This window comes from Pan troglodytes, chromosome 2 (assembly GCF_028858775.2).
Source record: "Pan troglodytes isolate AG18354 chromosome 2, NHGRI_mPanTro3-v2.0_pri, whole genome shotgun sequence".
Taxonomy (NCBI): domain Eukaryota; kingdom Metazoa; phylum Chordata; class Mammalia; order Primates; family Hominidae; genus Pan; species Pan troglodytes.
Window position 1 is genome coordinate 184,584,639 of NC_086015.1, and position 72,089 is coordinate 184,656,727.

Here is a 72,089-nt window from a genome sequence, read left to right on the forward strand (position 1 = left end):
TTCCATTAGAGACGAAAGCTACCTAGACTAATAGAGACAGAAAAGGCTGACCCTTTTCAGGCTCTTAACTCTCTCTAATGGATGGCCTTAAGTTGAAATCAAGACTCAACTGGATCATTGATTCTTAAGGAAAAAATATTGAGCATAGTGGCGTATAAGCAAAAATTGTAAAAGTGGTCAGACAGATTTATCTTTTAGTTATAGTTTGTAATGAAAAGTATGTTTTTTACCTTTTTCTGCGCTCACAGGAATGGAGGCTAAACAATGTGATATATTATCATAAAGTAAAAATTACTTTTAATAAAAAAAAAAGTCTTACTTTAATAAATACAACATGTTTCCACTCAACAAAAAGAAATCTACAGATTTTTTGGATAGGTGTCATTATGTGTTACCTATTAGATAACACAGAGTGTTTTTTGGCTGGTAATTGACCCATAGGTCAAATCCTGCACTTTCCTCTGAAGGGATCATGGAAGTGCTACTCCTTCACAAGTTTTGGAGCTATATTTTGCAGTGCGTGCTTCAGTAACCCACAGGCAAAGCACACACTCACATACAGACCAGGCATATCCATGCACAGGCACACACACCTGGCTAGGGTAAACAGGATCAAATCCCTGAAATTATCTAAAATTTCCTGTGTTTGTTGAAAACAGTGACTGATGCCTTTGCGTTGGTTGTTCCAAAACACTTCATTGTGGCTGGGTAGAAGTGTTCTGAGTGTCAAATTGGTAATTAAGTGGTTTGTTATAGAGGAAAAATTGCTAATAATAAATAAAAATACTGTCATTGTCTGAGTGTAGGGTCAGCTGAAGTCATGGATCAAGGAGAGAAGCGAAATTGCAGATGGGGCATTTTGGTTGTCATTTACGTTAACATTAGGTTGTTCCTGATGAGCAGAAGTGGCCAGTAATATGAAGGTAAACGCAAAGAACTTATTTTTAGACCTCAAACACAGCACTAGGTTGAATGTTTTAAAAATCTGTATCATTTAAATGGGCATATCAGTACACTAAATATACTTGTTAAAAACTAGATCATTAATAAATAAGATCAGTATTCAAATAGATATTCTAAGAGAACATAGGAAAACCTATAGTACAGTTAATGAATTTCCTTTCTTCAGAATTATATATCATAGGTGTAATTTTGCACTTGAGGGTAGTAAATAATCTTATAATAATGACTCAGCAGATATTGGAAATTTCTATAAAAATTTTCTTATTTATCTCATTGAAAGCTACAAAGTATTTTAATTCATTCTTAAAGGTATTATTTTAATCAGTAGATAAATATCGGTTAAATATATATACATACAACACTTATGTATATGAGCCGGGCGAAGCCAAATATAGTTGGACTTTTACTAATAAAATAAAATACTTTATGAAATATAAAACAATATCTTTTAAATATGGTATGACCTAAATGCTACTCTTAGTTCTTCACCTTCAGAATAATTTTTTTGCCTCACCATGTTTTTGTATTATGTTTGTATGGGTGCAGTTTTAAAACAAACTTTTATATACATTTTTTTCAATTCTTTCTAAAATATTCTATGAATTAAATGAGACAAATATCATTACCTCCATTTTACAGAGGAGAACACTGAGGCTTAGAAGACTCAAGTAAGTGATTTACCCACAGTCACACAACAACCAAGTGGTGGAGTCTGGGATGAAATCTGTCTTCTGATGACTTTAAATAGTGTGGAAGGTGGCTGTGTGTTTAGGTATTGATAGAGCAGATGGTGAGGGTGATTGCTCTTCATACTTGAAGATACTCACGCTGATGGCCTTTGTGAGAGAGTGATTTGATTAGTAACAGAGAGATGGAAGGAGGCAGGAAAGGAGGGAGAGAGGGAAGGAAGAAGAGATAAAATGAAAAAAAAATAAATAAATTGATGGGTCCAGTTCCTACAGTGCATGGGAAAACGATGGCTGGTGAATGTCTTCCTGTTTGCTTATAAGATATTTTCCTGTTGAGACTCATTTGTATGCTTTTCAGACCACATGACAGCTTTGTTCAAAAAAGACACTGTATCACAAACAGTTAAGAATGTCATCCAACCCAGTGTCAGCTAATGGAGACCAAGCTATTTGCAAGGGAACATCATCACAAGCATGGCACTGGAGAACATGACATTAGTTGAAACTAACTAGGATGAAGAATACCAGCACCTGGTAGTTAGCAGATTTAGAATAAAGCTGTTGAAATAATATATATATTGGTATTGGAAAATGAGGTTTATTATTGAATTTTTTTGCTCAGAAATCTCCTACATTTATATATACTATGTTATATATAGAAAATGTATGCATGAACCTTTAAGTATGGAAAATGCAGTTATTTCCTGATTCTATATAATTTTTATAATAGTCACAGAATTAACGTGTTCCAAGAAACTATAGTAATTTATAATTACCTCTCCAGCATGTCTTGAGAGGTAAATAAATCAATGCATGTGAAGCTTCCTCTACAAATTTGAACTTTGCCATGAATGAGTGACCCAACCTAAGTGCCCAGCAGCGTATCTCCATCAACAGAGTTCAGATACAGAGGGATTACTGAAGACTTTATTATATAAATGAGAAAACTATTGAAATGCCTACTTAGTCCCCTATATTATAATGACAATTTGTTTGATAGGGTTTTCCTCCCCCTTTGAATATGTTTATAACTATAATTTGCTTGCAAGGTGAACTCTAATGGACTCAGAGTATTTAAATATTATATAATTCAATTGTTGACAAAATTGATAAGGTACAAGGTTCATAATATCCATCAGGTTAAGGGAAAAAATGAAAGCCTCTTTAATAAAGTGCCTACTGTGTAACAAATATTGCTCTCTAAGCAGGTATTGTTATTTTGGTTTTGCAGACATTACTGATTAATGACTTCGAAGGGAGAGTACTGGAGTATGAATGTTCTAGAAATGCTGAAATGTTTTTACTATATATCAAACTATAAATTCCACTAATTATGCATTTATATTGCACTCTGGGCAAAAAATAAAGATTAATTTTTCTAAATATGTTTTTCAGGTTCCTAGTAGCTATCATATGCCGAATGGATAGCTCAACTGTTCAGAAGTGAGTGAGCCCAAAATGATGAGAATTGCCAGGGCAGCAGGCCTACCCCATAAAAAGCCTTTTTAACTGAAAATGTTTTTAGTTTCCCCAGACATAGAAGGAAAAAAAATAGAAATGGATAATGGTACAGATTCTGATAGTCCAAGTGTCATGTCAATCATTAAGTAACAATATTTATTTAATGGACTAAACCAAGCTTGCCCTATGGATTAACTTTAGGGTCTAATGTTATTATAGCTAGCTAGCTAGATAGATAAAGATAATAAAAAGGAGAGAAAACATTTGATTTTTTTATTTCCAGGGACAAGTGTTAAAAAACGTCAACATATTACTAGGTTCATTTGCCATTAAATATTGCCAAATATATTTAGAATCTATAGAAAATGTCTGATTGAGAAACTATTGAAGAAAATCTGCCTACTCAATCAACTGCTCCTAGGACATGGTTCAAGGGCAAGCAGAGGAAGGAAGGAAAAGTTTCTTTCAAAAGGTTCAAATGAATAGGGCTTGTTAGACCTCTGAATTGGGCTTGTTTCCTTTAAAATGAAAACCTCTGAATTGGGCTTGTTTCCCTTAAAATGAAAAAAAGTCTTTTTTTTCAATTTTACATAAAGAGAAAGAAAAATATAATATTATCTATGATTTAGCAGGTTTGGAGATCTAAAGAAAGAGCTCATACTCAAGTTAATAGCTTTACTGGTAATACCTTTAGCTGAAGAAGTTTTAAATGTGATTTACATGGAACAAATCAGTTTTAGGTTTCAACATACATTTCAATCTGAAGCAGTTTGCAGAATTGAACTAAATAGACTAGCAAAACATTTATTTGAGATCAGCATGTGCATTTGAAAATGATTTTCCTTTTAAAGGAGAAAAATAGCACCAACTTTTACTTAAAATTGTATTTTTCTTGTTATTTTATCTTAGGTCTTTGTTTTAGTTATTGTTTTATTCTCTTTCACCTTGACCAAATAACTAATTTCATTTAGATTCTGTATGTCAGAGATCAATCTCTGCCTCCCTCCAAAACCCTTCCTGTCTGTTAAGGGACTTCTTGGTTGAAGTTGTGTAAACTCAACAGTCAGTTAACTGGATGCACTTTTCACTGCTCAACCTTTGTTTTGCGTTAATTAAAAAGCAACTAACATTCATTCTTTCATTTTGTTTGTCTTTTGAAAGAATCAGTTAAATAATATGTGCTTAACTGGAGATTAGAGGAAAGGGTCTTATAACTATTGTTCAATAAAATCTTTTCTTTTTGTATCACCAAAGATATAGGTTACATAAACATCAACATGAAAGTAATTTGAAGTTTTATTTTTACATATTCATGTATAGAGAGTGGGGCTGTCTTTGTGCTAAGAAAATGAATGAAAGACTTCTCATGGTAGATGAAAATCTTAAGTAAGACCTAGAATTTTTTATTTTTTTCAATTATACATATTAGCATTCAGTACATAAATGTTGGCCAGGCTATTCTAAAAAAAAAAAAAGGAAACTTTCCTCCTTATTTTCCAACAAGGTGTCCAATTAAAGATTATGTACTGCATCTCAGGAAGAGTCAAACACCTGATGTCCATTTGGGCTGGTTCAAAATGAAGCCAAAAAAACAGAAAAAAAAAAAAAAAAAAAAAAGCTCTACACTTGTTTTCAAACTGTTAAGTCTCTAATAATTAACCATTGTTTGAAACATTTAAACATTTTGTCACATATTTAAATTACAGATGGGCCAATGAGTCATTTTCTTTATAGCACATCACCCACTGTTTGTAAATCAGCCATGATCCACATAAGCTTGGAACAAATAGCCATGTGTGTATGGGATTTAGAGGAGGCAAGTTCTCATCTTTTGTTGTAGAGATTATTGCTTCTGTCTTACTTCATTCACTTGATTTCACACTTCAAACTGACTTTTTTTCCTTTTTGTGATTTTTCTGCCTGTCTCATAAATCTGAAAAGCAAATATTAATGTTTTAAATTAAGCTTTAATATCATATCTGGCATAACTTTATATGAAAACTAAAATGATTATATATTAAAACCACTCTTGAAAAAAGAGAGCCAGAAAAGCAGAAACAAATTTTTAAAGTTATAACATTTTTAGGATGAAAATGTTCTGAGTCAGTAGAATAGCAAGAGTAAATTTGCTTACTGACATACAGCATTAAGGAATATTAGGGAATTATAAACTTTAACCTTAAAGATGACTCATTTCAACACCCTCATTTATAGGTAAAAAAGCCCCAAACCCCTGGAGTTAGGTACCTTACCTAAAAATTATAATACAAGCGACTAGAAGGAGTTATCAATTCATTTATTCAACAAATATTGTTGGAAAACCTACTATAGGTTAAATATGGTGGAAGATCCCAAAGTGAAGAAGATCCACACCAGGTTTGCTACTCATAAGAAATTTATAATATATAGTAGAGTAGAAAAACATGCAGAAATAATAAACTATGAAGAGAATATGGCATATCATAAAGTTGATTCAAGTAAAAGGAGTTACAGGATTCAAGAGAAAGAGCAAAGATTAGAACTTGGGTCTGATTTCCCCCAGTTTATCTCTACCCCTCTAGAGTATAAGATCCATGAAAGCAGGGACCTTGCTTATTCACTGTCATCTTCCCATGCCTGAGAAAGTGCTTGGCGCACAAACAATTCCCAGTGAATGAACAAATGACTGTTCTTTCCATACTATAACACTGTCTCTTAAAAGCGGTAAATGTGTATGTTTCTGCCAGCAAACATTTATCCTCCTCACAATTATCTGTTCTCTCATTGACTATCCTGTGTTTAATACATTCTGGTGATATGCAGGAGGCTAATATTCTTATTTTACTATAGCTAAGCATATTCAAGCAGTAGGTAAAATATTCTCATATTTACCTTTCATCTTAAAGTGTATATTTTGAAAATTATGCATTCTAAAGTATAGAGTTAAAAACATGAATGGAACCAATCATATTGTTTCTAACGTACTCCTAAGCACATATAATATGTATATTTTTAATATGTGACTTGGAAGATAGCATGTTTTTTAATAATAACACATGAAAAAGAAATTTGGCCAGTTTCCATTGTGAAATGTTTCACCTCTAGGGTAGAAGTTACAATTTAAATCCTCAAGTACACATGCTCACAATGTAAAAACCTGGGAAGATTTCTAATAAGAAAAGTAGACATCATTATATGACCAACCAAGAAATCTCAGTGTGTTTAATTATGATCTGTCTGGTTTAAAGGAGAAAAAAAAAGAGCAAAATGAAATGTCATCTATAGGTCATGTATTTATTTCAGTGCAAAAAGACTGGAACGAAGTGTGACAACCTGTTTAGGTCTTGCGTAAAACAAAATGAAGAACAGAAAGAATGATCACGTTAATTTCAGGCATAGCTGCTTGTTCTAGCCAGAGTTATTTACACACTAGTTTTCTTTGAGTCCTTCTTCACTATTGTGTAAATAGGATGTACTTTTAAAATTTGTTTAGAAATTGGTATAAAAACCATTCACTTTACATATTACATTCCTATTAGAGAGTATAAAAAGTATTTTTTTTTTTTGCAAAAACAAAAGTCGAACAGGGCAATACTAAAAGTCAGTATTTTTAATAGTTTTATGTAGTATGTTATTTCCATAAAAATGAAAATATGCAGATAGTGGCTTCTCTTTTTTTCTTGGCTAATATTCGATTACATATATTTGATATGTTAAAGTTTGAGAGTCATTAGCTAGAATTCATTGCTGAATTCTAAAAACATGGAATAACATATAGTATATTAGGCCAAATTGGAATTCTGGGCATATCTAATAAGTGGATTATTTATAGGAAATAAAATATTTTCCTGCCTTTACCCAGAAATGGAAGAGATCACTAATTTAAACTTAGGGAAGGGTTAATTTGGATAATTGTAGATATCTTTAGTGTTCATATGTTGTGGCTTACTTGAGTAACATGAATATGTGGGTTTAAGTATCAAAATTTAATATCCAAGTATCCATAGAAAATCTGACTGAAAACACAGATAAAGTATATTTTTAAAATTAAGTAGATAATAGAGATATTATGACATTTTATTTTGAGAGATCCACACTTAAAAATTATTCAGAGATGCCATATTACAAAATGTACTGCAGCTTTTTTTGGCATTTTCACTGTTTAAGTAAACAGATTCAATTTTTAAAATATATAATTACACATGACCATCAGAAAAGTAGTCCTGTGTCCTGAATTAAATAAGAGATTTGAGCCACTGTGTACTTTAAGGTATCCTAATGATAATTACAAGAATTTTTTTGCAGTTAACATCAGATTTAATTAATTATAAATTAATTTTGCAACATGAAAAGAAGTTATAAAGTTGCCCAGTGCTGGTAAAAGTTATTTTTTAATTTAAAAAAGCCCCATTCAATGTAATGCCAAAATAAGTGTCCATAGTAATGGAGTTAAACATTGTAAATTTTGCTGATTTGTTTTATCACGCTGATTTGTGACTCAGTATTCAGCCTATGGAGCCTAGAGACTGTGCAATAAGTAAAAATTATGTAATAAACATAAAAATTCTAACCTAATATTACAGAAATAACTTTTGACATTTTATGATTCTGTAAAGAAAAGGCCACAAAATGCATCTTCTGGTTACAAAACAAAAGTCTAATAAAATGTACCTTTGCATGGCTGACTTTGAAGTCCTTCCTTATAAATGGGCAATGCATTTTGCATTTTTTGGTCATTTTCCCCAAGTGCCTTTCAGTTGTAACAATCTGAGTTTAGTTTCCTAAGAAAGAAGCCCCTCTTTCTCATTCGTCACATCTAAGAGGTTAGAGAGTATGTTTAAACAGATATATTTTCTTTTCGTCTAACCTTGTCTGGAAGATATAGGAAAACTAATTTGCCTTATTTACATATGGCACAATCTATCCAGTATTCAAGGGTTTGTCAGAAACAGGAACCTTGTGCATTTCCATGGTAACCGATGGCATGCTGACAGTATCTGGCTTGTTGCAGCTTCGTCTAGGCAGGCCGGCAATTAATCAGCCATCTACATGCACAAAATTCTTTGTGAGTGAATGGCAGCGCGCCTCTGTAGTGCTGTCTGTGCTTTTACAATTTTGTATTCCTGCCGGGCAAAGTACTTTTTTGTCTCTTCTATTCATTTTCCATAGCTCCCCAAAATGTGTTAGAAAAGAGTATGGGGGGTGGGGAGAAGGGTAACACAGGTACCTGTAATTTCAAAATGACCTTATTTCTTCTTAGCATCAAATATGCCAGGGTATGTTTCTTCCTTTTATTCTATGCCTCATAGTGGGTTTGCCTTTTATTTTTTTCTGGGTTTTCTTGGGTTTGTGCTAGATGGTCCCTTAATCTGTGTCTCAAGGTCCTTTATTGTTGGTGCAAGTAGGGCATACCTACCAAAGCAGGTCTGTGCATAAATTATGGCTGGGCCTGTGTCATGCAGTGTTGTCTTCTTAGAGTCCCTTTACACCACTTATCTGGTTCTATCTTCTCAGCTACGTGGAAGGTATATTATTGCCATTTTGCAGACTGAGATACAGAGAAATTAAATGATTCAGCCAGCTTTAAGTTTGGGATGAAGCACTCCAGTGCTCTTACCACTGTGTCAACACAGAGAGGCTGGCAGTCCCCTTTTATGTATGATGATGTTTTAAGGTATAGAAATCACTGTTATTTCACATCAATATTCTGGCATTTTCTTTCTCAAAAAATAGTGCCATTGAATTTATTCAGTTGGGACCTTGTATTGTCTAGGATCTGGACAAGAGCATGAGTAAGTTAACAATTTGGGCCTTAGGTTGTTAGTAGTAAGCTGTGTCTGGATTTTGCCTACAATTCTGACTATGTCACATCTAGGGAAGCCATCTAGCTTCTTTCTCTGTGAAAAAAAAAAAGGGAATTGATTCGATTATCTTCAACAGTTCACCAAGCACAGAAATTCTGTGGTTCTCCTTGTTTTCTAGGACATTACTTTGGGTAGTTAAAAGTAATTTGGATAGGTCAAAATTAAGATCCATAATTCGTTCAGTCTTTTGTCCTTGAAAGATGACAGAATAATTTGCATCGAATTGAATTGAATAAATTTCTTTTTCAAAAAGGAAAAAGAAAGATTTGACATCTGGGTGGCTGACAACTCTCAGAAGGTCAAAGCTCATTGAAATCAGATTTGGACATTTGCATTTCCACAGATACCACATAGCAAAAATCCAGTTGCTTTCAAACTTCAGTTTAAGCAAAATATCTTTTAAAAAACTAGGTATATTGGAACCTAGATATATTAAGTTTCTGAAAAGTTTTGTGCATTGGAAGAAAAGTTTTTTGTCGGGGGAGTTTTAATGTAAAAAGAAAAGTGGCAAGAAAGGTGTTTATTTATAGATGAAAATGCATGTAATTTTTGTTATTCTTTAGAAATCTAAAGTTATTGTATTTATTTATTTTTTAAAAGTCATCTTACTAGTGTAGGGATGTAAATATAAATATATATTTTATATACAACCATCCTTTTCATAAGTTCACTTTTTATTACATTTATTTATTCAAGGAAGATTATTATGTAATTTTTCTTTAAATTTAGAAAGTAAAAGGAGACCTTAATTTCAAAGTAAATCCCATTTGGATAATATAAAAATAAGGATGCTCTTTCATACAAATATTTGCCACTCATTACTTCAACTCTGTTTCATTCATATTATGAATGATCAAGTCTCTAGTACAACTGTTTTCTCCAACTTTGTCTTTTTGTTAAAAAAAAAAAAAAAGTTGAAGTGTGAGCACAAAGCTTGTGTTTTTCTCTAACCAGCGATTGTCCATCCTTTTGTAAGTGCTGACAAGAGCTTCACTTATTCTTCCATACTCAGTTTCTCTTACTTGTTTATGTGCTAACTATAATCCACTACTTAATGTTCTATTTAACATTTTAACCTATTTTAAAATATCCTATTTCCTCCAGGATTCAATTAAATTTGTCAGTAGTATTCCAGAATAGAATGTTGTTTTTCTTACAATTAAGTCCTTTTTTCTTCCAATTTCTTTGGATATCTTGTGTTTATACAAGAAGTGTATCTATTTTTTTAATACAATGTGGCTCATAGTATGTGGTCTCTGTAATTTAGTGCTGCTGATAGAAGAACCAGGCAAAAACTTTCTCTACCTGGAGAGTGTTACCATGAGCTTTTGCATATTCTCCTTCAATTTCTTCTTCTATTTCTCCTTCATATTGTCTTGGGCCTCTTTTATTTAAGAAGGTATTCTATCACACCATTCACTTAGTCATTCAACCAGTATTTATTGAACTCCATTATTTGGACGTTTGGGAATCCACCAACACCACTACTACTAAACAATAATCCAATATATGAAAAATCTTTTCTATAGAAGAAATTATTCTCATTCATATCTAACTTGAATATAACAGATATGAAAATACGTAGCAATTAATTACTTTCAGATGTAACTTTGTATCTACTAAAACTTTTTCATTTTCTAGACTATAAAGTAAGAATAATAGCACTTAGTTTGTAGTTTTGTTAGGATTAAAGTGTGTAATGCACCTTGCAGATTTACATACTCAAAAATGATAGGCTACTGGCACTTAAGTAGTCAATTCATAGCAACAGGAAACAGAATGGTGGTTACTAGCATCTGGGAGGAGGGGGGAATGAGGAGTGACTGCTTAATGGTACAAGGTCTCCTTTGGGGGTGATTAAAAACTGTTAAAATGTACACTTTAAATGGATAGATTTATGGTATTTGAATTATATCTCGATAAAGCTATTTTAAAGCTAACATTAAAGCTTGGAAAATTTTACACAAAATTCCAGATTGACTTCTCTTGAAAAAGCCTATAATCTGACACCACCAGCCACATGGTCTCTCATGGGGTTCTTCATGTTTAAGGAGTACAGAGTTTCAAATTTGCAAGATCAAATGTTCTAGAGATCTGTTTCACAGTAATGTAAATATACTTAGCACTACTGAACTGTACACTTAAAATGATTAAGATGATAAATTTTTTGTTAGGGATTTTTTACTACAGTGAAAATATACATAGAAGTAGTTGTTCAAAAAATGGTAGAAGTGTTTGTTGATAATGTTATGAATACTTTTCTAATTATTATCTGTGTCATTATTCTTACTAGCTTGGAAGTCCTTAGTTTATTGTGATGGTTAAGTAAAGGCAGAAAACTCTGTATTAGTAGAACCTGATAATGATATATATTAGATCAAACCATATACAAGCATGATATTCCATTACTTTTGACCTACAAAAATGGTAATTTTATATTACTTAACCTAGCACTTGTGAAAATATCTTAATGTAACTAGAGTATGGCTTATTGATTTGCTTTTGGATACCTTAAAATTTAATGTAAAGTACACTTTCTTTTAGCTGCTTTATCCCCACTTCAGGGCCAATATATAACATTTGATTTCTGGCTGTTCCATTTACTGGTTGTGTGATCTTCAGCCTCAGTTGTCTTATCTGTAAAAAGAAGAAGATAAATAGAATTGTGGTCAAGCTTTACTTGATTGATGGATTTACTGTTGTGAACAGTTTGCACAATCCTTTTTCCTATACATTGTTGATGTGGGGAGGGGAAAGGGGTAGAAAGAGGAGAACAGTAACCAAAAATATATCCATCTTTCCTCAGAATATTTCTCCCATTTTTATTCCATTCCCTCTACCTATCTCCCTGGCCCCAGAGTCACACTCATCCTACATGTGCGGCAGAATTCACCTTCCTCCCACCTGACTCTTTGTCATACTCCCAGGGTCCAAGCAGGAGGGTGATTAGAAGGGGCAGTGCAGGGGGTTCCCATGACCTCGGTATAGATTCCAGCCTCAACAGTCACTAATTTGTAATCTTGGCCAGCCATTGCCCTTGTGAAGAGTATGGAGAAGATCAGGGGTTTCTCAAACCTCCAGGTTTTAACCAGTCTAAGATGAAATGGGGAAAATAAAGACAATATTTATGTAGCTTTAACATTTTAATCTGTTTTATATTTGTAGCTATATCTATATTGCTATAAAGTTATACCAGTCCTTCCTTAAGAAAGGCTGTTCTTTATACTAAGATTATGTTTTTCTACCTTTTTTTGTTTTTGCTTTTCAAATGTCTTCTCATTTATGAAATCACGGGCAAATGGATGATGGGTTTTATGTAACAACATCACATGGCAAAATTAAAACCTGGCAACCCTCCATCTTCCCCCATAAAAGTTGTACTGCCTTGTAAAAGCTGAAAGTCGGAACCTTATGGATTCATAAATTCTAAGGATTTTCCTCAATTTAACATTCTATTATTTGAGAATTCATTTAAACTGTAGATCCTTAAGTGATTTCTCAGCCTGAGGATCAGAGAGGTTTCATGGTCTCAATGAAATCAGCATTTTTTACAGGTTTTTTTCCCCAAACATCTTTGCTTCACCAATATAGAGAAGCATAGTAAACTTTTAAGAAAGATAAATTTTCCTTTTGCAAGTTGGGTTCTTTGCATATCATAGTTAAGTATGAGAAATATGTCGGGTTAGAGAGGGGAATACATTACCTAGAGTAATATAAACAGAAAAAAATGCATAATCACTTATTGCATTTTTATTTTTCTCCACACAATGCATAATAGCTGGGGTTTTTTCTTTCATGACGGTTATCACTGGAATTATGCCTTTACTAGTTGTATGGTTATGGGGTTAGTGTCTCTCCTCCTTGCAAGATTTTAAGCTTCATGAGGACAATGATGATATTTCACTCACCATAGTGTGTCTGGCATCTAGTTCATGTTCTGCAAATATGAATACAGTGACATGTGCCATAAGAGAAGGGAGGACCTAAAGATCTACAGCAAAATCAAGGAAAACCTTTCAGAAGAAATGGCAGGTGAGGTATCCTTAAATGGTGGCCAGCATTTCAGCAAACAGATATGAAAGATTACATGGTATAAACTACACTTATAGAACAGAGTACATTTAATAGTGTTCTAATCCTTTAAAAGTTGGTAATCCCTGTATATAAGATAACTTCTAAATAATCTTTTTAAAATTATGATTAATTAGATCTGTGTACCCTAAAGCCAGTCTAAAAAGAAGGGGGTTCTCTTCATATGAAACGTAGCACATAGGAAGGACTGGGAAGTATTTTCAACTAAAGGATGTAAAGAGTTAAACATTATTCCAAGAGTGTTAGCTTGAGAGACCAACAGCCACAACCTCATTGTGATCAGAAAAAAAAAAAAAAAAACAAAAAACCCAGGAAGAGAAGGGCTTGAGTGAGAGATAAGAAGCTCTGTTTCCATCTACCTGCAAGGTAATTGATGAGGTAGGAAACTTAGAGACAAATCGTAGGCATGAGGCAGTGTGCTGTGTGAAATAAGCTTTGATTTTAAGTGAATTTGTGTTTTACCCTCAGCTCTACCACTTACTAGCTGGTGACTTAGGGCAAATTAGTTAAACTTACTAAACCTCAGTTTTTTCTTTAGTAAAATGAAGAAAATAAAACTCCATAGAATTTTTGTGGTAGATAAAATTATGTAAAAGGGACTAGCACAAAATCTAAACCAGTAGATATTAATGAAACACTCATTTCCCTCCACCTTTTTATTGTCTACTTGGTCTACTTTAGGTCTTGAGCTTTGCTCCTTTGCAGGAAGATACTTATTCCTTGGCATCACATAGGCTCTTTGTATATCCCCAAATCTGGAAGCAAATATTTAAATACAAAAGCATCTGGTCATGGTGGCTCATGCCTGTAATCCCAGCACTTTGGAGGCCGAGGTGGGCGAATCACTTGAGGTCAGGAGTTTGAAACCAGCCTGGCCAACACGGTGAAACCCTCTCTCTACTAAAAATACAGAAGTTAGCTGGGTGTGGTGGTGCACACCTGTAATCCAAGCTACTCAGGAGGCTGAGGCAGGAGAATCACTTGAACCCAGGAGGCAGAGGTTGCAGTGAGCCAAAATGGCACCACTGAACTCCAGCATGGGTGATGGAGTGACACTCCATTTCAAAACCAAGGAAAGAGAAGGAAGGAAGGAAGGAAAGAAAGAAAGAAAGAAAGAGAAAGGAAAGAAGGGAGGGAGGGAAGAAAGGAAGGAAGGAAAGGAAAGGAAGGAAGGAAGGAAGGGAAAGAGGAAGGAAGGCAGGCAAGCAACCCAGTGAGTCTAATATTAGCCCTAAGTTAGTTTAATCTGCAGAATTGAACCTAGAAAATCAAAGCTTGGAATCTTCACTTTTGTAAAATGCCCAAAGCAATTTACCCATCTACTCTGCCTTCTCTGTTCTTTCTTCAACTTGAAAGAGAATTAAACGTCAGATTTACAGCTCAGATTCAGGTTACTTTATGTCAAATTCTCTATCTACGTAGACAAATTCAGCCAGGTCCTGCTATGCTGGAGCAGCTTTCACTGTGGGAGAAGGTGGTGGAAGTATTATGGAAGTTACTACTTATCACTGGGTGCTGAGAAGCAGCATGCTCCGCCATTCTCATTACCAAACTTGTAGTCAGAAGAACTCTGCCTGAGCCCCTGGTCTGCTGCTTCCTTGCTTAGTGATCCAGAACAAGACCTATTAACTTTCTCAGTCTCCAAAAGAAAAATCTTGCCCCTTGAATAGTGCTGACCTAAAGTTAATACTCAATAAGCATTCATGAAATGAATAAATGTTACAGAAAGTGACATCAGTAATTATGTTTTATGTATTTGTGCTGTCGTCCCTTAAAACTGTGGATATAAGTCCACAGTCTATATCAAGTCAAACTTAGTTAAGTTAGCCCGCACCATTTAGCCAGGAATGTATGTGTTCCTGTTACAAAATGAAAGTAACTGGCCTAGAAGCCTGACACATCAGTTGTCATCTTTAATGTCCCTTCATCATACAATTCCTCGATGGCTTCATATATCACCTGTCAGGTAATCTTCCAGAGAAGCTTGACTTTAACAATTTGTTCTGTGGTTCAAGTGATGAATGAGATGGGTTAGATCATTTAATTCACTATATGGCACCCAAATGTTAAAGCTGGAGGAAAAGAATGTCTGACAAATTGTTTGTTGTCATTAAGGTTTATTTCTCATATGCCTTTGATGGTTCCCCTCACCTCATTATTGTGCAACACACAAAGCTAACTATTATAAGGAAGACAATACTTAATGGATGCTAGACAAATGATAGTTGGAGCTGTCTGGTGCACTACCTGATAAGTGAGAGCTAAATTATAATGTCATTAGATGGAATGCCTCAAGTTATTATAAAGTTGTGCTTCCCACAATGTCCTTGCTTTATCCTCAGCATGGTTCTTCCTGGCATCCGTTTTCACTCAGCAGCTGCCTTGTTTCCAGAACAGCTGAGACCGAGTGTTGAATCCTCTGTTATGCCAATTTTAAAATGTCCAACCAATACTGAGAATGTGTGTTTTGAGTATTAATGTCATCCAAACGTAAACTTTAAGAAAATAAAAACGACATATTTTACAAATGCAGCCTTTAAAAATTTGTAACAATACAGTTAAAAACTTTGTATAATTCACAGGAAGACTGGGTATATAGAACCATAAATCCCCATTTACACTATCTTTTTCTCCAGGCACAAATTCCCTTCTTAGATTGTTCGTATGACAATTTCCTACCCAGTCCTTACAACATATTGACACTCAGTTAATAATTCAAGATGAATGAATGAATTTATGAATGAGAGGAAGTACATTCAAATATACAGATACTAAAAGCATGTTAGTGTAAAATATTTTGCGGACAAGTTGATTGTAAAGAAAATTAATTTCACTTCATCCACAAGGAAGTTAGGATTTCTTGGCATTTTGTGTTTGCAACAAACAAATAATCCTGATTATTATTTAAAATAGCTCCATGAGTTCACTTAGTGTTTGTCAGATTTTAACAATACCTGACAAACAGAGCTCTGTATTTATTCGTGCATATGAAGAGCAAGCTTCATTATTTTTTGGTATTAGGTAGATCAACCAGCAGACTCACTCATTCAGTGACCATAAATGTTGTATAATGCATTAATGACTCCTTAAGTAGAGCTCACAAAAGTACCACCCCAGTTTCTTGTACTAAGTAGCATATTTCAAATATAATTTTTCTGTTTCACTGGTTGTGAATACTACTAAATCAGATATATCTGGGTTTAAATCCTGGCTCTACCAATTACAAACTTCTTCAACTCTATGCCTCATTTCTTCATCTTTAAAATGAGAATAAAAATCATACCATCAAAGAGTTGTTATGAAAATTGTTTGCCTGTAAAGAATTTAGAGCAGTGTCTGGCACTTAGTAGGTATTCAGTAAATGTTAGCTAATGTTGTAGAGTTGTAAATAATTTTAGTCTTGTTAATTTTCCAAAGTGATAAAGCAGGAAGGGTTGAAGGCCCCTAGTTCACCTTAGGTCCTGCCTGGCCCTTAAGCCAATGTAATCCAAAAGAAATGTGAGAGCCACATGTGTAACTTAAAATATTTCAGTAGTGGCATTAAAAAAGGTAAAAAGAAACAGATACAATTAATTTTGATAATATACTTTCTTTAACCCTGTATATCCAAGAATAGTATCATTTTAACATGTACCCAACATAAACAATTTAATAAGGTATTATACTTTTTTTTTCTTACTAAGGCTTCAAAATATGGCATATATTCTATACTTTTAGCACATCTCAATTTGGGAGCTGAGTTTTGATTAGGAAGAGTTGGTTTCGATTACATAAAATTTACAGTTGAACAAATGAACACACATCCAAGTTATTTCAAAGATATTTAGAAGTTTTTACATTAAATCTAGTTCTTAAATTTAAATTTAAATTAATAAACTCAGTTTCTCTGTCCCACTAGTCGTATTTCAAGTTCACCATAGTTCCATATGGCTAGCACCACCCAAATTAGACAGCACAATCCTCAGCAATCTCAAGTTGAACGTACCCAAGACCCTGCCACTCCACCTATCATAAAGCTGACCTGTATTTTAAGCTCCAGTGTTAGGATACAGGGGGTTTGAGCAGGATGGTACGAAGAGAAGAGGCTGAGTCTACATGACATCGTAAATCTGCTATAAAAGTGAAGACACAATGGTGAAATTGGTGGTAAGGGATTAAGGAAGCCAAAACATATTCATAGAAATAGAAGCTTCAGCCATGCATGGCCCTACAGAATGCTTGGTCCCCTCTGTGCCTTTTTCTGCACTACTCACTCCTGATGGTTTCTTTTTTTCCTTTTTTTTTTTTTTTTTTTTGAGACGGAGTCTCGCTGTGACACCCAGGCTGGAGTGCAGTGGCGCGATCTCGGCTCACTGCAAGCTCCACCTCCCAGGTTCATGCCATTCTCCTGCCTCAGCCTCCCGAGTAGCTGGGACTACAGGTGCCCACCACCTCACCCAACTAATTTTTTGTATTTTGAGTAAAGACAGGGTTTCACCGTGTTAGCCAGGATGGTCTCAACACTCCTGATGGTTTCTAATGGGCCTATTGACCTGTAATTAGAATTCTCAGGAAGATATCACAAACCACATTAGCACTGTTTTTAATTTATGATCAATAAATACAAATCTTCAGGCTTGAGAGTGAGTGTTCCTTAGAACCAAAGTTGACTGAATCAGAGGGTTTGTTTGTTGGTCTACTTTTACTGAGTACATTCCACTAAAAAATTTAACTTTACAATATAAATCTTTAAAAAATAGGTTTAACCACCAAGCTTATTTATTCCTTCAACAACTATTTGGTAAGTACCTACTTTGTTGCAGGCTCTCCATTAACTAATCAAGACACAATGGTGAACTGTAATAGGCAAATCTTTTTCCTCATATAGCAGTGTCTGGTGGGGCTGTAGACTAGTAAATACACAACTGCATTTCAAGGTGACATGTCTTGGCAATATGGGGACTATTCAGGCACAGAGAAAAGATGCCTACGCCTGAGATGAGGCACTGAGGGAGGAAGTCAGAAAGACTTCCAGGAGAAAGTACTGTCTAAATGGATAGAGAAAGAGAAGCAAAGACTTATTCAGGGAATAAACTTTCTTTTTACAAAAAAGGACTAGAATGTCAATGTCTGGGAGAATGGCAAAGAGAAGAATGTGCAAGAAAAATTCAATGTGGCTGAATGGCTGAACTATTAGGATCAGGGTTAGTCAGAGAGATTAGGCTGGGGAAGTGAGCAGAAGTGCAATTATCCAGAGCCTCATGAGCACATTGGAGAACCAGTGAACAGCTGAAAAAAGCATGATCAGATTTACACCTAAGAACCATCATAGTGGCCGTCATGTGGATGATGGAGTAAATAGGACAAGAGGCAGAGAAGCTTGGTAAAAGACAGTGACGCTGTAATCTAGGTAAGAGATGAGAGTGGTCTGAACCAAAACTTTAGCAGTAGGGATGGAAGGAAGCATATGACTGGAGGGAGATTTAGAACATAGCGTTTATAAGATTTGGCAATAGACTGAGGGGTAGGGGGGTGGGCAGCAGAGCCCAAGTTTCTGGCTTGGTAGTGTTCCCATTCATTTGATCAGGGAAGAGAGGAGATTGAATAGTTTGGGGAGAACAGTTCAGATTTAGGCATGTTGTATTGAGAGATGTTTCGGATAAACTAGTATCAATTTCCACTTGGCAGGTGTGTTAGACCGTTGTGCATTGCTATAAAGGAATACCTGATACTGGGTAATTTATGAAGGAAAGAGTTTTCATTGGTTCCTGGTTCTGCAGGCTATGTAAGCATGGCTCCAGCATCTGCTTCTGGTGAGGGTCTCAGGAAGTGTACAATCATGGTGAAAGGCAAAAGGAGAGCAGGAAATGTCACATGGCAAGAGAGTGAGGGGGGAAGTGCCACACTCTTTGAACAACCAGATTTTGCATGAACTCAGAGTGACAACTCATTCATTACCAAGGGGATGACACAAAGCCATTCATTAGGATGTGTTCCTATGATTCAATACCTCCACTGGGCCCCACCTCCAATATTAGAGGTCACATTTCAACATGAGATTTGGAGGGGGCAGACACATTCAAACCATGCAGCAGGTATATATCTACAAGTCTGAAGCTCAGGTAAAAAAAAAAAAATCAGACTCAGATGGAATTCTTGGAATTGTCAGCCTGTAGAAAGTAACTGAAACAGTGATAATGTGTGAGGACACCAGGGGGAGAGTATAAAGAGAAAGAGATCAAAGGCCAGGAGAAACCCCTAGGGAATGCCAACCTATATGGGACAGACAAAGGAAGAAAAGTCTGCAAAGGAGATGGGTAGCCAAGGAGATAAGTGGACAATCAGAAACAGAGTGTCAAGAAAGTCAAAGGACAAAAGTATTCCAAGCAGGAAGGAGTGATTAATAGCTTCAGAAACAAGATTGTTAGTGACCTTGGTAAGGCTGATTTCAGTGATTGGGTCAAAAACCAGAATGTAGTGGGTTGATGAGAAAGTAGGAGATGAAAAAAATTGAATTTCTTGTCTTCTTGTCTAAATTTCTCATGTAAACTTTCAATCAAAAATCAGTGTAGGAAGGGAGAATATTGTTTTTTATGCAGATGTTGACAGCAACTCTTAGTATCACACTTCTGACCTCAGCCAAGTGTTCTTGGCCCTCCATGTCCATTGGTTCTGCATTCATTAATTCAACCAGCCAGACTGAAAATATCTTAAATTATATATATAATAGAACAATAAAAAATACAAAATTTAAAAAATACAGTAGAACAACCATTTATGTAGCATATACATTGTATTAGGTATTATAAATAATTTAGAGATTATTTAAAGTATACAGCAGGATATGCATAGACTCTATGCAAATACTATGCCATTGTATACAACAGACATGATTACCCATGGATTTTGGTATCTGATGGGGGTCCTGGAACAAACCCCCCATAAATACCAAGGGACAACTGCATTCCAGTTTAGAGCAGTCATTAAAGTCTAATGTAGGATACCAAGGCTTTGTTTAGTCATTCTGTTATCAGTGCTGGAAGTGAAGAGATGAGAAGACTGGTAGTAAATCTAGATTCTTGGAAACCCCAAAATAGGAATGGAGAGTAAAATTCTTCAGTATTCCTGTATTTCCCTACTGGAGTAGAACAAAAAACCAAACGCCGCATGTTCTCACTCATAGATGGGATTTGAACAAAGAGAACACTTGGACACAGGAAGGGGAACATCACACACTGGTGCCTGTCATGGGGTGGGGGGAGGGGGGAAGGATAGCATTAAGAGATATACCTAATGTAAATGATGAGTTAATGGGTGCAGCACACCAACATGGCACATGTATACATATGTAACAAACCTGCACTTTGTACACATGTACCCTAGAACTTATTTTTTATATATGTATATATAAAAAGAAATTCTCTCATAGGGAAATCCCTAGTACTTTCCCCCTTTCTTTCTTTCTTTTTTCTTTTTTTTTTTTTAGGTGAAGTTCCTGTTCTTGTTGCCCAGGCTGGAGTACAATGGCGTGATCTCGGCTCACCGCAACCTCCAACTCCCGGGTTCAAGTGATTCTCCTGCCTCAACCTCCCGAGTAGCTGGGATTACATGCATGTGCCACCATGCCTGGCTAATTTTGTATTTTTAGTAGAGATGGGGTTTCTCCATGTTGGTCAGGCTGGTCTCGAACTCCCGACCTCAGGTGATCCCCCTGTCTCGGCCACCCAAAATGCTGGTCCCCCTTTCTTAGGATTCCGCCTTTTTGCCGTAGGCATTCTCCTTTTATTTTTCCTTTGTAAAATTCTTTGTTAAAATGTAAGGTCTTTGGAAGTTCTTAGCATCTCAATTAAAAGTTAAGTTTCATTAGAGCAAATAAGAGATGGAATAGAGACCAGAGGAGGAAAGGGCAAGGGCAGAGGCAAATGGCTACAAAATACGACTTTCTTTTACTGAACAATTTTAGTGTCAGTTGCCTACCAGCCTCACTGATATACCAGTTATACCTATTGAAAGTCACATGAGAGCCACTTTTGTCACATACTCAGTTACCCCAATTGCCATCCTCTGGTAAGCATAAGGAAAAAGGATCAATCTGATGAATGGACACATTGCAAGGGGGCATTTCTAAGAAGTACTGTTTTAAGAAGGGCAGTTGTAGAAAAAACTTGGGGGTTCACTTCTAATTTTTTTGAAACTAGAATTCAGCTAGAAGATTGCATAATGCATGGATATATGAATAGGTGGATGGATGGATGGATGTTGAATAGGTGGGTGAGAAGAAGAAATAATGGAAAGAAGGAAGAAAAAAAGGAAGGAAAGGAAGAAGGGAGGAAGGAAGGAAGGAAGGTAGGTGAGCAGGGCTCAGAAGAGGCCCTGTGGCCGTTATTATTGTCGTTGATGATGTTTTAACATTTGAACTTATTACATGTCATTCACATTTATGGTGGGAAAAGCACAGGTCTAGGAATCAGATGACTATTACCTCCTGTCTTGTGTTCTTAGAAAATTCACTTCCATTTTCTGAGCCTCATTATTTCATCTGTCAAGTGGCATTATGCTACGCACATTACAGGGATATTATAAGCATAATACATCTTTTATGTAAGGATCATATATGTAAATTATGATGCACTATACATACATTAGTTATTGTTCTGCATCTGAGGACAATTTATCTTCCTAGAAGGAGGATTGCTCAGATATAACCTATTGTGAACAAGTGTGAGAACTTTTAATACACTAATAGCCTTAGACCTCAAATCCTGGACAGCTTATTAGTGCTTATTAGTGCCCATGTAGTAAGTCCTCACTAACTCCTTTGAGCATTTTGTATGCTATAATACTCTTTTTTGGTACTGTTTTTAGTTATTTCTTCACTTTCCTCAAAAATGCCCACTTTTTCTCTTGCAAGTGCTTTCTCCATGCTTAGCTCTTCCATTTTATAAAGTAAATAATCTTATCCACTCCCACCCACTGACATACTTTTAAATCACTGCTAGTACTTGAGCATAGTTTTGTGCTTCTACTTACTCTCGGGAACACTATGACAAACCTACTCTAGTGCTAATTAGGACCAACTTGAGCATACGTAAGCAGCCCTTTAACTGTTTTCTTTGAAACGGTTCCAGTTAGTCCTTTTAAATGAACTTCAGAAAAGAACTCAAATTAATTTGCTTCTCAATATCCTATGGTTCAGACATTGGATTTTTTTCTCCCTAGCGACTTCTAGTTAGCAATCAAAGAGCTGCTTTTCTACATTAAGATTTTAACTCAACTTCCTGGGAGTGGAAAGACTCAATCATTTCTTCGAAATCTATAACGGTTTTTTGTCTTTTACATTTTTAGCTTTCCCGAAATGCTTTCCCTGCTCATTGAAGCTACCTCCTGTTCCGTTTAAGTTCTCCCTTGATGACGACATTTCTTATGAGAAGCCTTACCAAAAAGTCTAAGACAGGTGGACTTCTGTGGGGATTAATTTGTTCATAACAATTATGATTGGCTACATAATTTGTGGGTTACTGGGCAAAACGCAAATGCAGGTATCTTTGTTTATTAAAAAATTACTAAGAGTTTCAAGATGGCAACAACAAAACAGCAAATATGGGACCTATGCAGCTGCACAGATTACACACCCATGAAGTTAGCCCTACGTATCATTGTGTGTTGATACAAACTTTGCCATCATGGACTTCACATTTTTAAATACACATATGCCTTTGATAATTTCTGCAATAGGCTGCTACTAGATATGCAAACTCAATCTACTTGGCAACTTTTCATCACTCAGTTATTTCACTGTTATGCGAATTTTCTGACACCTTTATTTTTGTCGATGCTTACCTTAGCTTCGGGTTATGAGATTAATTGGAATGTTTAAGAGAAGTTGAATTCTTATACAGTCATATTTTAGTAATTGCATTAAACCATAAAATGTATTTATTATAGTTTCATTGGTTAACACAAGTACATCTATAATGTTGAGAATTTTTACAGTCCAAAAACACTAGAGCAGCGTAAGCATGAGAGAGTATGCAGTCTGGTAAAACCCCAGAAGCATTTCTTGCATGTTTGAGGGCAACCTACAGTATCTCAGTTGATTGTAAAGTATATTTAATGCTAAATTTGATGGTATCATTACAGTGCCTTAGATTCTTACATGCATATTTTCAGACCTTCTCCTCCTCCACCTGGGCTTGCCACCACTTAGCCCAGCAGGATGCTGAGTTTCTAGGCTTATGTGCTAAGCTAGGGGACAGCAAGGGGTGTTGATTTTGCTGTATGTGGCCAATTATCTTGACCTTTATGATGGATGAAGCCAAGTCTCCCTCCCGTTTATATCTCTTTCTCGGGATTGTAGCCCATTGCGGTCATGTCAGTTTGTGGTCTTGTCTTTCACTCCCCAGCAATGCACATCTTGAGATACTGTGATTAGCATCCCTAATTCCTAAAAATTGACTTACCTTGTTATAACTAGAGAGCTGTCGCCTAAAATACTTCCACCTACTGTTCGAAAGGGTATTATTTTAGTGCCCTGGGGATAGGAAAAGTTTTCAACCCACCAGTGCAGGGATTAGATTTATTTTAAAGTATTTGAAGTGTGTTAGATAAGTTAGCTAAGAATGATCCAAGTTCAGTTGCTTCCCAAGAGCCTTTAAAGATGTGCTCCAAGTCCTTATCTGATAACAATCTGTAAAAATGCTTACATTTTGTATGTGTTTGAGCATCAAGATCTACCTCTTTCATATGTAAGGGAAAATTAAGACACTTTCTGCGTCAACCAAATACAGGGGATGATTTCATTTGGATAAATAGCTTTCTCTTCAAATAGGATTTCTGACTAAATTATCTGGATTTAATCATATGTCTATTGAATGGCATGTGCACCTTTCCTTGTTTTTCATATCCCTGTACACTAAGCAAATAAAGGCATTTCTCTTTTTATTAATTGAACGTTCACAATTGCCTGTAAAACTTTTAGAGAAATACCTAATTTTGAGTTTCACTTAAAGGTAGGTTAAAGTTTTATCTCTAAAAGACTAAAAGGGTATCATCTCCTCCAATGACTTCTATTCATCAACTTCTTGGCGGGTTTAACCAGCCAGACTGGTTTATATGTTTAGACACAGTCCGAGTCACACAGTTAGTATAAATAGGGTTTTTTCACATTAAATTACTGTTTTACTTCTGATTAAAGTAACTGGACTTTTCAGTATTAATTTGGAAATGGTGTATTTTCTGTTTTATGAAAATGTGCAATGATGTCACATGTTCAGGATATGTGACAAAACATGTGTTCTCATTTTCCTTCATGCTTCTTCACCTGGACAGGAAAGGGTAACGTGATGTCCCCTTGATAGCAACAACATTGGTTAGAACTGGTATCAGACAGCTTCCATCTTCTTTTATGACTGTGACTGCCCTTGCTAAGTCCCATTTTTCAAAGGGGGAAACTTAGACATAGAAAAAACAAAACTATATTGTTAAGTCAAACAGCCTAGTCAAATAGCTGTTCCACTTCTATGAGTTTCTAAAATGTTCTCCTATTCATTCTATTGGTGGTTGCTCACAATTGTACCTACATCTCTTCACCATTTCATGTGAAATAGAGCTCTTAGGTGATACAGTTGAGAAGTCAGGTGTCATGAGTTTAGCATGTCAAGGAGTAGTTACTAGTCTTCCTTTACAGACAAGTGATTGGTACATGTTGGTTAGAGAAAAGTGATTTTTCTAGAGTTTATCACTCCAGAAAAAGCCAGGCACTTAGAGAAGCAGTTATTGTGATTGCATTACTCAAGGTTTGCTTGAGGAAGAGAGCTCTTAATTAGACTCTGAACAGTTAACAGAGAATGCAACAGTGAAGCCAAAGGCATTGGTAGGTCAGCCTCAGAACTACTGATTTTTTAGACCAGATAAGTCTTTGTTGTGAGGGGCTGGTCTGTGTATCGTGGAATGTTCAACACCATCTCTGGCTTTACCCAATAGATTCCAGTACTCTACCTGATCCTGGTTGTAACAACTAAAAATCTCCAGACATTACCAGGTATGAAAAATCACCCTCACTTGAGAACCACTGGTATAGGTCTTTTTAGTATTAAAAGCACTTTGACGTTTTCAACAAATGTGTTAGGGATTTTTTAAATCTCTGTTTTACAAAACAGAAGCTTAAGCTCAGAAAAGTAAAATGACCTGCCTAAAGTCTCACAAGTAGTGATTGGAACCAGAATTCAAACTTATGCAGGTCTTCTAAAGCCATATCAGGTGCTCTTTTCATTACACCACTAAAGAAACAGATACTGTATCACTGACCCAAACTACTTCTTCTTCTCTCCCTGTTTCTTCTGCTGTTGTTTGGGTTTCCTGGGCTTTATATACATACTACTGAGCCAAAATAATTCTCATCATCCCAAAGGTCACTTAATCTTCAGCATTTTAGTAAGACATCAATTTCTCATTTGATCTTTCATCCCAAAAGCTCCACCATTTGATACGTTGACAGAACAAATCCAGTACATTGACAGCTTCAGAATTAAAAAAAAAAACCTTAGATTTTGTTAAGGTGAAGAAATCACTGTAGTAAGGTTATAGATCTAAACTTCTTTTTAACTTAAACTTTCTTAACACATCAAATCCACATTAACAATTGACACACAAAAGTTGATTGAGTAAAAAATGGGTTCACCTTTTTTATGTCAAAGTTTTGGGGCAGTCAAGAAAAGAAACTTTTGAAAAGTATCCTCAAATGCAAATAAATAAATAAATGCCTTTAAGAACTAAATTCAAACAGATCTGTGTTGGCTCATTTACGTATATACCATGATCACTAAATACCAAGGCCTGTGTTATAGTACCAAAAGTAAAATGAAGCGTCCCTGTTTAGTTTGCCATGAGATAAAATATGGTTTGGTCTAAATAAGTAAGTTGGCAGTGGTTTCTAAGGATTATTTAGGCTCCAAAGATCATTTGATTCCAACGATAGAACCTATATTTAGGCCCGCAGTAGCAGCAAACCAATCTCATTGTGACTTAGAGTTATAATCTACTCAGCAAATATTTCAGTAAAGACACTGAGGAGACTTTTCTAATTTCCATTTGAGATCTTTCTGTTTTAAAAAGAACAGTATGATCCTGCAAATCATACTAAAGACACAGAAAAGTCTCTGCTTTTAGATGCTAGTGGCATTTTACAAGGCTTAAAGAGTAATACAAGTTTGGCAGTTCCTTAAAAAGCTAAACATAGAATTACCATATAACCCAGCAATTCCACTCCTAGGTACTTACCCGAAATAACTGAAAACAGGGACTTATACAGGTACTTGTATGCAGAAGTTGATAGCAGCAATATTCACAATAGTCAAAAGGTGTACAATCCAAGTATCCATCAAGAGATGAATGAATAAATAAAATGTGGTATATACATGTAATGGAATATTATTCAGCCATAAACAGGAATAACGTTTTGATACATGCTAGAACATGAATGAATCTTTAAAATGTTATGCTAAATTAAACACAAAAGGACAAATATTATATGAGTACAGGGATGTGAAATATTGAAAATAGGCAAATTCATCGAGGTGGAAGGTAAATTAGAAGTTACCAGGGACTAGGGAGAGGAGAAAATGAAAACTCATTGTTTAATGGGTACAGAGTTACTGTTCTGAGTGATGAAAAAGTTTTGGAAATAGATAATGGTGATGGTTACACAATACATCATGAATGTAATTAATGCCACTGAGCTGTACACTTAAAAATGGTGACTATAATAAGTTAGGTGATAAATATATTAATTAGCTTGATTGAATATTTCTACAAAGTATATATAAATCAAAACATCACACTGTACCCATAAATATACACAATTATTATTTGTAAATTAAAAATAAATTAAAAATGGTGAATATGGCAAATTTTATATTATGTATATTTACCAGAAAAAAATAACTAGGGGAAATATTTTAATTTTATGATGGGTAAATGGCTAAAATTCCTAATATATAAACCAATTTCAAAGTCATAAGGAAAAGCTCAATATCCCAATAAATTTCAGACAAAGAAAATAAATAGGCAATTTACAGACAAAGTATAGTTAAAAAAATACATGAAAATATGATAATATATATGATTATCCTTGCCCATAATAAAGTAAATATAAATAAAAACAATATATTACCTCTTTTTCCCTAAGCAAAAATGTGGGTAACAGGTACTGTGGGGAAGCCCAGGAGTTGTCCATCTTTTTATAAAATAGTGTGCAAATGTTGATAATATCTATCCAATTTCTTATTAATATTTTTATCCTTTCACCCTGTAATCCAACTGTTAGGAATAAACCAGTGGTCATCAGATACATGTGTAAAAAGGCTATGTTCCAGGATGTTCATCATAAAACATAGATGTCACACAATAGGAAAGAAGTTATGTTAGCCATGGGGCATCTATAATGTAGAATGAGTACGGTGTCACCATTACAAATTATATTAAGGAGAATGTTAAATGGCAAAATATTTCGTGGTCTTTACCTATATTTTTTACCTTGACACATTTAGAAAATATTTATGCCATTAAATATTCTTTCAACATCATTTTTAATGGAACATGGTTTTCATCATTTGGGTGTATTATATTATACTAAACTAGTCAACTTATTATCAGACATTGTGGTTGTTTTCAGCTCCTGCTATTATGAAAAGGTTGTCATAAATATCCCCATACCTCTGTACATTCTTAGGATAAGGACTTTCCTTAAGATAAATTCCTAAGAGTAAAATTACTATGTTAAAAGTATGAAATGTTAAGGCTTCTAATTCATATTGCAAAATTGCTCTCAAGAAAGATACTATCAACTTATGTTCTCACCAGAAGTACAGAGGAATACTCATTTCCCAGTTCCCTCATCATCACTACTATCATTTTTAAATCGATATTGATGGATGAAAATCGTATCTTGTTATTGTTTGAATATGTATTCTGCTGATTACTACTGAAGACAAACTCCTTTCATGTAATTATTGATCACTTATAATTATTCTTTAGAAATTTCCTATTCTTGCCCTTGGTTCATTTTTCCTTTTGCCATGTTAATTTTTTTCTTATTGATTTATAAGAGCTCTTCTTATATTAAAAATATTACATGAATGCTCATTTGTTATACTTTGTATCTTCTACAAAATCTAGTAAAGAGATAGGCAAGTGGTGATATTTCTTTACAGGAGAGCTTTATACATTACCTGTGATTAAATCAATAATATGTATTTCTTCATTTAAAATATTGTGCAAATTACATTATTTCTCTTTACTGAATTTTGCTTGAAGCACTGAATGTGACAATTTTAGTATTTCAGAGGATAAAAACAGCCCATGTCTGACTGAAGAAATTTAAAGAAATTAGTGCCCCTTAACAACAAAAAAGGTGGGGTTATAGAGAGTGACAATAAACTTTAAAAATTCTAAAAGGCAGAATCACTAAGAGAACTTTGATTTAACAGAAAAAAGTGTGATTTAGAAAAGAGCACTTTGGAAGGTATGAATGGTCTAAGCACTGAGTTGTGTTCCTCTAGGTAATTATAGAGGATTATAATTTTTTTTTAACAAGAGCAACTCAAGGGGAGCAGAGATTGGGTCTTTTAATTTTGTGCCACCGGTGCTAAATACAACTAAGCTCAGTGGGAAAGGAAGAAGACAGTGGGCCTCTGGCCCAGGCATCATACTCACCCAGGGCCTCCAATGGGCCAACACATTGAATCACAGAGATATTCCGAGAGGTCAGAGAGAAGACATAGTGTTCCAGTACCATGCCATGCTACCTGGACGGCCCTGCAAATTGAAAATTGTGTAACTATATTTTTATATAGATAGTCATATAGCATTGTATTGTGGGTATATGTTTATAGCACTAGTGTGTTAGGTGTAATCATTTTAAATATAAAACAATTTTGATAACTGTTTTAAAGCTTTTTTAACAAATGAGGAGCCTCAAAATATGAAAGCGACTGGGCTTTGTCTGACCTTTGAGAGGCATTTATCATGGATTAACAAATTGGAAATGCTGAAAATCCCCTTATAGGGTTTGTTGATTTGCAGATTATTTACTGGGAAATGTAATTGAGCAATGCTGCGACTGGCCTGCTACTTGTGATTATGGGGGCCTCCCAGGGGATCATATTAATACCAAAATTACTTAGCTTTTTATTAATCAATTATGGGCTTCTTTATTTAGGGGATGCAGAGAGTTTGCAGCAGTAGAAAATCCACTAGGGTTTTAAAATTTCTTATTAAATCTTCTAAGGGATTTTTCCAAAATGTGGTTAATAACAGAGTTCTATGACATGATAAGCTAAGGAAAAGCAAAGTATACCATTTGTAATTCTAAAAGAAAATTATGGGTAACTTAACTCCAAAAGCAATGATAATTAGTAGCAAGAGGTGTGAGATAGAGTGAATTAAATACTTTGGGCATTTTGTGATTATTTTGGAGAAATCGTTACCTTCTTTAATCATTTAGATTGTGTGTGCTGGGAATGCACTGGTGATTAGGGGTTTGATGGAGGTCTAATTCGACTCTGGATGTCAACAGGATCACAACACTAGATAGTAAATATTGCCTGTTAACTGATGATACCTGTGTAACTTAAAATGTCTTACAAGTTGCGTCTTGGACCTCATCAATATATTTATGCTAATAAACTCATTTGTGGGAGGGAACATCATGAATTTCTCTTTGGTAGTTTATTTAATTTTCTCTGTTTGATTTTTTTTTTCAGTTCTCTAATTCTTTCCAGTCCAGATGGACTAAGATATAAACATTGAAACTGGCGTTTCTGTTTACCTGTTTGCATGCTTTAGAAAGGCTAGCCTTTTTGGTTGATTAATATTAATGTAACAGGAAAATAGTTGCTTGGTCCAGTGGTTAATACAACTTTCCTGAGTTAACAGTATCACTGCACACTGATTAGATCATCCAAGATACATAGAGGGAAGAACCTGGTACTGGGGAAAAGGGAGGGAGTCATTTCGTGTCATCAATATGCTTTGAGCCTAGTATGTGCCTGATGTATTAGGGCACCAGATGCCCTGGGTGTGTCATCTTACCTGTTACATGGCCAGTCCAAACAGTTGCTAAACTCAGCTCTCAGTGTTCACTGGGAAGCTGCAAGTTCAAAGTTGGGTTTGAAATTATTTAAATTAAGGGAAAATCATGTGAATGACCAAAAAAAATTCTCATATGAATTTCCAAAACCTAAAATTAAATTAAAATATGTTAAGTCTTATGAATGATGTAACTACCTTAAAGTAAGTTAGCATTTTAAAAGCTGTTTGCTATTTATAGCACAGATACTATCATTTGCAGTAGAAAAGTGGCTTGTTCTTTAGTGCCTAGAAAATCGACCAAAGCATTAGAGAAATGCAAATCAAAACCGTAATGAGACACCATCTCCTGCCAGTTAGAATGGCGATTATTAAAAAGTCAAGAAACAACTGATGCTGGAGAGGATGTAGAGAAATACGAATGCCTTTACACTGTTGGTGGGAGTGTAAATTAGTTCAACCGTTGTGGAAGACAGTGTGGCTATTCTTCAGGGATCTAGAACTAGAAATACCATTTGACCTGGCAATCCCATTACTGTGTATATACCCAAAGGATTATAAATCATTTTACTATAAACATACATGCACACGTAAGCTTATTGCAGCACTATTTGCAATAGCAAAGACTTGGGACCAACCCAACTGCCCGTCAATGACAGACTGGATAAAGAAAATGTGGCACATATACACCATGGAATACTATGCAGCCATAAAAAAGAATAAGTTCATGTCCTTTGCAGGGACATGGATGAAGCTGGGAGCCATCATTCTCAGCAAACTAACACAGGAACAGAAAACCAAATACCACATGTTCTCACTCATAAGTGGGAGTTGAACAATGAGAACACATGGACACAGGGAGGGGAACATCACACACCAGGGCCTGTCGGGGGATGGGGGTCAAGGGGAGGGAGAGCATTAGGACAAATACCTAATGCACGTGGGGCTTAAAACCTAGATGACAGGTTGATAGGTGCAGCAAACCACCGTGGCACACGTATACCTATGTTAGAAACCTGCACGTTCTGCACATGTATCCCAGAACGTAAAGTAAAAAAAGAAAAAAAGAAAAGAAAGAAAGAGAGAGAGAGACAAAGAAAAAGAAAGAAGAAAGAAAGAAAAAAGGAAGAAAGAAGGAGAAAGAGAAAGAAAGAAAGAAAAGAAAGAAAGAAAGAAAGAGATAGGAAGGAAGGAAGGTAGGAAGTCAATCGACCAAAGTGGAAAGATGTGATTACACATGTAGTGGGGAAAATATAAACCATGGGTTTCTTAGAAATTTTAGGAAATAGAGACTAGAAGTGGAGTGACTGCACATATTTATCTATTCTAGTGGTCAAAAACTAAATGCACTTAAGGCAACAATATCAATGTATACATATACGTAAAACAGACAGGAATTGACCCATCACTTGGAAGACTCAGCCTCACCCACCTCACCCTAATCCAGGTCCTGAATAACAGGTTCCCAGTCCCATAACCTCTGACAACCATTTCTGTCCCCCATCTCTGACAAATGAGGCTTGGGTTGGGTTGGAGGGTAGTCCCAGAATCCTGAGCTGGACTGGGGACTTACTGCCTACAGCCGTACTATGTTGCCCACCAGGGGAAATACTAGAAACGGGGTCCTCAGAAAATGATAGGCGAGAACCAGAGTAAACAGCCCAGATGGGGTCATTTTCCAAATGGAGCTAAAGGTAGAAAGGCAGCCAAGGTATAAAGTTAAAGAGACAAAGGCTGCTGCTGAATGAGGAGGAGGGGAGATGAGCCTGCAATATTCCTGAGTCATCTGTGGACATCTGCAGTCTTTTCTTATCCATTTTCCACAGCTGCTGTGAGAGCTCCATCAGCTTTGAAGTTATGGCCAGAGACAAACCATTTATGTGTTTTTGGCACTTCTAATCATCTGACAAGACACACAGCCAAACCCATGTACTTTTCCCCATTGTAGTCAGCCTTATGCTACCTTTAATTCAGTCTTGAGGCAAGTGAGCTCAAGATACTTCCATAAGTGGATGACCCAGAGTGTGAGATCCCCAGTGAGGAGGACACTTGCTACTGGGTTGAAAATCACCTCTTAGAAGAGCCTCCATGTCCGCCCCCCAAAAAGGCTGAGTGACCTACCCAGAGAAACTGGTAGAGCTGTGAGTCAAGGCCATGATGGCTATTAAGGGACAGTTTGAAAGCTAGACAAACAGCTTTCGAATAGCAAACAGCTTTCAAAATGCTGACTTAAGAAAATTACATCCTTCGTAAGACTTAAGGTTCAACAAGATTAGCAGTCCCCTGAACAACAAAAAAACAATTTCTTCTATGCATTTTCAAAACCCACCTGATTCCAAAGCTGAGGCTTTTTCTATTGAGCATGAAGATCAGGTAAAAACAGGATCAGGGAAGTCCCATTCAGAAGAGTTTCTGCACACATGTCGTTAGCTCCACCACCACAATCACCACCAACTTCGCAGGGGCACATTTCCCTAGGATACTTTGTCCAATGAGCAAATCAATCTGAAAACAAAAGCCCCTTGTGGAAATGTTCATTACTAAGAAGTTTTCTGCTCTTTACGATGAAAACTGAGAAAGTTGACGCTCCAGTTTCCAAATCAGCCTTGATCAATTGCTGCATAATAGTCTGGGTAGAAGGTACAAATGAAGGGTGGGAGGGCAGGGAAAGCAATATTTTTTATACTTGCATTTGTTTAATTTCTCAGGATACTATTATTAATAGACTGTACTTTTAGGAGAAGCAAATTCACTTTATACAGTGTTTAAGGAATATTGTATATGTAGGATCAAATGAGGGGAAAGGATAGTTTTGCCAAAGGCAACTGTTATCAAGGTTCTGAAATTAATTGGATGCTTTAATTGAGGTAGATTACTAGCTAATGCTTGCTTGAATACAGTAATTCTCCTATTAAATTATCTTTGAATAATTACCTGAAATTTCTCAGCTGCAGGGACTGATGGCTATTTAATTGCACAGTGATGTTGCTATATAATTACTTAACAAGGTGTCCTGTAATAGTTTAATTCCCCTTTTACTGAAAAAAAGTGTATGATAAAGTAACTACAAATACTCCTTTCATAAAAAATAAATTGCCATAGTTTTTTCTTCAAAGATTATTTATTATTTTAAAGTAAATTAAATTATTTCTAAATTTTTTATTTATAATTCAAGTATTGATGCTCTTTTAATAGAATAGAGGCTCTCTAACATATAATACATTAGATAACATTTCAAAGGATTGGAACTGTCATTTAAAATGTTTACTTATCAATAACATTTTATGTCTTATTGTTAAATAAGACACCACCCCTTTCTCTTCATTTTTATTATTTTAATTTCAAGGTTCTCAAATTAAGTATGTATACATTAAATAAATAATGAAATACTTTTAAAATGTGGCCATATGTCACATGACAATGATATTACAGACATTTAAATACATTTCTTAGGATTTTTAAATAAACAATCTACAAAGTAGGTACTTTCCACCAAGACATCAATTTATTAGCATTTAGGATATTGCCACAGATGTTATTGGCATATCAATGACAAATATCAATAAATATCATCTGACTCTTAATCAGGTTAATCTAATTGACCCCTATAGTAAGCATAATCTGATACAAAAGTCAAAAGCAAAGGACACACATTTTGACAATTTTTCTTTCTTATGTAACTTGGTGATATAAAACTAGTAAAATAATCAGGAGGGCATGGCTGATTGGGATGACTAAAAGAGAAAATTATTGTCAGTGCACTACCAGTTTTAGCATATTAAATATATTTCTAGAATTTGTCCTAGAATAGTTTTATATTGTATACATTACTTTAATGCAGAATAAAATGCTTGTTGAGCTGGATAATACCAAAAATTGATTGGAAAAAATTAAAATTGAAAATTATTTTGATAAATTAAGAGAATGGATTACATTTACAAGATGAGGCTTGACAGATTCAAAGCAATTTTATTCACATAGGGAGGATAGATGAGAATGTTCTATTTCCAGCACAGCAAAAACAGTACTGAGTCATTGTGAAAAACTAGCCAACTGTGAGAGCTCATATAAGGTCTTTTTTTTCTAAATAAATCTAATACTGAAATGCATAGATGGGAATGTAAAATATAGAATTCTCACCATCCTAAGCATTGGTTGGGACTGAACTGGTGAAGACAAAGCCAGTTTCCGATTTTGTTTTTAAATCACAGCTCACAGATGTAATATATGCATCACATGGGTTAAAAAAAAAAACAAAACTTTTCAGTATCTGCAGGTTATTTGTCCTGGCTCCAGTATAAACAGTTTCATCCTACTGAGAATGTAATTTTTGGATTAGGTGAAAATGTAGAACAGAATACACTTTTTGATTATTGTGCAAGGAATGTAAGAAATGGAGAAGCTCCATACTTTGATGAAATTATCCTCATCTATTATAGCTACAGATGGACAAGTTGCCTGAGAAGTATACCAGACAGGGAAATGTACCGTGTGATGTTAGAAGATTTTCCAGTGTGCCAGAAGTCCATAATCCAACAGCCTTTTCCTATGGAAGTGGGTGGAATGAATTTTGCAGCTGAGTGAAAACTGGGTATCAGCCACGAAATCTTTGAAATCTTTAAGATGGAGTTTTGAAATTCTGAGGAAGCAGAGGCAAGATGTTTGATTATTCCAGCCTTTTGGCCACTTAAACAACATTTCAAAGCCAAGGCCAACAGAAACCAGTTCCTACAGAGTGTCAGTAAGAGAGAATGCGGTGATGTGGCTGAGGATGGGATCATGGTGTGATGGAGATGGTGGAGATTGAAGTAGGGAGATGCAGAAATGAAGGGATGTTCTTGATGATCCCTAAAATGTTGTGTACCCCAAGATCCGACCCTTTGGATGATCATGAATATTACGGTCACTCTTCAGGTTTTCATTTTTTTTTTTTTTTGCCAGTATCTTTTTGCCTTTACCTGAATGGTCACTCTTTTGTGATCCATGTCACTTTTGTATACTTCTGGTTTTGAGGACAGACTGCCAAAAGGCAATATGAGTCTGCCACTAACCAATGAGTAAAAGGGAAGTGGATAAAGTACTATTTCTGGGATGCATTCTCTCCACATTGCAGACACCTGGCCAAGCCTATGCTGCGTTTGTGTGTATAACACACCCTCTCAAGCAGCTGTCCCACTAAGATGCAAGGGCAGTATTAGTCAAGACACAACATAACCATCCTGAGACAGTGGGCCCATTTGCACTGTGTACACTTGAATAATTCATTTTTCTCTTAAGTAATAGTACTACAGCAATAATAAAAACATAGCAACAGCCAGGCATAGTGGCTCATGCCTATAATCCCAGCACTTTGGGAGGCTGAGCTGGGAGGATCACTTGAGCCCAGGAGTATGAGACCAGCCTGGACAACATAGTGAGATCCTGTCTATGCAAAAAAATTTTTTAAATTAGTCAGGCCTGGTGGCACATACCTGTAGCCCCAACTACTCAGGAGGCAGAGGTGGGAGGCTCACTTGAGCCCAGGAGGTTGAGGCTACAGTGAGCTATGATTGTGCCACTCCACTCCAGCCTGAGTCACAGAACAAAATCCCATCTCAAAAACAAACAAACAAACCCCTAGCTACAGCAATTTCCTGTAGACACTACAATTTCTTATTTTTCCAAACAACAATTGTGGATAAATTTTTCTTTTTTCATTCAGGAAGTATATCATGCGCTTTACCAGGAAATATAGTATCATTATCTTTTTTGGAGGTCTTTATTTTGTTTATTTAAAGTTGGAGCTCTGTTCCAATAACATGATTTAATCAGTGGGTGTGGTAGTCTAACACCACTATTGTGTTTGACTTCAGAATCAACTATTAAAAATAGATGTAGTCCTTGAATAAAATGAATAGTCTGATTAATTAAAAATGTACTTCTTTTTTTTGTATGGCTTTTCCTCAGATGGAAACATGTATCTCAGAAGTAATTATACAGGAAATCTTCCCTCTACTCACATATCCGCTCACTCCTAAAATAAAATAAAATAAGATTTCTTCATGTGGTTCCAGAAGGAAAGTGGTGTCATCTCTGTTCCTTGTCTCAATAATGCATCTTCTGCCAAAAGACAAATGTCAAATTAAATGAGCAAGACGAAATAGAAATGTCTCTATTAGGAGCAAACTGCTTTGTCCTGCAGGGTATAGATGTGTGTTTACAGTAGTGTCACTCACTGTTCAGTGACTGAGATCAATTCTTCATTGGGATTCACATTTTGACCATAAATGAGAGACCACAATTAGGTCGAACTTTGATCAATTTTCCTGCCAACAGATCTGGAATCACATTTTAAGCCTGATCTGAGCTCATGTTCTTCCTTTATTTCAGCACAAAAGCTTGGGACCACAGCATCATTGAAGCATCCTTGAAATCATTTGTGTTTCACTAGTGATGTGAGATATGGCAATTCTTTCATTTCACAAACTAGATGGGCTTTTTTTTTTTTCTCACTTTCATCTAAGTAGAATTACCTAACCTTTCATGGCCTTGTTCTCTCGTCTGCAGACCTAGAGTTTTAGACTGTGAATTCCCAACTTCATTGTGTTTAATAATCACCTGGGAGCTTTAAAACTGCATTTTCCTAGGTTTCACCACCTGTGATTTTGGATCAGTTGAATGGGGGTGGGGCTCAGGCATCTGCATTTATAACAAGCTCCCCAGGTGATTCTGATACGGCAGATTATACTTCGGTGAACGTGGCTATAGATGATCTCTGAGGTCTTTTCCAGATTTTTACCTCCACAGTCAATTCATGAAATCCTAGAGTGGGAAGTTCTCCTAAAGAGTAAATGGAATTATGTATAAATTGATTGAGCAACAGAGATGAGATAGTATGTCAGTATATTAAACAACTAACATTTGTTGGGCATTTTTAGAGTTTCAGCAAGCCTTATTTTTTAATTTTTTATTTTATTTTATGATTACTTTTTTTTTTTTTTTTTGAGACAGTGTCTTACTCTGTCACCAGGCTGGAGTGCAGTGGCGCAATCTTGGCTCACTGCCACCTCCGCCTCCCGGGTTCAAGCGATTCTCCTGCTTCAGCCTCCCAAGTAGCTGGGACTACAGGAGCACACCACCATGCCCGGCTAATTTTTGTATTTTTAGTAGAGGTGGGGTTTCACCGTGGAGCAAGCCTTATTTTAAGCCCTTCATAAATATTAACTTATAGAACCTCAAACAATATTTGAAGGCAAGTGGCATCCTTACATCCATCTGATGAGTGTGAAAACTGAGGCACAAAAAAATGAAGTCATTCTTTCAAAAGTAGATGGGACTTGTGGAAGAGGTAGATACTCAATAGCCTGAAAAGGGTGCTCTAGGTGGAGAGAGTAGAAGGAACAGAGGCTCAGTTCTGTTAAAACTCAATAATAATTCAAGATATCAAGTGGTTGGCTTATTTCAGTTAGCATATCTTCCAGGTTCGTCCTTCCTGTTGCAGATGATAGATTTTACCCCATTTAAGGCTGAATAGTATTCTTTTGTGTGTGTGTGTACCCTATTTTTTAAATCTACTCATCTGATGATGGACATTTAGGTTGGTTCCATAACTTAACTATTGTGAATAGTGCTCATTAAACATGGGAGTGCAGATAGCTCTTCAAAATACTGATTTCAATTCATTAAAGCCAAGCACAGAAGATCAATACCACAGGATCTCACCTATATGTGGAATCTAAAAACGTTGAGCTCATAGAAGTAGAGAGTAGGATGATAGTTATCAGAGGCTAAGGGAGGGGAGTGGATGGGGAAAAGGGAAATATTGATCAAAGGATCCAAAATTTCAGTTAGACAGGAGAAATAAGCTTTAGTGATCTATTGCACAGAATGGTGACTGTAATAAATAATAATGCTTTGTATATTTCAAAATTGCTAAGAAGAGTAGATTTTAAATGTTTCCATCACAAAAAATGATAGGTATGTGAGGTTATGGATTTGTTAATTAGCCAAATTTAATCATTCCACATTGAAAACATATATCAAACATCATGTTCCCAAATGATCATTGAATAAATATTACATTTATTATATATGTAGTACAATAAATATTATAATTATAATAAATAAATATTACACTTATATAAGTATAATATAAATATTAAAATTACATTATAATAATTGTATATACAATTATTGTTTGGCAATTAGAAATAACATCCTTTAAAAAGAATAGCAAGTGCTCCCATGCCTGGGGCCCTAGTCCCACTTTGGGAAAAGTGTGAGGAAAGAGGCAGGAGGAAAGGAGAAAGGATGGTGAGAAAGTTTAGACATAAAGCTGAAAAGGTAGCTCATGGTCTAGTTTATTAAAGTACTTGGATGTTGGAGAATTGGGGGATTTTTTTACTTTTTACTTTTTTCTTTTCATTATACAGTCAAACTCAAACTATAGCCCCAAATAAGGCCAGCTGTATTTATAATGCATGTATCTTTTATTAACCAATAATTCCACTCCTGAAATGTTAAGTTCACAAGCAGAAACAGGCATTAGAAGATATGTACAAGGCAATTTCTCACAGTTATTTGTGATGCTAAGGAAAGTTTTGCAATAAATTTTTGTGCATGCACATAATGGAACATCATTTAACCATTAAAATATTTTAGAAAAATACTTAATGATGCGAAAATGCTCATGATACAATGTCAACACTTTAAAAACAGGTTATCAAGCAATATACACACTAGAATTCTAATTTTGTGAAATATGCATATATAGGTATATGGTTATATATGTGTATTGAAAAGGCTGAAGCATTAGCAGGGTTTTAACAGAAAGTTGGATGCTTATGCATGATTTTTATTTTTGCGTTAGTCCGTTTGGACTGCTATAACAAAATATTATAGACTAGGTGGCTTTTAAATATTTAGCATCATTTCTCACAGTTCTGGAGACTGGAAGGCCCAAAATCAAAGCACCAGCAAATTTGGTATCTCATGAGGGCCCAGCCCTCATAGATGGCACATTGTATCTGTGTCCTCATATGTTGGAAGGGGCCACTTAGCTCTCTGGGACTTCTTTCTAAGGGCAGAGCCCTTATGACCTAATCAACTTCCAAAAGGCCCCACCTGTTACTACTGTCGCCTTGGGTTTCAACTTATGAATTTGGGAGAGACACCAATATTCAGACCCTTGAAATTTTCTTTATATTTTTCCATGTTTTACAAATTATTCTCTTTGAATTAGTGTTATATTTTATTTTATGAAATAAGTGCAATAAAGTATATTGTTTAGAAATGTTTCAGTGTGAGGCCAGGCGCAGTGGCTCACGCCTGTAATCCCAGCACTTTGAGAGGCCGAGGCGGGCGGATCACGAGGTCAGGAGATCAAGAACATCTTGGCTAACGCGGTGAAACCCCGTCTCTACAGAAAATACAAAAAATAAGCTGGGCGTGTTGGTGGGCACCTGTAGTCCCAGCTACTCAGGAGGCTGAGGCAGGAGAATGGCGTGAACTCAGAAGGTAGAGCTTGCAGTTAGCCGAGATCATGCCACTGCACTCCAGCCTGGGCGACAGAGCGAGACTCCACCTCAAAAAAAAAAAAAAAAAGTTTCAGTGTGAGTTAAAGCAAATAAGATTTTCTAATAACTAAGGAAATTAATTAGTAAACCCCATTTTTGTGCACCCAGTTAGATGCAATGATTTCAGTTTTCCTGTGTAAATGCTTCAACATCATTCCAAAGTGCCTTTATTTTGGGCGGCACTCACCTGTATGGAAATTTAGGAAGATAGTGTTGTGTGCATAGTTGATGGGAAGATTGATAGTGTTTCCTCACCCTGATGAGAATTCAATGATGTGGTGCCATGCCATGGCACAGTAGTGTATATGTCATGGGCTTAGGAATTACCTTTTATCAGGGCAGAGATGGTGAAGCAATTAGATTCTTTCTTCATTCTCTTTTGGTTGGGCAATGTAGAAAGCAACTGTGGCAGTGGTAACAGGCCATTTATACAACTTCATAGGCCACCTGTGGTCAAGCCAAATCAGTATTCACTGAAAAAAGGAATTAATTATTCTTTACAAAATCATCCTCCCTTAAATTTTAAGGAACTTTGCTCAAGAGTTACTAGCACTTGTAGTCTAGGTATATTTTTGAAGCATATGACAATTGTGTGGATGAAAGAGTGATAGTGTGCTTGTAGACAATAGAATCTTTGGAGTTGGAAAGTGTGGTGCCATTCATTCTGGTGACAGGATTTTGGGTGTGTTCTCTGAAGCTGCTCCATAGTGTTAGTCATGTGTAGGTAAATAATAAAAATGGCAAACCCATTCAGTGCTTACTATGTGCCCTAAGTGTTAACTTGTCATATATTCACAGCGACCACCATGATGTAGGTAACATTATTATCCCCATTATACCTGTGAAGAAACTAAAGACATGGCGAGGTTTAGAAACTTGTCCAAGGTCACATAATCAGCATTACTTAGTGTCTTACATGTGACAGGCACTAGTACCTCAGATCAGCATGCTGAAGCATTGTACTATAAGCACCTTGCAGATTTTAACTTCAAGCCTTACCACAATCCTGAGATGTATCAATATGTCCATTAATCAGATGAGGAAACTGAGGCTCATTTTAAGAGACCATACAATACCTAAGAGAGAAGTGCCAGGTGGGAAGAAGCAATGTGCAAGTGGCACCTGTTCTTTCTACCCTGAGTTACCTTTTCCTCTGCTCCTTGCTCTTCACAGCCCTCCATAATATGATTGTTCTACCCTTTAAAAGTCTGGTCGAAAGATAGATTTAGACACCATCAAGAAACACTTTTCTACAGCTCAGGCAAGAAGAGGAGTTCACGTCTCTAGAGTCAGACAGAAATTGTTGAATCCCAACTCTGCCACTTATTGGTGGTTTGACTTTAGGAAGGTTTCTTAATTTCTCAAGGCCTCATTTTCCCCAACTGTAAAGTGAAGATTACAGTGATATGTCATAGAGTTACAGTGAGGATTAAATAAAATCATTTTAATAAAGCACTTAGCAAAGTGCTTGGTATATTTCAAGTACTCATTAAATAGCAACAGTAATAACAATAACAGAAAGGATGTTGTTTTTAAGGGAATTCATCACCAGATCAGTATCAAACTGTGCTCCATGAATCAGTAGTTTCTTGAAATAATAATGGAACTGTCTAAAAAGGAGAAAGAGGGTCATAAAGCAAAATAAAAGTAGAAAACTCTGGTTTAAACAAAATTAAACAAGATTTTTATTGTAGAACTCTTATAAGCCTTTAATAGCCAATATATTGGTAGAGCTATAAGAGGGCAATAGAGAAGGCAAGATTTCCCAATCCATTTGAATAGTTCTATTTTTCTGGGGGGTCCATTAAGTCCTGGGGACTCTTTGGGAATCCCTCTACTGGACAAAATCCTGAGTATCCATTACATTTTTCCGAGAAGTAGGGAATTCTATTATGCTTCCCCATCAGAGATTTTGAAATAGAGATGAAAATAGTATATTCTATCATTTTCAAATTTATGTAACATCCCATGTGCTTAAAAAATAATCCTAGGGCTTTAGGAAAAGTGGGGTTGATTCCGGTAATAATTAATATTAACTAAAATAGACCCACAAACTATCAAAAACCACAAGTTTAATAACATGAAACATGTATGTAGCAGCACTGAACCACTACCCAACCCTCTCCTCAACCTGGAACGTTCTTCTCTACTCTGACCGTTCCAACCCTGCTTACCTGGTTAACTCCTAGGCATTCTCCAGGCTCACTGCAGATGCCATCTCTGCCAGCAAGTCTGTTCTGTATAAGATGCCCCGTAGCCCATGTATTTGCCCCGTCACAGCACCACACCAAAATGGCAACACGTTGATGGCAGAAACAATGTCCTCTTCACTATTGAGTCCCAGGGACTCACATAGCACATGGCACAGGATCAGTGCCAAATAGACTTTAGTGAGCTGAATCTCAGCACAAAGGGCAAAGCTAGAGTTGGAGATGGGAAGAGAGAATCCTACATAGGGGGAAAAAAAAGGGAGAGGCTCTGGGGAGCAGAGGCCTGATGGATAACGCATGCAGGATGGGCTTCAGGTTGCAAAGTAAGTTGGTAATAGCAGCAAATATCCTCGTAACCCTGGGGAATCAATAAGGAAGGGGCCCTTGAGGGTGCCAAACAGAGGGTCTCAACTTTGCTTTGCACCACCTTTTTTAACCTCAGCTGTTTCTATGTAATCAGTTAGTATGTGCAGGAATTTTTGTCCTACACAAGTGCATTTATTTGCATATCGCTAGAAACAACACTAGTGAAAGTCAACAATGCTTTGCATAATTTATGTTTCTTTAGAAAATATGAGCTGGGTGTGATGGCTTATGCCTGTAATCCTAGCACTTTGGGAGGCCAAGGCAGGAAGATCACTTGAGGCCGAGAGTTCAACACTCAGCAACATAGTGAGACCTTGTCTCAAGAAATAAATGAATAAATAAATAAAAATAAAATAAATATAAAAGAACAATGTGGTTGACTGTGTCTTAAGGGCAGCTCCCAGATGATCCCTTAGTAGAAGTATGACTGGACATTCTTTACAGTAGACTGGGTATAGAGAGGTTACTGGAGCCTGGAAAGATTTCTCAGGGTGCCCTAAGGTAAGCTCACAGCCTGAACCCTGAGGAACGTTTAATAGTGGAGCTCACTGCCTTTCTCCTTATCAGCCTTCTCAAGTCTTTATCTTGGTTAACCTCAACACCATCCACTTAGATTTCTAAGCTGGAGATCTCAGAACCATCCTTGCTTCCCTCCTCTTCCAAACCAAGCATTCAAAGAGTCACCAAGTACAACTGATTCTATTTAAGTTCAATGTGGCATTTTGTTTTGTTACTAAATTCTTAAATACATGCATCCTCATAGAAAAAATTGATAGATGAAAAGATAAAGCAGCAGGAGAAAAGTCACTCTCAATTCCATTGTTAATATTTTCTAGTATTCATGAAATTTTCTATCAAGTTCTGTATATAACTTTGACTATAGATTTTTTAAATTTGTTTTTTGAATCTATTCTTGACTCTCCTGCTCTCCTTCATTTATTGAAACTGATTTTAAGACCTTTCCTCATCTGAAACAAAGTATTTCCTGTCCCTAAAGACAGAAGAGTAATGAAAACAAGCGTGAACCCTGCTTTCATGGGGCCCACAAGGAATGTATGTAAATCTTTCCTTCCCTTCTTTAACACAAGGAGTCTCATACAGCTCATACTCTTTTTATTCCTCATAACATTATATTTGGAAATCATTTTATATCAATTCCTCATTCCTATTTCCTTGTATCCTAGCATCATAATATAACCAGCCCTACTGATGGATATTGATGGGTATTTAAGGTGCTTCCAATCTTTTGCTATTGCAAACAGTACTACAGTAAACAACCTTATACATAAGCCATTTCATGCATGCAGGACCAGAGCCATAGGATAAACCCCTGAGAGTAGGGCTTGGGGAGAAATTGCCAAATTGCCCTCCACAGAGTTTTACCAAATAACATTCCATCAGCAATGTATAAGAGTGCCAGCTTCCCCACCACCTTGGAACACTTTTATTCTCTTCTTAGAACTACTTGGTGGCCTGGAGAAATCTCGTAGCTGATCAAACTGAAGGAGCAGGAATGTGAAGTGGAAGGATTCTCCCCTCTCCCAGGCCACCGAGAAACTTGTCTTAATGGAGGTCTGGGTTTATTTTTTAAGAGCCTTTATTCCTTATAGAAGAAAGAAGAAGGAGAAAAAAACAGAAAAACCTACAATGCTACTATGTGAGTGCCACAAAGAGGAACAGATTTCTGTCCCATGTTTCCAACGAAACCAACCACTTAAAAAGATACAGGGCGCCATTCAGGGTTGTTGGAGCACTAGAAGAACACGTAGCTGATCTGCAATCAAATGGCCACTCGGGAGAGCAACCCGTGTGCTTTTACCCACAGAGCAGCCAGTTTCAACTGGAACATATGCAGGGCCCGTTTGCAGACTTCTTTGTGCGGTGGTTCATTCCCCATCTTAGAGGCTGGGGCAGGTTAGGAGAGAGCGCCCATGTTGTACAACAGTATATCTGAGCTGCCCTTTATGCCTACCTATTTCTTTCCCTGCTTTCACCCCTTTGTGTGTTTTTAATGGGGATAAGTGTGAGCTATACTGGAGCGCAATCACATTGTGGTCTTAAAAGGATCTCTGATGATAGAAAATATGTCAATTTATTATTTCCCTCAGGACAGAGAAAAAAGTACAAAGGTTCAATGGATGATGAAGATAATACTTGTGCACTGTATAGCATTTTCCAACAAAGGATTTTAAGGTGATTTTCTTTTAAAAAATATTTTATATTTTAGTCCCATTTTGTAGGTGGGGAGACAAGAAGATTTCGTAGTGACTAAAATGTCCTAGTGGTGGGACCCTGCATAGAGTCAGCATCTCTATGATCCTTCCGGGCTCTTTTCACTCCCTCTAGTGGAATTTGGTTCTTCACATCAGAGTTTTGACAGCAATAGCAAGCACTGTGCTATTGTGTGCGATCTTTTGGGTACCAGAGCCAGTTTCATCAAATCTTCAACCTGATGGCTCTATCTGTGATCAGAGCTATCTCATGTACCTACAGTTGCAGTTTCTTTAAATAACAATTAGCGCAGGAGATCCTGGGCTGCTCTTGAATGCAGGGAGTATGCTGGTGAAACTCAGCAAGGAGGTGGTCACTTGTTTTTTTGTCACGCAGGGTCTTTCATAATGAATCAACAAAGCATTGACAATAGTTTTCTTGTAAACTGAACAAACCTTATAAATGGTGTGTGGTCTCCCCTCCCCCATGAATTAGTTCCTTTGTCCTGAAATGTGTGGTTAGCCCAGATATTCATTCCGCTCTGCTGGGAGAGTGGCAGAGTCTAGGGAGGCACCCAGAATGTGCAAGACAAGTCGACATTTTACATTTTGGTCTTCTTTATCAGAGCTGGAAATATTTCATTTGTACCTTGACAAATCAGGGAAAAAAAAAAAAGCATGGGTGGACAGCATAGAAAACTTTCCCAAGTATCTGAGTGATCAATTTTAGGACATGAATGTGATAGCTGCTTCCTCTTTTTTATGTGTACAATGATGAAAGGAAATTAAGACTGTAGAAACAGTTTTTAAAGTGCTTTGTATGGCTGCTTGAAATTCATTGTATGATTGCCTGTTTTTTAAAAACCTAAATAAGGAGGGCTAAAGTACTTAGGAGAAAACTAATTGCTTTAAGCTTTTCCTCCTCAGTGTATGCTATTCTCTGCTGTTATATAATCTTGGATATTGAGCAACTGAATGAAAGAAACAGTGTCTTACTTAAAGTAAATGGACAAACATCATTTACTGCTGGCGTTTTTGGCTCTTGGGGTGGGGGTGGGGAAGATATCTCATAGTGAAGTTCACCATAGCTTAGAGTTCATAAAATCAACCTTATTGTCAAAACACTGAAATAAAAATTCACAGAATTGAAAGGAGCAAATCTATGTGGAGGCAGGTTTTTAAAATCTTGAAATGTTCAAGTTTTGCTTCTTGTCTTTACAAAAAGGCAAATTATGATGGCATAATTTTTGACATGTTGTTACCAGAGAGATTGCGTGTTGGAATGTATATTAGATTAAATTGATAGATGGTTGTGTGAAAAGAACTGCAATATTCAAACTTGACTGTACGCATAAAATTATTTACAGAACTATACCACATTAATACCATCTTATTTCATTTCAGATATAATTTTACTTAATGGTAATTTGTATAAAGGATATGAATGTGTTTTTCTTTTTTAAAAAAGAATTGCCAAAATCATTGCCAACACATGAAAACAAGTCAATGATTAAGATCACATAAACCCATGTCATATGTATATTCAATCCAGAATTATTTTAGAGTCATTGTAGCCATAGAGTTTTCAAATAAATTATTTGAATATAAAAGTAGATTATGTATTTCCCTTGTGGCTGGCCAAATGTCTTTTCAACAAAGGGTAAAATAAGAAGGCTATTTTTTGTGTAAAAGAGTGATCTTTTTAGTCATGCTTGGCTGCCTTTTCAGGACTGTCTCCATTTATAATGAGATATTCTTGAACTCATTTGAACCAGAAAGTTTAGTAAATTTGTGGTACATTTTTACATAAAATATCATAATTTGTTTTAAAGGATCAGGTCTAGAGCAAAGAGAAAGTATCTGAATGATTGTTTTGATTTTTAGACTATAATTTTGAGCTGACATCTACATTGGACAATGTCTGGAATATTGAAAAAATATATTTATTTGGTTACTATTTCATACTTCTTGGCAGTTCTAATTTCATCTTATTGTCTACTTAAAAGTGTGCTTGCTATTCAAATCTCAGTTGAAGCTGTCATAAAGACTATCATCACAATAGTTTCTATAGTTTTCAGAGTTCTTGGCATTGAAAGGTGATGATGGCCCTTCCAGAATAATAAGTAAAAGTATTTTATATAAATTTTATGGCTCTGCTTTGAAGTAAATTTGACTTACATGCAAATTTGCTAATATTAACTTTTTTCTTTTCCTATTAACATAGTTAGTAAAAAAAATAATCCTAAGGCTGGAAATGCACGGGCATATACTTACACACATGTAGTGGTGAAAGAAATCTTTTTGAAAACTGAAAGTAAATTTTGACATGATCATTAACATATAAAAACATGTTTGTGTTATTCTCTAGTGTTTTAACATTCTCTACACTTAACTATTTTTCTAATATACCTGAAGATCTTTTTTTAAAACTTTTAATTATATTTTTTGCAGTTACAAGCAGAAAAATCAGTTAATAGATTTTTAATATGATATCAAAAATCAACTCCATATAGTACTTATTTCCAATCTTATTTCTCTAATTGTACTTTGAAATGGATACATTATTTGTTTTACATTTGTACTTCCCTTGAACCTCCTATTTTCTTTTAACTACTCTACAACAAATGCCAATTTTTTTTCTATTCTTTTCCCTTTATCTGATTTTTACAGCAAATGATGTGTCATGTCTCTCCTGAAATTGACCATTCTTTTCAGAAAAGATTTTTTCTTTTTTGGCCTATGGTGCTACACTGAAAAAGTCACCCAGCTAAAATGAGTTACTTCATTTCCAAATAAAAACAATAGTGTTTTCATGCCTGCACTTATTATTATTCTGAGAATGTACTAATTTGTTACATCCAAGATGACGGTTCGTTGGGTCCGTGAAAAGGGCAGTGTGCCAACTACAGCAGGGAAGTAAAAGGACTTCTTTCATGGGAAGTAGTGGGACAGAAAGTAGCCCGCAGTTCTTGTGGGCATCAGGAGGCACGCTGCCAATGGAGTCATCCCAGTATCAAGATTTCCTGTGTTGGGTTCTGAATCAAGCTAAAACTATGATTTCACTAATGTCGGCCTGGGCGGTCAAATTTTCAAACTCGCTATTACGCTAAGGAACAACTGATAGATGTTTTATCCCCATAGGCACTGGCTGATGCGAAACAAGGATTTTGAATGTGTACAGTGCATTATTACTTTTGGTATTAAGCTTAAATAATTGTCTACTTACCCTGAGCTGGTAATAGCAAAATACAAGCAAAGGAGGACATTTTTACAAAGTAAAACTGCAAAACAGATTTATCTATATTACTATGGATTTTTTTTTATTGTTGTTCTTCTCCCCTATTAAATTTGAATGATAATGAAGTTTGATTCTATACTTTTATTCGGCTCTAAACCAGGGTGGTCTCATAATTTTGTTTTACATGCATGACATTGCTTAAGGTCATTAGTTGTAAATCGTAGTACAAAAAGGCTGAAAATATATTCAGCACTTTGTAGTTTCCGAATACACATTTAAGAGCTGCTATGAAAAGTCGAGACCTACATGGCAGATTTTCTGGCACTGAATGGTCAATTTAGTGATGTAGATTAGTGAATCCAAACAGTAAGTGGAGAGAGACTATAATAATGCTTTGATATGTCCCTCTGTTGAAGCATATCCTGGTTGATCCATTTTCTGTTATTGTAATATTTTTCTTTGCTCTATGGCAAAATGCTCTCTACTTTCTTATTTTTTAAGAATATAACCCAGAAAAAGTTATCCATTTTTAAAAATAACTTTCATCTGCTTTTGGTACCACTTAATAAATGAAAAAAAAAGCAGATTTGGATTATGAATTGAGTTTTATTTTGTTGGAATAAAAAACTTTCCTTTGATAACATTTGCTTTTTGTTCAATATGTATTTGCTGAGTTTTTCTTTTATCATAAAGTTTTAATTCATGGTCCCTTTTATTTTGAAGGGGAGTGTACTTTAAGCAACATTTATACAGCAACCATTTTAATAATGATGATAATGTTATTTTATCGAAATCTTGAAATAGGTTTTACTCAAAGTTTGACTGACCTTGACTTGATATTTTGAGTCCTTTTTCATTTTTGTGACTAGGAAGTAAAAACAAGTTCTGCCTTTTATATTCTTCATGAGTTATGAATTTAATTTTCTTGACATCTTACTTCAAAATCAAGGGCAATATGTATTTTTCTTTTTAATTCCAAATGGAAACTGGCTGAATTCACAATAAAGACAACTGAAAATTGGAATTGTTTAAAAATTAAAAAAAAAAATACACCGTTGTAGCAGATTTTAAATGAAGTAGGTTATCAAGTGGACTGCTAATTTTTGCCTTTCCAAAATGTTGGATATTTAACCCTCAGAATAATTAAATATTTGTAATAAAGCAGTTAATTCAAGCAGTTTATTGCTGTAATTTGCAAAAGTACATTGAGCTGCTTTCTTTTCAGCTCATTGATGGAGGAACAAACATTTCTTTAATAAGACTACAGCACATTCTAATTTTGTTGCAAAAGCTTAGATAAGGATCAGGCCCCCTCTGAATCACTGCATTGACCTATGACATTGAAAGTGCTGAAGCTCTTTGGCAAAAGAAGAGTTAGACATTCATTATTATGCACAGGACTTTCCAGTTCTAAAGGGGCTCTGTGCTTTCTCTCAGATAGACTTTGTTTGTTGGAAATGAGAACTGTATTTTGGCAGCAAAGGACCAGAACTGAAGCTACTCTGCAGGCAGAATCATTATGACATAATCCTTCATTAATCCTCATTCTCTATTAATAGATCATGCAGAAGTTTTCCTTTAGTTGATCATCTTCATCAAGGAGCTATGGAAAAGCATTACCAGTGAAATGCCCACCTCTGGTTTTAAGACTGTTTGTTTATATCCATCTTTATTAGTTGCAAAGATTAATGGTGAAAATAATCTCTTAGACTTTGCTTGGTATACAAACCACATATGAGGACCTAAAAAATCTGATGTAACTGAATTTTCATGTTTTGGGGGTAAAACTCACCTGGAAATAAAGCATAGCACTTAACAATAAAAAAGAAAAAATTATCAGGCTAAAATTTGTTTCTGGTGAGATAAAGGGGTTCTAGTCACAGAAGCACGGGAATAGTAGCTAAGCAGCCCAACTTCCCATATTGCTTAAGAAAACAAGTTATCATACAAAATATGTATTTTTCTAACTGTTACTTAACAGATTGAATTACTCTTGAGATGCTCAACTTTTCATGGTGGGTGGTGAGGGTGCATCTCCTTTAGAAGGATACATATGTGCTTGTTTTTGTCCAAATTATCTGCCCAGATCAGACGCTGGAGCTGCGACCTTCCAATGTAAGATTTTTATCATATCCTTTTACAGAATTTGGGGACTCATGTAAAATGTATTTAGAGAAAATAAATAAATATCACTTGTTGTTTTCATATACACCCTTGGGGTCTTGATAAGCCAAAGTTCTCACAGAAGGTCTGGTTCATCAGTTCAGCCTCACCATGAGCCCCATGGCCTGCTGCTGTCCCTGACACTGACACTAGGCACCACGTCTTTGACTCATCTTTGTTGATAGACCCAAAACTTCATTTGAAGGCATAGTTTAGGAATATTAGGAGGAGATTTTTATGATATTTATTTTACATTTAGTTGACAGAATTTAAATATTTTAAAATAAAAACTATCCGTAGGGAGATGATTCGATTAAGCAGTATGTACCGTTCCTAGAGGAGTATGCTGGAAAAGCTTTCTCTAGGTTTTGCAGGTGATTGTTCCGGTAGGGGTGTGCTCATAGTGTTTAGTCATTAATGGAGACTGTGACTCCGTTGGAACTGGCTAATAGGTCCAGATTGATCCCTCATAGTAATGTCACTAATACTTGTAATACTAGAAAATATGCATGCTACCAAAAAATTGTAGGAACATATTTTTATGTTGTCTGGCACATATTTCTGAATTAAAAACTCACAGAAGTTAAGAAGTTGTCCACAGACACACAAATTGTAATTGTTTAATTTGGCTTTTAATCTAAGCCTTCCCATCTTTTAATGATTTTATGTATAATCTGCAGTAAAGAGAACTAGGATTTATTGAACAACTGTTATAAATGGACCACCTCCCTAGGTCTAAGTAAATTTCAAGGCTAATAGTCTAAGCTAATTGAAAGAGAGTCACCATAGAACTGTAAGTTAAAAGCTGTACTTTCTAGGCCTTTGATGTTCAGGTTGAATTGGAATCTGGGTTTGAAAATTTCTACAAGCTAAACCAGAGATGGTCAGGGGACACTCCAGGCAAGGCCTAAAAAAATCAAAATGTGACCAGTGTTTTAATGCAGTGGCTCGCCTTTTGTTTATCAGAATTGCTGGTGGTGGCTGGTAAGGCAACATAGACAATGCATAATATTCAGCCCTCAAAAGGACATTTTCATAATACTAAATGTTTATACTCAAGAATCTACCAGAAAAGTACTTGAAAGTTACTGTAGTCAAGCCAAGACCTGCAAACCTGGAAAGCCAGTCAATATCACCATAGTGGGCAGCTTTTCCGAAATGTTTGCCCAGATCTTAATTTATTTGCTTTAACCTGAGATTTTTGTTGACAGTAATAATATTTGACAATTAGTTTGTATTTAAGAAGATTTTACACAACAAAAAGTATGGTTGCATATGAAGAAAATAGGATTAAGAAATGTATTTCAAATTTAATAAAAATGTGGATCATGGCAATTTGATATTGGCTTTTCTTGATGAGTTTTCCGGTGTGTGGATTTTGAAGTGGGCACAATGCTCCCTATCAGATCATTTCAAATTGCTCCTGGACAGAATTCCTCCTCCTCCTCTGTATTATTTTTTTCACTGCTGCTGTAGTAAGTCGCCACAAACTTACTGGCTTAAAACAACACAAATTCATTATTTTACAGTTCTAGAAGTCAGATGTCTAAAATGAGATGGTAAGGCCGTGTTCCCTCTTGGGGGCTTTAAGGAAGATCTATTTTCTTGAGCTTTCCATCTTCCAGAGGCCACATAAATCCTTTTGCTTGTGACCCGTTCCCCCATCTCCAAAGCTAGCAGGCAGCATAGCATCTTCGAATGTCTTTCTCTATCTCTCAGCTTCTATTGTCACTCAGCCTCTGTCTCACTCTGACTTCTCCTGCATTGCTCTCATAAGGACCCCGGTCATTACCTCAGGCCAACCAGGCAATCCAGGATAAACTCCCCATCTCAAGACCTTTAACCTGATTACTTCTGCAGAACCCCAAGGTAATATTCACAAGTTTTGCGTATTAGGGTGTGGACATCTTTGATGGTCATTACTATCACATCCCCTGACCCTCTGGGGAAGAATAGGGGACTGTTTTTCATTTCCTTGGGCATCAAACAGTGCTGAGATCTGTGGTTCCACACCTCTGCTGGGATGCTTTTTAAAATCCTTATGCCCAGGGTATACCTCAGACCTATTATATCAAATTTCTCGGGGTGCGTCACAAGGCATCAAGTATTTTTAAAGCTCCCCAGATGATTTTAATGTGCAATCAAGGTGGATAACAACTTATTTAGAAGCCTCTTTTTCTCTCTAAAGACTCTCCTGGGATTTGGCTAGGATATATGAAAGCATTTAAATTTTATCAAACTGAATTCAGATTTTGTTGAGAGACAGGCACAAATTTCTAGGAGAATTTATATTTTAATGGCTCAATATTTGTTAGTTTAGACCAGCTTTAAAGTTTTATACTCAAAAGGACAGGATAAAGAAAACTTATTCTGTAAGTATCTAGTTCAAGTACTATTGGTTTAAATTAATCTATAGATGAATCTTGTATTCTTTAAATGTGTAAATTAAAAAGCACTTTTTAGAATTTTTCCTGTAATAGTGTGAATTCAACTCAACATCTCACATGCTGTTTCAGCTGTAAATCAATGATACTGAATGTAAGCTAATATTCTGGGCTTGAAATTGGCTTAATAGTGAGTTACGTGGACTGGAATATAGAATAATTCCTACCTAATGTGTCATCACTTAAAGTTTACTTCTCCACATAGCCAGAAGAATCTAATGATTTAGGAGGGCTTATTTTGGTTGAAATTTGAGTGTTCAATTTATATGAAGTCACTGATTGGTCAAGACCTTTAGCCACAGCATGCAGAATCTTGACTCTTCTAATATATACATTACGAAATAATGTATATATTCTTAATTACTCCAGATAATTACTCTTAAAAAAGGAGAGAGACAAAGAAAGTTGAGATTATTTTTACTCCATGGACTGAATGTTTGCATTGTTCATACGTTTTTACTGGTTATTTTTAAGATTGGAGAAGAAGATCATTTGTATACTGGTCTCTATTGAGGATAAGAGTTTGGGAGACAGTTACAATGTAAAATGAACATGAGCCATAAAATAGTCACTTGGTGTTTATGTTTTGATGATACAAAGACAACAAGGAATATAGTGGCTGCATTTTTCAGATGAGGACAAAAAGTCTAAGGAACAATATTTGCCCTACTTCTACACTGATGAGAAATGTAGAAAATATTGCATACATATTACATTACTGGATTGCATAGAACATTTTCACAGCTTATGAGGGCAACAAATAAAGCCTATGAAATCAAAACTGCCTTCTAGAATACTCCAAAAGTAAGCTTGAGTCTAAGTCATTTGTTAGATTCTTGTTCTTACTTTTCATAATGGAAAATATTTATTGATAATAAATACCAGTATAAGAAATAAATAAAATTATGTGATACCAAATTTCTCAACTCTGTTGTGTATCAGGACCAAGGAACATGTTCATTAGAATTTTTGACAAACACTAAAATCACTTTAAAAAATCCCACACGTGGAAGCTGTTAAAGTAATACATATGTAATAACTAATAGCTACAAGTAGGCACTTCAAGTTACTTCATTTAATTACACCTCACAACAGCTATTCAATATAAATAAAAATCATACTCCACTTTACAGATGAAAAACCTGAGAACTAGAGAGATTTAGTAACTCTATCAAAATCATACAACTAATAAGTGGCAGAACCAGGAGACACATCCAAATGTGATTCTTAACTACTCCAGGGCACTTCAGTTCAAGCTAGTGCAGGTTTTAACTAACTTGTGCTTTGGATTCACATGATCCCAGATCAGAGTAGAGAACAAGCATAGGCCAAATCTTTGTGGCCAGTTTGTTTTGCAGGACATAGGAGAATAGAATGAGAGACACTCCTCCAAAAAAAAAAAAAAAAAAAAAAAAGGTGTTCAAGAAGTTTAATTTTTCATTTGAATTTATATCAAGTACTCATTTAAACCATTCTCAAGATTATATTGATTCCTCTTTGTGTGTGTCCCACTTTGAAAATTCTCATCATTTGGAGGTAAATTTGTTCCATTTTATTATTATCCTATAGAGGAAATATCTAAATTTTATTATTATAGATCACTGTTTCTCAGCCTGTTCTTCTAATTGCAAAGATAAGAATTCCTTCCTTGTAAAAAACATTTTTCCTGGATCTCACTTTAGAATGCCTGAATCAAACTCTTTGGGGTCACAGCCTGGGGAATCTGGCTTTTCTTTTGCAAACTCACCAGGTTATTTGTGGTAGAAATGAATTTCATTTGCTCAAAATCTAGATTTTGAAATCAATGCTCGTTACGATGATTTAGACAGACAATGCAAAGCATCAGAGAGGTAGAAAAATGGTGAGGATATACTCCATATTCTATTCTCCTCTATCCCCATTTCTTGCTAACTCCCTCCTGCCCCTTTCTCCATTCATCAAACATGAGATGAAGTTTCCACAGTGTGCAGTCACTGGGCTGGCCTGAGATATTGCCAAATAGTTCAGGAGAGTGCATACTTCATCCCTGCTTTTGAATACTAAAGAAGGCCTGCTGTAAAAAAAAAAAAAAGTGTTTGTTATTGTTATATTCAGTGTTTTCCAAAATATTTACCCACAGAACCCTTTCTTTAAAGAATACGTGCTACTCCGGAAAGCACTGTTAGAAAAAGTGGACATGACAATGACATTATTTACATATCAAAATGCAATCAATAGCTGGTGGAATTCACTGGTGATGCATTCATTGCCTTTTTAAAACCACTGTTGCTTAAGCTAGCTCTTGGAAGACCTCACGCGTATTAGAGGCAATCCAGGTATTTGTGATACCAGACCTTATGTAGCCAAAAAGGATTCTTACTTCAAAGTTTCTACTTCTCTTTAGAAAGGCGTAAATTCAACTGATTCAATTATTCTGTTATAAATTTAGGCAAATAACTCAGTATCTTCATCTTGGTCTCTGTCTCATTGCTATTTTTCACCTTGCCTTTATTTGTTGCTTAATTATTAAAGCATAATGGGTACTTAAAACGCACACAGCTCAAACAAAACCATACAAAGTATACAGTGGAAACCAAAATTACACCTCATTCCTACAATATCAGTTCTATTCTTCAGAAGTATTTTTGCATTTTTCCCATATTTTCCCCTATATTTTGTGTGCAGTTTTTTTATTTGTAAATTTTAAAATATTTTAAACGTCTGGGGAAATAAATATGTATAATGTGTAATATATGTCGTACATGATATGACTGTATATTTTTACAAAGATGCCATCATATACTAGTCTAAAATTCACTTTTGTCTATTCAATATATTGCCTTAGGCTTCCGAAGTTCCCTGGAAATAAGGATTTTATGTTCCTAATGCACCTCACAATTTTTAAAGTGCATTGCCATGAACTGTGTAATAACAGTTACCTGGACCTAGTCTTAAAACAAGTTCTTTCCCAAATATCTGGGTACCACTTGGTTAGTTAATAATGTCTTAGCACATTATTATATGAGAATGTTTTCTCATGTAATAGTTATAAGTGTGTCACACGATTTTTATAAACAGCTTCTATAGAAACACATTTTTTGCAAATCACTCAGTAAATATACTACAAGATATTATTATTTAAAGGAAAACTGGTATGAATTTTATTTTACACTAAGAAGCCTATTGAAAAAATAAATAATTGCTCTCTAATTCATGAGTTTAAGTTATCCAAATTTTTATAAATCAATATGTGGACTTTGTGGAGAATTTACGACCACCCAAATATGATAACAGAATTTTACTCTTCAAGGTTTACATTCTTTTCATTTGCAAAGTCATGATCAACAAGATAAGTAAAGCTAAATAATTAAATAAAAAATAATGTTCCTTGCATAGTACTATCTCTTTCCCTTTTTTTTCCCACTTGGTAAGATAGCAAATGGAGAATATTTTTAGTTTATTTATACTGAACTGTTATTTGGCAAAATTAACATTTAAAATAAAATATTCATTTCAAAGGATTAGCTATCATTACATTTAAAAACTGGATTTGCAGAAAGCAGACTGGTGGTTGCCAGGGGCTGAGGAAGTAAGAGAAGTAAAGAGATGTTGGTCAAAGGGTACGAACTTTCTCTCAGTGGATAAACAGGTTCTGGGGATCTAATAATGTACAGCATGACTAGCAATAAATGTTGACTAAATTGGTTGTGGTAATCTTTACATAATGTACACATATACCAAATTATCACAGTGTACAACCTGAATATATTCCATTTTGTTTGTCTATTAAACATTTTAAATTTTTAAAAATATAAAAAATAAAATGTATTACAGTATTCTGTAAAATAAAGTGAATCATGCATTTGATAAAAATACTCAGGTAGTAAAGAAAGGCTAAAAGTAAAATCTCTTTCTTCCAATCCCTCCTCCCAACAAAGAGTGCCACTCCCCAGAGATAACTATGGTTAGTAGTATCTTGTATTTATCCTTTCCAATAAAAATGTCTATCAAATAGCAGATATATATATATATACATATATATATATATATACACACACACACATATGCATATACTTTTTATTTTTTATTGATTCCAGGGTACCTGTGCAGGTTTGTTATATAGGTAAATTGCATCTCACGGAGGTTTGGTGTACAGATTATTTCATCAACCAGATAATAAACATAGTACCTGATGGGTAGTTTTTGCTCCTCTCCTTCCTCCCAACATCCACCCTCAATTAGGTCTCGGTGTCTGCTGCTCCTTCCTTTGTTCCTTATATATTCAATGTTTAGCTCCCACTTATAGGTGAGAACATGTGGTATTTGGTTTTCTGTTCCTGCATTAGTTCACTTACGATGTGGCCTCTAGCTCCATCCATGTTGCTGCAAAGGACACGATCTCGTACTTATAGCCTTTTTATTAGTTCCTAAACAGGATCATACCACATGCACTGTCCTGAACCTTGCCTTTTTTTACTTAATACCTTGTTCGAACTTTTATCTTATTAGCATTTACAGATTTACTTCATTTAAAAAAAAAAAAAAACAACACTTGACATCCCTCTTTGACTTCACTGTAATTTATTTAACCTAGCCCCTCTTCTGGGACACTTGGGCTGTTTCTCTCTTCTGGCTATTAAAAACAATGCTGCAATAAACATCCTTATGCATTTATTTTAGCATGTTGTTTGAAGAATACCAATGGTACAAATTTCTAGCAGTGATAGTATTACTTGCATAGATTAAGATGATCAATAGTACTCAAGAATCAAAAGCATGTCAAGAAGCAAGAACTCTCTAACACGGGTAGTGTAAGTGGAAATTGGTACAAACTTCTGGAAGGGCAATTTAATTATGCCTTAACAAAATTTGAAATTCATATATAATTTCAACCAGAAATTTCAGTGTCAGAAATTGACCTGATCAATACATAAGATTATTTCTTATGAATATACCCTCCTACATTACATCTGTGCAGCTGTAGAGTTAAGAGTATTAGAGCTGGAATGGAATGTAGAAATTATCGATTCCAATTTCTGAGGCCCAAGGAGGTTAAGTTACACAGTGAACAGGTGCCCAACAGAGAAATTCTGCACTAGCTGCTAGATACTTCAAAGGGATAGACAATTAGACACATCCTTTTTCTCTCAGGCCTCCATCTCATTGGTCATAGTTACTATATTGCTATCTCTCTTCCTTGCTGTGTCTGTCCTTGTGTTGTTTTGTTAGATTTTTATCAAAGGTGTGGTTCTGTAGGTTTCATGTCCCAGGAAAACGTTTCACCAGAGGACAGGTCCATTCAGTATGATTGAGGGCTGGGGAGAATAAAAGAGTAACCAGGGTGTTAAGCCTTAAGAAAGTGAGTTAGTGGCCTGGTATCTGTCCTTTATAGGTTGCTAAATTAAAAACCATTTTTTGAAAATACGCACAACACTTCTGACACCAAATATGTGGGTTTTTCCTTCACATTAAGCAATTATCCAACTCTTGGGACACCAACTGGGTGTCCTACAATTCAGTTCTGACTTTATCTGGAGTGAAAGTAGATCCCACAGGTTAAGAGCTAAGTCCTATGAGACTGCCCACCACTTCAGACACCAAACACAAGTCCCAAGTTGTCACCTGTACTCTGACCAACCAACTATAAATTGTTCGTTCCCAAACTCCTTGATAATTTGCTATAAGAGCTCATAAAACTCAGGCAACATTTACTTCTGATTACCAGTTCATTACAAAGGCTATTATGAAGGATGCAGATGAACAGCCAGCTGAAGAGGTGCATAGGGTGAGATCCAAAGTGTTCTGAGCACGGCAGCTTCTGTCCCCGTGAAGTTGGGGTGAACCACACTCCTGGCACTTGGATGTGTTCAGCAACACAGAAGCTCTCCAAACCCTGTCATTGAGGGAGGCTTCATCACAGAGGCATGGTTGAATATTCACTCACTCTCCATTCCCTCACACCTTCTGGGAGGATAAGGGCAGGGCTGAAAGTTCCAAACTTCTAATCATGGCTCAGTCTTTCTGGTGACCAGCCTCCATTCTGGATCTATTCAGAAAATTCAAACAAAAGATGCTCTTATTACCTAGGAAATTCCAAGGGATTTAGGAGCTCTGTGTCAAGAATTGGGATCAAAAAACAAATGTTAGATGAAAAGAAGCTCCTAGCACCCCTGTCACTAGGAAATTACAAGGGTTCTAGGAGCTCTGTGCCAGGAGCCAGGGGAAGAGACCAAATATGTATTTCTTATTATGTCACAGATGGGAATTCAAAACAAATAGGGGTCAAGGGTGGTATCCTTAGTGACCAGGACAGGTCCTGATCCGTAGTGACCTTCATTACTCCAAAAAGGAAAAGCATCTACCAGTTTTGTAAAACACATAATGAGTCACAGATTTCCACAGCTAGCATCAATTGACTGGTCAATAACTTTATGTCCATGTATTTTAAGACTTAAAATCTTAATACTTGTTATATATGGCAGAGTGTAAGCTGGACATCAACAGGCAATTCACATACAAAAAAGGAGTTACTAACAGAAAATGATAGAATATTAGAATAAAATAATTAGAAAAAAATGACAATCTTGAAGCATCATTTTTTCTGTCCAAGTTATCAAAGTTTATCTTTTCACAGTAATATTTCAGGTTATTGAGATTTTTTTTTTAATAGGTGCTTATTTGGGTAGACGGGGGAAACTTTGAGAGCACCGTTGACTGCACAGACTTAAAAACTGAAACATTTTGGCCCAATAATTTTGCTACTAGAAATTTAGCCTAGAAACATCATTCAGAAAAAGAAAGTTGCTATAAACACTGGGATGTTCCCAACAACCTAATTTTTTGACTAGAAAAATTGGAAGATGCCTAAAGTCCAATAAATGAAGAGTGGTGAGTAAAATTGTAGTAGGTCAAACAGATGAAACATTAAATAGATGATGATTATCAAAGCCATGTAACTTAGTAAGCAAATATTGTCATACATTTATAAAATCAAGATGTGAAATTGTGCATACACTAGTATTGATAAACTTAATGGATGGCTGTGTATGAATAAGTTCCAGAAAGGAATATATAAGTACATACACACACACAAAGTAGACTTTGTATTATAATTTTTGTAATATTTTATTTGACCAACAATAACAAAATTAAGCAATAAAAATAACAAAACAAAAAGACATATGAATATTTTTACTTTTCATAGGTTTTCTCCTGTTGCTTCTGTACATATTCTTAGTTAGTTCCACCTAGAATGTGAAAAAGAGGAGAACTGTTTTGCTCAATACATACAGTTTTAGGGAGACAGTCTCAGAATTTGAGTACAACCCCAGTGCACTATCTTAATTCATTCTGGAATGAGAGAAATCTAATGATGTAACAATAGAATCAAATCAAGTAAGACTTTAAAAATGGTTACTTTTTTAAAATGCAGGAAGATGTACAATTTCAAGTTTCAACATTTCCAATGACAGGAAAGTCACTACCCCACAAAGCAGCATACTCAATTTATAAATAGCTATTCATTCATTCTACATGTATTGAGCCGATTTTCTGTTTAGAATAATCGAATCGAAAGCAACAAGACGGAAAGCAGGAAGATCAGTTAGGAGACTCTCTATTTAGTATAGGTGAAAGATAATGAGGCCCAAACTAAGTCAGCACCAGGAGAGAAAATGAAAGAACAAATTTAAAATATATTTGGAAAACAGCTCAATTAGACTTAATGACTACCTCCAGACGAGGTCTAAGGGAAGAGTATTAGATTTCCCCTCTCAGTAAGAGTAGAAAATAATCTCTGGCCATCTTTACTCTGCCATACCCTCCTTCCATCTTCCATAAATTTGTTTTAAAATCTGAGCTTATCAGAGAGCCCAGACTTCTATATTGTTTCTTCTCCTAATTTTTAAAATTGATTTTTGTTTTTATATATTTAGGGGGTACGAGTGCATATTTCTTACATTCTTATACTGTGTAGTTGTGGAACTTGGGTTTTTCGCATACCCATCACCCACATAGTGAACACTGAACCCAAGAGGTAATTTCTCAACCCTTGCTCCCACACCACTATCCCATGTTTTGTAGTCTCTAGTGTTTATTATTACACTCTGAATGTCCATGTGTACCCATTGTTTAGCTTCCACTTATTGTTTATTGGAAATAAAATACATGTTCAAATGTATTTGCAAATACATGTTCAAATACAGCATGTTTTTGACTGTATATTTCTGTATTTGACTTTCTGTTTCTGAGTTATTCCATTGGGGATAATGGCCCCTAGTTCCATCCATGTTGCTGCAAAAGATATGATTCCATTCCTTTTCATGGCTGCATAGTATTCCATATATAGATAGAGATATATAGATATATCACATTTTCATTATCCAGTCCTCTATTGATAGAAATTTAGGTTGATTCCACATCTTTGCTATTGTGAACAGTGCTGTGATAAACATGCAAGTACAGGTATCTTTTCCATATAATGATTTCATTCCCTTTGAGTATATACCCAGTAGTGGAATTACTGGATTGAATCGTAGTTCTTTTTCTAGTTTTTTGTCTTCTCCTAATTTTTAACTGCTGACTTATTTTATTGAGACACAATTTTTTTACTTGTAAGGGTCCTCTTTCCATTTTTTTTTCTTCAGCTTTTAAGTTCTGAGGTACATGTGCCAGATGTGCAGGATTGTTACATAGGTAAACATGTGCCTTGGTGGTTTGTTGCTCAGATTATCCCATCACCTATATATTAAGCCCAGCATCTGTTAGCTATTCTTCCTGATGCTCTTCATCCCCCGACTGCCACTCTGACATGCCTCAGTGTACTTTGTTCCCCTCAATGCGTCCATGTGTTCTCATCATTCAGCTCCCACGTATAACTGAGAACATGCAGTGTTTGGTTTTCTGTTCCTGTGTTAGTTTGCTGAGGATAATGGCTTCCAGCTCCATCCATGTTCCTGCAAAGAACATGATCTTATTCCTTTTTATGGCTGCATAGTTGTATATGTACCACATTTTTCTTTATCCAGTCTATCATTACTGGGCATTTAGGTTAATTCCATGTCTTTGCTATTGTGAATAGTGCTGCAGTGAACATATGCATGCATGTATCTTTATAATAGAATGATTTACATTCCTTTGGGTGTATACCTAGTAATAGGGTTGCAGGGTCAAATGGTATTTCTGCCTCTAGGTCTTTGAGGAATCACCACACTGTCTTCCACAATGGTTGAACTAATTTACACTCCCACTAACAGTGTAAAAGTGTTACTTTTTCCACAACCTCACCAGCATCTTTTTTTTTTTGACTTCTTAGTAATAGCCATTCTGACTGACGTGAGATGGTATCTCATTGTGGTTTTGATTTGCATTTCTCAAATGGTCAGTGATGCTGAGCTTTTTTTCATGTTTCTTGGCTGCATACATGTCTTCCTTTGAGAAGTGTCTATTCATGCCTAGATTTTCTTCTAGGGATTTTATAATTCTGGGTTTTACACTTTAAATCTTTATTTATGGATTTAAGTCTTTAATCCATCTTGAGTTAATTTCTGTATATGGTGTAAGGAAATAGTCCAGTTTCAGTTTTCTGCATATGGCTAGCCAGTTCTCCCAGCACCAATTTTTAAATGGAGAATCTTTTCCCCATTGCTTGTTTTTGTCAAGTTTGTCAAAGCTCAGATGGTTGTAGGTGTGTACTCTTATTTTTGAGTTCTCTATTCTGTTCCATTGTTGCATGTGTCTGTTCTTGTACCAGTACCATGCTGTTTTGGTTACTGTAGCCTTGTAGTATAGTTTGAAGTCGGGTAGCATGATGCCACCAGCTTTGTTCTTTTCACTTAGGATTGTCTTGGTTATTTGGGCTCTTTTTAGGTTCCATATGAATTTTAAAATAATTTTTTCTAATTCTGTGAAGAATGTCAATGGTAGTTTAATGGGAATAGCATTGACTCTATAAATTACTTTGGGCAATATGGCCATTTTCACAATATTGATTTTTCCTATTCATGAGTATGGAATATTGTTCCATTTGTTTATGTCCTCTCTGATTCCTTTGAATAGTGGTTTGTAGTTCTTCTTGAAGAGGTCATTCATGTCCCTTGTTAACTGTATTCCTAGGTATTTTATTCTTTTTGTAGCAATTGTGAATGGGAGTTCATTCATGATTTGGCTCTCTGCTTGCCTTTTGTTGGTGTATAGGAATGCTAGAGATGTTTGCACATTGATTTTGTATCCTGAGAGTTTGCTGAAGTTGTTTATCAGCTTAAGAAGCTTTGGGGCTGAGACAATAGGGTTTTCTAGATATAGGATCATGTCATCTGCAAACAAAGATAATTTGACTTCCTCTCTTTCTATTTGAGTATCCTCTATTTGAGTATCACTTGCCTGATTGCCCTGGCCAGAGCTTCCAATATATATTGAATAGGAGTGGTGAGAGAGGGTATCCTTGTCTTGTACTGGTTTTCAAGGGGAATGCTTCCAGCTTTTGCTTATTCAGTATGGCATTGGCTATGGGTTTGTCATAGATGGCTCTCATTGTTTTGAGGTATGTTCCTTCAATACCTAGTTTATTGAGAGTTTTTAACGTAAAGGGATGTTGAATGTTACTGAAGGTCTTTTCTGCATCTATTGAGATAATCATATGGTTTTTGTCTTTAGTTCTGTTTATGTGATGAATCACATTTATTGAATTATGTTTTCTTAAAATTTTACTTTAATTTCTGGGATACATGTGCAGAATGTGCAGGTTTGTGACATAGGTATACATGTCCCATGGTGGTTTGCTGCACCTACCAACCCATCATCTAGGTCTTAAGTCCTGCATGCATCAGGTATTTGTTCTAATGTTCTCCCTCCCCTTACCCCCACTCCCTGACAGGCCCTGGTGTGTGATGTTCCCCTCCCTATGTCCATGTGTTCTCATTGTTCAACTCCCACTTATGAGTGAGAACAGGCAGTATTTGGTTTTCTGTTCCTGTGTTAGTTTGCTGAGAATGATGGCTTCCAGCTTCATCCATGTCCCTGCAAAGGACATGAACTCATGTATTCCATGGTGTATATGTGCCACATTTTCTTTATCCAGTCTATCATTGACAGGTATTTTGGTTGGTCCCAAGTCTTTGCTATTGTAAATAGCGTTGCAGTAAACATACGTGGCATGTGTCTTTATAGTAGAATGATTTATAATCCTTTGGGTATATACCCAGTAACGGGATTGCTGGGTCAAATGGTATTTCTGGTTCTAGATCCTTAAGGAATCACCCACACTGTCTTCCACAATGGTTGAACTAATTTACACTCCCACGAACAGTGTAAAAGCTTTCCTCTTTCTCTGCAGCCTCGCCAGCATCTGTTGTTTCCTGACTTTTTAATAATCACCATTCTAACTGGTGTGAGATGGTATCTCACTCTGGATTTGATTGATTTGTGTATATTGAATCAACCTTGCATCCTGTGGATGAAGTCAATTTAATTGTGGTTGATAAGCTTTTTGATGTGCTGCTGGATTCAGTTTGCCAGTATTTTATTGAGCATTTTGGCATTGTTGTTCATCAAGGATATTGACCTGAAGTTTTCTTTTTTTCTTGTACCTCTGCCAGGTTTTGGTATCAGGACAATGCTGGACTCATAGAATGAGTTAGGGAGGAGTCCCTCCTTTTTATTTTTTTGGAATAGTTTCAGTAGCAGTGGTACTAACTCTTCTTTGTACCTCTGTTAGAATTCAGCTGTGAATCCATCTGGTCCTGGGCTTTTTTTGGTTGGTAGGCAATTTATTACTGCCTCAACTTTGGAACTTAGTATTGGTCTATTCAGGGATTCAGTTTCTTCCTGGTTTAGTCTCGGGAGGGTGTATGTTTCCAGGAATTTATCCATTTCTTCTGTATTTTCTAGTTTATGTGCACAGAGGTGCTTATAGCATTCTATGATGGTTGTTTGTATTTCTATCAAGTCAGTGGTGATATCTCCCTTATTTCTTACTATGTTTGATTTTTTTTTACTTTATTAGTCTAGCTAGTGGTCTATCTATTGTATTAATTTTTTTCAAAAAAAACAGCTTCCAGATTCATTGATTTTTTTGAAGAGTTTTTCATGTCTCTATCTACTTCAGTTCAGCTCTGATCTTGGTTATTTCTTATCTTCTGTTAGCTTTGAGATTTGTTTGCTCTTGCTTCTCTAGTTCTTTTAGTTGAGATGTTAGGTTGTTATCTTGAGATCTTTCTAGCTTTTTGATGTGGGCAGTTAGTGGTACAAACTTCCCTCTTAACACTGCTTTAGCTGTGTCTCAGAGATTCTGATACATTGTGTCTTTGTTCTCATTAGTTTCAAAGAAGTTCTTGATTTCTGCCTTAATTTCATTATTTACCCAAGAGTCATTTATTTAGGAACAGGTTGTTCAATTTCCAGGTAGTTGTGTGGTTTTGAGTGAATTTCTTAATCTTGAGTTCCAATTTGATTGCACTGTGGTCTGAGAGACTGTTTGTTATGATTTCCGTTCTTTTGCATTTGCTGAGGAGAGTTTTACTTCTGACTATGTGATCAATTTTAGAGTGAGTGTTGTGTGGCAATGAGATGAATGTATATTCTGTTGTTTTGGGGTGGAGAGTTCTGTAGATGTCTATCAGTTCCATTTGATTCAGAGCTGAGTTCAGGTCCTGAATATATTTGTTGAGTTTCTGTCTCCATGATCTGTCTAATATTGACAGTGGGTGTTGTAGTCTCCCACTATTATTGTATGGGAGTCTAAGTCTCTTTATAAGTCTCTGAGAACTTGGTTTAAGAATCTGGGTGCTCCTGTATTAGGTGCATATATATTTAGGATCATTAGCTCTTCTTGTTGAATTGAACCCTTTACCATTATGTGATGTCCTTCTTTGTCTTTTTTGATCTATGTTGGTTTACAGTCTGTCTTGTCAGAAACTAGGATTGCAACCTCTGCTTTTTTTCTGTTTTCCATTTGCTTGGTAAAATTTCCTCCATCCCTTTATTTTGAGCCTATATGTGTCTTTGCATGTGAGATGGGTCTCTTGAAGACAGCATACCAACGAGTCTTGGCTCTTTATCCAGCTTGCTATTCTGTGCCTTTTAATTGGGACACTTAGCACATTTACATTTAAGGTTTGTATTGTTGTGTGTTAATTTATTTGATCCTGTCATCATGATACTAGCAGGTTATTATACAGATTTGTTTATGTGGTTGCTTCATAGTGTCACTGGTCTGTGTACTTCAGGGTGTTTTAGTAGTGGCTGGTAATGATTTTTACTTTCCCTATTTAGTGTTTCCTTCAGGAGGTCTTGCAAGGCAGGCCTGGTGGTGACTAATTCCACCAGCATTTGCTTGTCTGCAAAGCATCTTATTTTTCCTTCACTTATGAAGCTTAGTTTGGCCAGATATGAATTTCTGGGTTGGTATTCTTTTCTTTAATAATGTTGAATATTGGCCCCCAATCTCTCCTGGCTTGTAAGGTTTCCACTGAGAGGTCCACTGTTAGTCTGATGTGCTCCCTTTTTTAGGTGACCTGGTCTTTCTCTCTGGCTGCGCTTAACATTTTTTCTTTCATTTTGACCTTTGAGAATCTCATGATATCTGTCTTGGGGTTGATCTTCTTGTGGAGTTTCTTACTTACCCCATTCTCTGAATTTGCATTTCCTGAATTTGAATGGTGGTTTATCTTGCTAGTTAGGAAAGTTCTCCTGGATGATATCCTGAAGTATGTTTTCCAACTTGGTTCCATTCTCCCTGTCTTTTTCTTGTACCCCAATCAGTCATGGGTTCATGACATGGGTTCATACATAATCCCATATTTCTTGGAGGTTCTGTTTATTCCTTTTCATTCTTTTTTCTCTATTCCCTTCTGGCTATCTTATTTCAGAAAATCTTTAAGCTCTGAGATTCTTTCCTCCACTTGGTCTATTCTGCTATTCATGCTTGTGATTGCATTGTGATGTTCTTATGTTGTGTTTTTCAGCACTATCAGGTCAGTTATGTTACTCTAAACTGACTATTCTGGCTATCAGCTCCTGTATTGTTTTATCATGATTCTTAGCTTCTTTGCATTGCATTACAACATGCTTCTTTAGCTCAGTGAAGTTCATTATTACCCACCTTCTGAAGCCTACTTCTGTCAATTCAGCCATCTCAGCCTTAACCCAATTTTGTGCCATTGCTGGAGAGGTGTTGTGGTCATTTGGAGGAGAAGAGGCACTCTGGCTTTTTGAGTTTTCAGTGTTTTTGCATTGATTCTTTCTCAGCTTTATGGGTTTATCTACCTTCAGTCCTTGAGGTTGCTGACCTTCGAATGGGGTGTTTGTGGGATCTTTGTTATCATTCTTGTTTTCTGCTTGTCTGTTTTTATTTTAACAGTGAGGCCACTCTTTCATAGGGCTGCTATGGTTTGCTAGGGGTCCGCTCCAGACTCTAGTTGCCTCGGTTTTTCCTGTACCTGGAGGTTTCACCAGTAAAGCCTGCAAAACAGCAAAGATGGCAACCTGCTCCTTCCTCTGGAAGCTCCATTCCAAGGGGGCACTGACCTGTTGCCAGCCTGAACACACCTGTAGGAGGTGGCTGGAGACCCCTGATGGGAAGTCTCACCCAGTCAGGAGGAATGGGATCAGGGACTCACGCAAATAAGCAGTCTGGCTGCCTTTTTGTAGAGGAGATGTGCTGCATTGCAGGGTTGGTGGGAGGTCTTCCTTGTCCAGATAGTTTGTATTCTCCAAAACCAGCAGGCTGGAATGGCTGAGTTGACCAAACCACAGAGATAGTGGGCATCCCTTCCCCTGGGAGCTTTGACCCAGGGAAAGATCAGAGCTCTGCCTTTAGAACCTTGCTGGAGTGGCTGAAGCTCCCACAGGGAAGTCTTGCCCAGTAAGGAGGAATGGATTGGTGTACCACTTAAAGAAGCAGTCTGGCCATGATCTGGCAAGGCATCTGTGCTGCACTGTGAGGGACCCCTCTCTGTCCAGACTCCCTGTAGTCTTCAAAGCCAACAGGCTGAAACAACTGAGTCTACTGAATCACAGAGATGGTGGCTGCTTCTCACCCCGGGAACTTGGTCCTGACTCAGGCAGACCCTGCTGCCACCAGCCAGCTGGAATTCCAAGTCAGTGGGTCTCAACCCACGAGGTGCTGTAGAAGTGGGATCCTCAGAATGACACCGTTTGTGTCCCTGGACTCAGCCCCCTTCCTAGGGACATGCATTGATGGTTCTTCTGCCTTGCTGCTGATCCCAGGGCCAGAGTATGCAAAATTCCTGGGTCTCTGTGTGTGCCTGAGTGGCTGCTCTGCCAAGACTCCACACAACTCTGTGTGACAGACCCAAGGCCCTGGTGGCATGGGCTCATGAGGGAGATCTCCTGATCTATGGGTTGTAAAGATCTGTGAGAGAAGTGTGGTTCCCAAGTCAGGTTGCACAAACACTCACCACTTCCTTTGGCTGGGGTGGAGTTTCCCTTGGCTCCATGCTCCTCCTGAGTGGGCTGTCACCCAACCCTGCTACTCTTCACTCTCTGTGGGTCAAGCTGTTTGCCTCATCAGTCCCAGTGAAAGAACCCGGATATCTCAGTTGAAGGTGCTAAATTCACTTGCTCCTTTCATTCCTCTCCATGGGTGCCATGGACCTCAGCTGCTTCCAGTCAGCTGTCTTGGGCCCTCTCTGGGATTCTCTTTCTTTTTAAAATCAATCTTCTTTATTAAGACTTATGTCTACAGAATAACCTGAATTTTGTATTTTAACTTTTAAAAATCCACTTTTCTGAATTCTAAACATGTGTCTCAAATATTAAGATACACACAAATCACCAGGTGATCTTGTTGAGACACAGATTATGATTCTGTAGGTCTGGGTTGGGCCTGAAGAAAGTCTGCTTTTCTAACAAGCTCCCAGGTTATGCAATGCTGTTAGTCCTCAGACCACATTTTATTTTTTACTCTTTTTAAATTATACTTAAAGTTCTGGGATACATGTGCAGAACATGCAAGATTATTATACAGGTATGCACGTGCCATGGTGGTTTGCTGCACCCATCAACCCATCATCTACATTAGGTACTTATCTTATACTGTCCCTAGCCCCACAGCCCCCAACAGGCCCCAGTGTGTGATGTTCCCCTCCCTGTGTCCATGTGTTCTCATTGTTCAACTCCCACATGTAAGTGAGAACATGTGGTGTTTGGTTTGCTGTTCCTGTGTTAGTTTGCTGAGAATGATGGCTTTCAGCTTCATCCATGTCTCTGCAAAGGAAATGAACTCATCCTTTTTTATGGCTGCATAGTATTCCATGGTGTATATGTGCCACATTTTCTTTATCCAGTCTGTTCTTGATGGAAATTTGGGTTTGTTCCAAGTCTTTGCTATTGTGAACAGTGCTGCAATAAACCTATATATGCATGTGTCTTTATAGTAGAATGATTTATAATCCTTTGGGTATGTACCCAGTAATGGGATTGCTGGGTCAAATGGTTTTTCTGGTTCTAGATCCTTGAGGAATTGCCACACTGTCTTTCACAATGGTTGAACTAATTTACACTCCCACCAACGGTGTAAAAGTCTTCCTGTTTCTCCACATCCTCTCCAGGATCTGTTGTTTCCTGACTTTTTAATGATTGCCATTCTAACTGGTGTGAGATGGTATCTCATTGTGGGTTTGATATGCATTTCTCTAATGACCAGTGAAGATGAGCTTTTTTTCATATGTTTGTTGGCCACATGTTTGTTGTTTCTTTTGAGAAGTGTCTGTTCATAACCTTCACCAATTTTTGATGAGGTTGTTTGTTCTTTTCTTGTAAACTTAATGAAATAAAGCATGAAGACAAGATTAGAGAAAAAAGAATGAAAAGGAACAAACAAAGCATCCAAGAAATATGGGACTATGTGACAAGAACAAACTTACGTTTGATTGGTGTGCTGAAAATGACAGGGAGAATGAAACCAAGTTGGAAAACACTCTTCGGGATATTATCCAGGAGAACTTCTCCAACCTAGCAAGACAGACCAATGTTCAAATTCAGGAAATACAGAGAACACCCAAAGATATTTCTCGAGAAGAGCAACCCCAAGACACATAATTGTCAGATTCACCAAGGTTGAAATGAAGGAAAAAATGCTAAGGGCAGCCAGAGAGAAAGGTCAGGTTACTCACAAAAGGAAGCCCATCAGACTAACAGCAGATCTCTCTGCAGAAACCCTACAACCTAGAAGAGAGTGGGGGCCAATATTCAACATTCTCAAAGAAAAGAATTTTCAATCCAGAATTTCATATCCAGCCAAACTAAGCTTCATAAGCAAAGGAGAAATAAAATCCTTTACAGACAAGCAAATCCTGGGAGATTTTGTCACCACCAGGCCTGCCTTACAAGAGATCCTGAAGGAAGCACTAAATATGGAAAAGAAAAACTGGTGCCAGCCACTGCAAAAATTACCAAATTGTAGAGACCATTGACACTATGAAGAAACCGTGTCAACTAATGGGCAAAATAACCAGCTAGTATCATAATGACAGGATCAGATTCACACATAACAATATTAACCTTATATCTAAATGGGCTAAATCCCCCAATTAAAAGACGCAGACTGGCAAATTGGTTGAAGAGTCAAGACTCATTGGTGTGCTGTATTCAGGAGACCCATCTCACGTGCAAAGACACACATAGGCTCAGAGTAAAGGGATACAGGAAAATTTACCAAGCAAATGAAAAGCAAAAAAAGGCAGGGGTTGCAATCCTAGTCTCTGACAAAACAGACTTTAACCCAACAAAGATCTAAAAAGACAAAGAAGGGCATTACATAATGGTAAAGGGATCAATCCAACAAGAAGAGCTAACTACCCTAAATATATATGCACCCAGCACCCAGGTTCATAAAGCAAGTACTTAGAGACCTACAAAGAGACTTAGACTCCCACACAATAATAGTGGGAGACTTTAACACCCCACTGTCAATATTAGACAGATCAATGAGGCAGAAAATTAACAAGGATATTTAGGACTTGAACTCAGCTCTGGACCAAGTGGACCTAATAGACATATACAGAACTCTCCACCCCAAGTCAACAGAATACACATTCTTCTCAGCACCACATCACACTTATTCTAAAATTGACCACATAATTGGAAGTAAAACACTCCTCAGCAAATGCAAAAGAATGGAAATCATAACAAATAGTCTCTCACACCACAGTGCAATCAAATTAGAACTCAGGATTAAGAAACTCACTCAAAATCATACTACTACATGGAAACTGAACAACCTGCTCCTGAATGACTACTGGGTAAATAACAAAATTAAGGCAGAAATAAATAAGTTCTTTGAAACCAATGAGAACAAAGACACAACATACAAGAATCTCTGGGACACAGCTAATGCACTGTTTAGAGGGAAACTTATAGCACTAAATGCCCACAGGAGAAAGCGGGAAAGATCTAAAATCAACATCCTAATGTCACGATTTAAAGAACTAGAGAAGCAACAGCAAACAAATACAAAAGCTAGCAGAAGACAAGAAGTAACTAAGATCAGGGCAGAACTGAAAGAGAGAGACACGAGAAGCCCTTCAAAAAAAAAACTAATGAATCCAGGAGCTTGTTTTTTGAAAAGATTAATAAAATACATAACCTGCTAGCCAGATTAATAAAGAAGAAAAGAGAGAAGAATCAAATAGACACAATAAAAAATGATAAAGGAGATATCACCACTGATCCCACAGAAAAAAAACTTCTATCAGAGTATACTATAAACACCTCTATGCGAATACACTAAAAAATCGAGAAGAAATGAATACATTCCTGGACACATACACCCTCCCAAGACTAAACCAGGAAGAAGTTGAATCCCTGAATAGAACAATAACAAGTTCTGAAATTGAGGCAGTAATTGAGGCCTACCAACCAAAAAAAAGGCCCAGGACCAGACAGATTCACAGCCAAATTCTACCGTAGGTACAAAGAGGACCTAGTACCATTCTTTCTGAAACTATTCCAAACAATAGAAAAAGAAGGAATCCTCCCTAACTCATTTTATGAGGCCACCATCATCCTGATACCAAAACCTGGCAGAGGCACAACAAAAAAAGAAAATTTCAGGCCAATATCCCTGAAGAACATCAACACAAAAATCCTCAATAAAATACTGGCAAACTGAATCCAGCAGCACATCAAAAAGTTTATCCACCACGATCAAGTTGGCTTCATCCCTGGGATGCAAGGCTGGTTCAATATATGCAAATCAATAAACATAATCCATCACATAAACAGAACCAATGACAAAAACCACATGATTATCTCAATAGATGCAGAAAAGGCCTTTGATAAAATTCAACACCCCTTCATGCTAAAAACTCTCAATAAACTAGATATTGATGGAATGTATCTCAAAATAATATTTGTTTATAACAAACCCACAGCCAATATCATACTGATGGGCAAAAGCTGGAAGCATTCCCTTTGAAAACCAGCACAAGACAAGGATGCCCTCTCACCATTCCTATTCAACATAGTATTGGAAGTTCTGGCCAGGGCAATCAGGCAAGAGAAAGAAATAAAGGGTATTCAAATAGGAAGAGAGGAAGTCAAATGGTCTCTGTTTGCAGGTGACATGATTGTATATTTAGAAAGCCCCATCGTCTCAGCCCAAAATCCCCTTAAGCTAATAAGCAACTTCAGCAAAGTCTCAGAATAGAAAATCAATGTGCAAAAATTACAAGCATTCCTATACAGCAATAATAGACAAAGAGAGAGCCAAATCATGAGTGAACTTCCATAAGAGAACAAAATACCTAGGAATCTAACTTACAAGGGATGTGAAGGTCTTCTTCAAGAAGAACTA

General features: G+C 36.2%; 1 long non-coding RNA gene across 1 annotated transcript; it reads right to left on the reverse strand.

Annotated features, from left to right (window-relative positions):
* Window positions 1–10,501: 10,501 nt before the first annotated feature.
* LOC134809507 (uncharacterized) lies at window positions 10,502–32,703 on the reverse strand. The gene is made up of 3 exons (XR_010155396.1): window positions 32,442–32,703; window positions 28,739–28,840; window positions 10,502–11,593 (listed from the first exon to the last, which is right to left on the reverse strand). It is a non-coding gene; the product is annotated as an uncharacterized LOC134809507 (long non-coding RNA).
* Between the last annotated feature and the right edge of the window lie 39,386 nt (window positions 32,704–72,089).